The 69,989-nt window shown below is 47.4% G+C and overlaps 4 protein-coding genes across 7 annotated transcripts in view; 1 reads left to right on the plus strand and 3 right to left on the minus strand.

The window, feature by feature from the left end:
• The first annotated feature begins 2,387 nt into the window (after positions 1 to 2,387).
• LOC118081167 (zinc finger protein 883) lies at positions 2,388 to 26,493 on the plus strand. Of its 4 annotated transcripts, none has more exons than XM_060269065.1 (7): positions 2,388 to 2,561; positions 4,774 to 5,066; positions 8,578 to 8,987; positions 16,624 to 16,750; positions 17,078 to 17,148; positions 17,592 to 17,718; positions 20,083 to 26,493. In XM_060269065.1, the coding sequence occupies exons 3-7, from the start codon at positions 8,598 to 8,600 to the stop codon at positions 21,531 to 21,533; spliced, it is 2,166 nt and encodes a 721-aa protein (XP_060125048.1). In that variant the 5' UTR covers positions 2,388 to 2,561; positions 4,774 to 5,066; positions 8,578 to 8,597; the 3' UTR covers positions 21,534 to 26,493. The 4 variants fall into 4 exon arrangements, with proteins under 4 accessions (XP_060125048.1, XP_060125040.1, XP_060125043.1 ...); XM_035107440.2 differs by having other exon boundaries at positions 2,389 to 2,561; positions 8,519 to 8,987; XM_060269057.1 differs by lacking the exon at positions 4,774 to 5,066 and having other exon boundaries at positions 8,519 to 8,987.
• A 2,948-nt stretch (positions 26,494 to 29,441) lies between these two features.
• On the minus strand, positions 29,442 to 38,094 carry LOC132591789 (vomeronasal type-2 receptor 26-like). Its single transcript, XM_060272221.1, has 4 exons — positions 37,933 to 38,094; positions 35,242 to 36,054; positions 31,710 to 31,836; positions 29,442 to 30,352 (listed from the first exon to the last, which is right to left on the minus strand). Exons 1-4 carry the CDS (start codon positions 38,092 to 38,094, stop codon positions 29,442 to 29,444), a joined length of 2,013 nt encoding a protein of 670 aa, XP_060128204.1.
• A 5,597-nt stretch (positions 38,095 to 43,691) lies between these two features.
• LOC132591790 (vomeronasal type-2 receptor 26-like) lies at positions 43,692 to 46,490 on the minus strand. The gene is made up of 3 exons (XM_060272222.1): positions 46,305 to 46,490; positions 45,729 to 45,855; positions 43,692 to 44,602 (listed from the first exon to the last, which is right to left on the minus strand). The coding sequence occupies exons 1-3, from the start codon at positions 46,488 to 46,490 to the stop codon at positions 43,692 to 43,694; spliced, it is 1,224 nt and encodes a 407-aa protein (XP_060128205.1).
• A 17,811-nt stretch (positions 46,491 to 64,301) lies between these two features.
• The window catches only part of LOC132591791 (vomeronasal type-2 receptor 26-like), a 6,147-nt gene continuing 459 nt past the window's right edge, over positions 64,302 to 69,989 (minus strand). The window contains exons 1-3 of the mRNA XM_060272223.1: positions 69,705 to 69,989; positions 67,082 to 67,208; positions 64,302 to 65,212 (exon numbers count right to left, since the gene is read on the minus strand). The exon at positions 69,705 to 69,989 is cut by the window's right edge and continues 459 nt beyond it. Coding sequence (XP_060128206.1) covers positions 64,302 to 65,212; positions 67,082 to 67,208; positions 69,705 to 69,989 — 1,323 coding nt within the window. The remainder of the gene's footprint in view (positions 65,213 to 67,081; positions 67,209 to 69,704) is intronic.

Genomic DNA, 69,989 nt, shown 5'->3' on the forward strand with positions numbered 1-69,989 from the left:
CACCACCCATAGCTGCCAAGTCTCCCGTTTTCCCCGGGAAATCCCCGTTTTTCCAGCTGTTCCTAGCTGAAAAAATGGATTCCCCCCCCCCCCGGTTTATTCTGGCGCGACGGCCATTTTGGAACTGGGCGGAGCATGCTCAGAAGCGACTTTTGATGCTGCTTTGCCCAGTTCCAAAATGGCTGCAGTGCGACTTCTGGCGCGGCGGCCATTTTGGAACTGGGCAAAGCCGCATCAAATGTCACTTCTGAGCATGCTCCACCCAGTTCCAAAATGGTGGCAGCATTACTTCCAGTCTGCTATTTCCGGCCGGTCCCTTATTTCTCTGACAGGAACTTGGCAGGTATGGCACCACCCCTCCCAACATTCTCCACGTGGGCGGCTAGTGCCACACACCCCACGCTCTCCACGCAGGCAGTGGGCGGCTTGGGACACTCGCCATGCAGGCGGCAGCCCTGCCCCCGCGGGCTGGCTAGCCCCGCCCCTGCACCGCTCCGGGTGCCAGGGCAGGTAGCTCCGCCCCTGCCACCAAGTCACTGACACAGAGATACACACATAAACTGGAAGAGAAATGGCTGGATGAGATCAAGGACCACACAGAAGACAAAGAACAATAACCACAAATGACTGACCGACACAGCGCCAACAGGGCAATGGCCCATCTAGTCTGGCATTGCGTTCTCACAGTGGCGAACCACTCAAGCAGGACACAAGCACCAGAATACTTTCCCCTCCGGTGGTATCCAGCAAATGAGATTTAGAAGCATTGCTTCCTCCAGCTGTGTAGGGCTAGTATACATATAGAATTGGAACTTTGTTGGACTGGTCATGTTGTGCGGGTGCCTGATGATCGTCTTCCAAAGCAACTACTCTATTCCGAACTTAAAAATGGAAAGCGTAATGCTGGTGGTCAACAAAAGAGGTTTAAAGACTGTCTCAAGGCAAATCTAAAAAAATGTAGTATAAACACTGACAACTGGGAAACACTGGCCTGCGAGCGCTCCAGTTGGAGAACAGCCTTTACCAAAGGTGTCATGGGCTTTGAAGAAACTCGATCTCAGGACGCAAGGGAGAAACATGCTAAGAGGAAGGCACGCTTGGCAAATCCACACCGTGATCAACTCCTGCCTGGAAACCAATGTCCCCGCTGTGGAAGGACGTGTGGATCCAGAATTGGCCTCCACAGTCACTTACAGGCTCATTGTTAAAACCTTGTTTATGGAAGACAATCTTACTCGGCTACGAGTGATCGCCAAAGAGAGAATTGGAAGGGACCCTGAGGATCATCTAGTCCAACCCCTCTGTAAGGCAGGAATAGGTAGTTGTCCCATACGGGGATTGAACCTGCAACCTTGGCATTATCAGCAGCATGCTCCAACCAAGGGCTATTGAATTTGTCTAATCTTTTAAAGCAGCAGGGACTTAAGATAGTTTAACAATGTGGAATAAGTCCTTTTCTTCTGAACCTTCCAACCATGGCCGTAGGCAGGGAGAGCAGCTGCCCCCCCCCCCGATCAAGTAAATAAATAAAAATACTTAAAGTAGAATTTGCAGGAAGGATATTGTTAGCCCAAAGATGGAAGCAAGAAACGCCAACTAAAGAAGAGTGGCAAGAGAAATTAATGAACGATGCAGGGATGGCGAGATGAACGGGGAAAATTCTGAACCAGCAAGACCAGACTTTCCTAAAAGAATGGAAGAAGCTTTTGACGTATTTGGTAACCAACTGTAACCAATTGACATCACTTGTAGGGTTAAAAGAAGTTTTGTAAGGAGTAATATACGAATTATTGTGAAAAGAATGAAGAATAGGTATTAAGAGTTGAATTTAGAGCAATAAGTGTAGTAACAAAATGCATAATTAGAAAGGATTTTAGAAAACCATCCGTTGAGGTTGAAGGAAGTCTTAGTAGGCTGTGATAGCCAGAGATTTTGAAATGACGTTTAAAAGGATGATATGCTTGAAAATATGTGTAAAAACCAATAAAAAATTATTAATTAAAAAATAAAGTAGAATTTTGACAGATTTTTTTTCCGAGCACTTGGGGTCAAAAGAAAGTAATTTAAAACAACTGTCGTTGAGACATTTCATTCAGAATCTGCTAGACAGAGCCAGGCAGAAAAAGGTGGCAGGTGGGAGCAAAACCAGTCCTTCCCTTCCCTTCCCTGGCAAACAGATGTCTCTGCAAAGCTATTTTAAAACTCTCGTCATTGTGTACCCCTCTAAAACGCCCGCTGCTGACACTTCAGGTCCCCTTTCGAACGATGCCATGGTTGTGGGTGGAGGATCAGGGGGCCATAGAGCTGCGAAGAGGAAGTTGTAGAGCCACCTTTCTCCCCTCTTTCCCCAAGCTCCTTTTAGAGGGATGAGAACCGGAAGTGTTTGCTCTGTGCGTACGTGGGAGGTGTTTTCTTTTTTTGGTGTGTGTGTTTTTTTTTGGTTCCTGCTTTTGAGGTGGGTTGTCTCTATGCTCCATCGTGAGAATGCCCTTTGCAAAACCAGCCGCCGCCAGAGTTTTGCGTGGAGAGGAGGAGCTGCAGGAAGGCGGCCAGAATTCAAGGTGCCCAAAAATGTCAATGGGGTGATTTGGGCTTGCCCAAGTGGCGGAGTGGGGGTGGGGGTGGGGGGCGCCTATCTCCCATGTGGGGCTTGCATTTGTTTTGCATTGTGCGATACCCCCGCAAGTCAGGCCTGGCTGCGTGTGTGGACAAATCCATGGAGCTGGATCATTGAATTTTAGAGTTGGGAATCATAGAATCATAGAGTTGGAAGAGACCACAAGGGCCATCCAGTCCAACCCCCTGCCAAGCAGGAAACACCATCAAAGCATTCTTGACATATGCCTGTCAAGCCTCTGCTTAAAAACCTTCAAAGAAGGAGACTCCACCACACTCCTTGGTAGCAAATTCCACTGCCGAACAGCTCTTACTGTCAGGAAGTTCTTCCTAATGTTTAGGTGGAATCTTATTCCACCCTGTGGAAGGACCCAAAGGGTTATGCAGTCCAAGAATTCATGGAAGTTAAGCCTGTCAGAGGCTGCTAGCCAGCATAAATGGTTGCTAGCCACCACGGCGGCGTTGCATCCATCCACCCACTTACCTGCATGGAGGATGGGAAGCAGGGATCGTCCACGGAAGCCTTGGCCTGATCCAGTAGTGCTTTTCTTGTGTTCCAAAAATTAGAATGGAGAGCACATACGCAAGGTGTGCCCCCCCCCCCGGGCTGTAACTTTACCTCTTTCAAACCCGCTTCAGTGGTACACTGTGGGGGAAGTTGGTTTTCATAGAATCGTAGAGTTGGAAGGGAACCCCAAGGGTCATCTAGTCGAACCCCCACCCCTATAATGCAGGAATCTCGCCGAAAGCATCTTATTTCTCCCAGGGCTCAGAGTCCTTTTCAGGGGTGGGACACTGGTTGGACACTGTGGGGGAAAGGATGCCGGCCTAAGTGGTTCCTTGGCCTCTTCCTGGAGTCAGTTTAGCCTGGAGAAGAGAAGGTTAAGGGGTGATATGATAGCCATGTTCAAATATATAAAAGGATGTCATATAGAGGAGGGAGAAAGGTTGTTTTCTGCTGCTCCAGAGAAGCGGACACGGAGCAATGGATTCAAACTACAAGAAAAGAAGATTCCACCTAAACATTAGGAAGAACTTCCTGACAGTAAGAGCTGTTTGGCAGTGGAATTTGCTGCCAAGAAGTGTGGTGGAGTCTCCTTCTTTGGAGGTCTTTAAGCAGAGGCTTGACAGGCATATGTCAAGAATGCTTTGGTGGTGTTTCCTGCTCGGCAGGGGGTTGGACTGCATGGCCCTTGTGGTCTCTTCCAACTCTATGATTCTATGATTCTGTGATCTGGTTGCTCACTGTGAGAACAGGATGCCAAACTAAATGGGCCTTTGGCCTGATCTTCTTTTTGCATCTCCCTCCTTGCTGAACCCCCCGCCCCCACCTATTCCTCCCTGTCCCTTGCCCCTAGGGAGCCATTGTGGTTTAGTGGTTGGCCCTCAAAAGACTCTGGCACGCCACCCTGGTGTGGCAGGAGGAGAGGATGGGAAGTGTGGCAGGAAGATTCAGGGACAATCAAAGAGACATTTGAACACCTCAGTGTAGTATAGTATCAAAATGGGGTTTTTTAATTTGCAGAATATGGATAGATTTTCACATTCTAGGACTCGTTTCTTTGTTGTTTTCCCGATGCATTTCTTATCAATATCGGTGTGCCACAAGCAAGTTTTTATTCTGAAAAGTGTGGCCCAGAGGGCAAAAAGTTTGAGAACCACTGTCCTAGGACTTGGGAGAGACAAGGGTTCGAATCCCCACTTGGCCAGAAAGCCCACTGAGTGAGCTTGGGGAACAGTAACCATCTCTCAGCCTAACCTTCCTCCCAGGTACTACTGGAAGGAAAAAAAAATTTTATTTTGTTTCTACCTGCCAGGGTTGTTGTGAGGATGCAATGGGTGTGCAGGGGAGAGAATTATGCATGCCACCTGGAGCTCAGTGGAGGAGAGGTGGGAATATTAAAGCAATAAATGACTTTTTTGTTTTTTAAACCATCCATCCCTTTCCCGTGAGCAAAGCCGTCTTCCCATTACAGCCTGCCCCCAACGCACCCCAATTCATTCCCCCACGCCCCTTTGATTCATTGCCATGACATGGGGGGGGGCGGAGGGAGCACTGATCTCTGTGCTCTTAGATGCAATTGTGGCGTGGTGGGGGAACGACGCATTTTGCAGAAGCTCCCAGCCTTAAACGAGGTTGTTTCATTCGTCTCCAAGGCGCAGCCCCTGAACGCAAGACGCTTTTGCCAGCCTGGCGTTCCACCCCACCCCACCCCCCGCCAGATGTATCGAGACTACAACTCCCATCAGCGCACGGGGCGCAAGAAAGACTGACACGTGGCTCTCCCCTCCCATTTCCTGCAAACCTCCTTCCTTTTCCGCGCGAAACCCCCGACCTGCCTAGCAACTGCTGACGCGGGCAAAGGGGCGCCTTTTCCCCATTGGCCGAAGGTCCTCTCTTCCGCGCGCAGGTTTCCGTGGCTGGTCCCTGCTTCCCATCCTCCGCGCAGGTAAGTGGATGGATGGATAAAAAGAAAGAGAGATGCATGGACATTTGAGGATTCAGGTCCATTGCACGCGCAGGGGGGGGGGTTCCTTTGCTTTTTGTGTGTGTGTGTGTATGAGTTTTTCCGGTGGGTACCTCTGGGGGTTGAACTCCCCTATTTGCAAGACAGGATTCGCCCCCAGGCCCTAAAGCGGGGAGAAAGGGTTTCGTCCAGGCCGTGTCTCTCCCCCCACCCCCACAGCATGTTGCAGTTTGGGGGATACATGTGTGCAAAGGGGGAAAAGATGGGATCTAAATGCAACGAATGACTAAAATGGGGGTACAGCACAAGAGGAATCCCAAGGGATTTTTGTGCAGGGCTGCAAGCATCAGGAGGAAAGAGGTCATAGAACAGAATCATAGAATTGGAAGGAAGGGGCCCCGACGCTCATCTAGTCCAACCCCCTGCAGTGCAGGAATATTTTGCCCAAAGTGGGACTCAAACCTAAGACCCTGAGATTAAGAGTCTCGTACTCTCCCAGCTGAGCTATCTCAGGGTACAGTGGAAGGAGGGGAAAGCAAGGCAGCAAAGCAGGCAGCAGGCATAGCTGTCAAGTTCTCCCTTTTTTAAAGGGAAATTCCCTTATGCTAAATAGGCTTCCTCGCGAGAAAAGGGAAAACTTGACAGCTATGAACGGGTCACAAATGCTCTACTGTTTATTTACGGATGTCTCAGTATTTTAATACCTAGAGCCTATTGTGTATTTTACTCATGGATAAGCTTGCATCTTAAATGTCTGTGTAATGGGTTTCGCAAACCGCTTGGAAGCCTATTTTAACTTTAAAGCAATATATGAATGGATATATTGTAGAGTTCGAGCCCCCTGCAATTCCTATCTATCTATCTGCATCCCACTTTTTCTGCCTTTCTGTTTGATAACTCCTTATTAGAGAAGTTGCAAAACTCTGAAACCAAGAACCTTTGGGAATTGCCATCAGAAATCTCACAATGCAAACAGTTAAGAACCCATAGTTAATTGATGCCTGTTTATTATTATTATTATTTGTTTTTATTTTATGGTTTTATGTTTCGTTGCTCTAAACCTCTTTAATCTTTTCTTTTATGACATGGAGGGCATATAAATATTTTTATAAATAAAAGAAGGGGATGTGGGTGGCACTGTGGTCTAAACCACTGAGCCTAGGGCTTGCCGATCAGAAGGTCAGCGGTTCGAATCCCTGCGATGGGGTGAGCTCCTGTTGCTCAGTCCCAGCTCCTGCCAACCTAGCAGTTCGAAAGCACATCAAAGTGCAAGTAGATAAATAGGTACCGCTCTGGCGGGAAGGTAAACGGTGTTTCTGTGTGCTGCTCTGGTTTGCCAGAAGCAGCTTTGTCATGCTGGCCACATGACCCGGAAGCTGTCTGCGGACAAACGCCGGCTCCCTCGGCCTATAGAGCAAGATGAGCGCCGCAACCCCAGAGTCGTCCGTAACTGGACCTATCGGTCGGGGTACCTTTACCTTTTATAGATTAAAAAATGAATAAATATAACAAAATATTCGGGGGGGGGGGGAACGCCTTTTGAAACACATGCTTTCCCTCCCCTTAACAGCTTACAGGATTGCCATAACCCCTATATGTGCCTACTTGACTGCTCCAACCTGCGGGTCTGGCACTGTGCCCACATATTACTTGTTCTGCAGTTTTTCCTGGTGGGAAAAGAGCCCGCCTGCCCTGCTTTGAGCCATCCCCGGGGGGGGGGGGGAAGAGACACACCTTACTTTCTGCAGATTACTGTGGAGCTGCTGTTTTAGTGTGGCAACACCCAGACTTTGCAGCTCCCTGACTTCTGACATTAGTCGTCTGCACTCTTTTCAGTGCCTGCTTAAAACATTTTTTTGTTTAGGCAAGCCCTACCCAGACATGTAGAAGTTACAATGTGCTTTATCTCTTGTTAGCTACTATTGATTTTAATTTTAATTTTAATTTCCTGAATATGTTCTAAATACAGGCATGCCCCTATTGTGGGGTGTGTGTGGGTGTGTGTGTTACATTATTGTCTCCTGTGCGCATCTTACCTGATTAGAGATTTAAATCATGATTTAAATCGATTTGATTTAAATCAAATCCACCCTGCTTTATTTTATGTTTCTGAAAACCATGTAGAAGGGTTCCCCACATATATTTTTTTATTTATTTTTATTGACAACAAGCCAGTTGCAGAAAAAAGAAATGAAAGAAAATTTGTTGTTGTTTTTAAAAGTATGTAAGTTGTCACAATTGCAAATAAAGAAGATTCACCTATGCAATTTTCTGAGTCAATAATATAATATACCAAGGGGAGAGGGATGTTTAGTTTATAATTACAAAAGGTTCCAAGGTCTAAATTAAAACAACTGCCCCCCTTTTTTTGTAAAGAAAAGAAAAATAGCCTTGAGCTGTACTGAATCAAGATGCTTGCAGAGACTTGGTAGGGTGGTTTTCTTAAAATCAGAATACATATTGATTTTATTATTATTATTATTTTATTAAATAAATTCATTAACTCTCTGTGCCGATGCAAATGCCACCCTTAAGAAAAACAGGTAAGCAAAAGGCAATAGAGCAAGTTAGTCTGAAACCCCCAACCTTTTACACCAGTGGTTCCCAAGGTAGGTGGCACTGCCCCCCTGGTGGGCAATAGTGCCACCTGGGGGACACTAAGAGGAAAGGGGGGGCTGGAGGTATAAATGACTAGCAGCCTTTGAAAAGCAGTTGTGTTGAATTAAAGGAAATAGTTTAATTGGATTTTGAATAAATGTGTGATTGATTGATTGAGTGTTGCTGTTTCGAATTTTATTGTTTTATCATCTTCCTTAGTGGGTCATGCAAACTGCTGTTCTGAATAATATTTTTATAGGGTAAGGTGGGGGTCACTGGGGATAGAGTCATAGAATCATAGAGTTGGGAGAGACCCTGTGAGCTATCTAGTCCAACGCCCAGAGATGGAAGGAAGAGGCAGCCCCGACCAGAGAAGAATGGCAAATCAAGTTGATGGACTATGCCGAAATGGTAGAATTAACTCGGAAGCTTAGGAATCAAGAAGGCAAGGGGTTGTTGTTTTTTAAAAAAGGGAAATGTTTACAAAATCATTGCAAACAGGTCAAAACATTAGCAGGATTTTAAATACACTTGTAATGTAAATGAACATATAGATAACTTAGGAAGATGAAAAAGTACTGATATGCAGCTGAAAATAGAATTAAAAGGACCCATGGAAGGGGGGTGGGTGGGAGTCAGGAGATTCAGGGTAATCTTGATATTTGGATTTTGTACTGTTTTATATCATTGAAAATCAATTTTAAAAGATTATTTTAAAAATCTAGTGACGGGTGGCCAGGTTGAGGCTTTGTAATTGGAACCAAGAGGGTGGGACCCCGAAAAGGTTTGGGAACCACTGCTTGACCTCTCTCTAATCCCACCCCCACCTTTTACAGCTTCTTGGCTTTCAATACCACACATCCCAGGTGTTCGCCTTTGGCCTTTTTGGAACCAGATGCAGAGCACGGAATAAAGATGGCAGAGGAAAGCCTTGAAACACAGAGGGGGCACAAGATCAGGAACAGTGGAGGATTCTGGGAAAGAACCATGCAGAAGATTCTGGGCAATGACAACACCAGCTCAGGCGCTGAGTGTCAGTGCTTCAGGGAGTTTAGCTACCAAGAGGCCGAGGGCCCCCGAGAGGTTTGCAGCCGACTCCACAGTCTCTGCCGTCGGTGGCTGAAGCCAGAAAGGTACACCAAGAGTCAGATGTTGGACCTGGTGATCCTGGAGCAGTTCCTGGCTGTCCTCCCCCCGGAGATGGAGAGCTGGGTCAGGGAGTGCGGAGCGGAGACCAGCTCCCAGGCGGTGGCCCTGGCAGAAGGCTTCCTCCTGAGCCAGGCAGAGGGGAAGAAGCGGAAACAGGTAAGAGTGTTGTCACAGTGGCCTGAGTGGACTACTTCAGAGTAACGACGCTACGCAGCTCTGCATTTTATTCTTTTATTGGTGCTGCGTATTTACAGTGCTGAAGTCATTGCTATTTACACGGAGTGATGTGATCAGTCGGTATCAGAACCTCCAAGTGACTTTTGGCGCGTCTTTCCCCAGCACAAAAGTCTTGGAAGCCCCATCCTCTTTCCCCTCCTCTTCCGGCGTAATTCTGGAGTTGGGGGGATGGGTCTCCCCCCCTTACTTCCCCCTTCCTGTCCCACCTGGGACCCTGGCTCCGCTACCTTGCCTGAGCCTCGGACCCGACTTCCTGCTTCCCCACTGGAATCGGAGCTCCCTCTACTTTCCCCTGTGGTCGGTGATGGGCTTGAACTCAGGAGGGGAGGGACTTCGCGATATACCCTGTCCCTCACATCCACCCCCCTCCCAAGCTCCCCTTCTCCCCTCCCCAGGTCCCCCCCAGGTGTCGGTGACGACTGGAAGCCTAAGAACTCAGTGCTTTCCGAGCCCGTTGGTGTGAACACCTCCGCCCAGTCCTGCGAGGCTCCCCCTTCCGCCTGGGAGGGCTGGAATCCCAAAAATTCCGTGGCGTCCGAGCTGGTGGGGGTAAAAATGTGCTGCCAATCTGCTTCTGCCTCTGACTGTGTGGATCTCGGTGACACCCATATCTCGTCTCCCGATTCCTCAAACTCCGCTTCCCAGCGCCATGGTGAGCTGCTCTCCCTTGCCTCCTCCTCCTCCCCCTCCCTTTCCATGTGCCAGGGCTTGGGTCTGTGGGGAAAGAGGGCGTGAAATTCTTCCACCAAGAATTCCTCCTGTATCTGAGTGGCTGGGACCCATTCATTCTGTGACGGTGGAGCATCCTCCCATGCCATGAGGTACTCCAGGCCCCCCACCCCTCTCCGTGAATCAAGGATGGCCGTGGCCTCATTGAGTTGCTCCCTGCCTCCCCTCTCCCCCCCTCCCTCGGGGGTTTGTTCGCTGTCTCGGAGCCTGCTGCTTTCCCTGTACGGCGACAGCAGCGATCTATGAAACACTGGATGCACCCTCATGTCCTCTGGCAGTGCCAGCCTGTATGCCACCGGGTTGACCTGTTGCGTGACCGTGAAGGGGCCCAGCCGTCTGGGTGCCAGCTTTTTGCACCTCCCTCTGGTGGGAAGGCCCTCCGAGGACAACCAAACCTTGTCCCCCACCCTGATGACCTCCCCTTGTCGCCTGTGGCGATCCGCCCCCTTTTTGTACGCTTCCTTGGCCCTCTCCAAGTGTTCTCTGAGCTGCTGGTGCACCGTCTCCAGTTCCTCTGCCCAATCCTCAGCCTGTGGGCCCTCCTCCTCCTCCTCCCCCTCCCTCTCTGGGAAAGATCTGAGGTCGCGCCCGTAATTGGCCTTAAAGGGCGACACCCCTGTGGAGACGTGCACTGCATTGTTGTAGGCAAATTCTGCCAGTGGCAGGCGATCCACCCAGTCCGTTTGCCGCTGGCTGACGTAGCATCTCAGGTACTGCTGCAGAATGGCGTTGACCCTCTCCGCCTGTCCATTGGTCTGCGGGTGTCTAGCCGTCGACAAGCTGACCTCCACCTGCAGGAGGTTCATGAGCCGCCGCCAGAACCTGGAAACAAATTGGCGGCCACGATCCGAAATAACCCTTAAAGGTAATCCATGCAGTCTGAATACGTGATCAAGAAACAGTTTGGCTGTCTCTTCTGCAGAGACCGCCCTGGCACACGGTATAAAGTGGCACATTTTGGACATGAGGTCCACCACCACCAACACTGCGGTCTTGCCCCTGGAAGAAGGCAGATCTGTGATGAAGTCCATGGACACCACTTCCCACGGCCTGTGTGGTGTGGCTAAGGGCTCCAGCAATCCTGCTGGCGCTGCTCTGACCACCTTTGCCCGCTGGCAGGTGTCACAGCCCCGTACATAGTCTCGAACATCTTCCCTCACCCCTGGCCACCAGAAGTGTCTCATGACTAGGTGAGCGGTTTTGTCCCTTCCAAAATGACCCGCCGTTGGGTTGTCGTGCATCTGCTTGAGGACCGTACGTCTAAGCTGGGTGGTGGGCAGGTACAGTGCACCCTTGTAGAAAAGCAGCCCCCTGCGTTCTGCAAAGTCTTTTGCCTGCTCCCTCCCCCCTCTCAGTTCTCTGAAGATGCGTTTGGCAAATTCATCCGCTGCCGTCAGTGCTGTGAGTTCTGCCTCGCTCACCACTGCTGCTCCGCAGGACCATGCTGACGGGGGGAAAATGTGCCTTGGTGCTGGTGGCGCCTCCTCCTCCATGTACTCTGGCTTGCGGGAGAGGGCATCCGCCCTGACATTCTGCTCCCCCGGGATGTAGTGTATGGAGAAGTTGAAGTTCGAGAAGAACTCTGCCCACCGTATCTGCCGCTGGTTGAGCACCCTGGCCGTTCTCCAGAACTCCAGGTTCTTGTGGTCTGTGCACACCTGGATGGGGTGCTTGGCGCCCACCAGGAAGTGTCTCCAATGCTTGAACGCCGCGTGGATCGCAAGAAGTTCTTTGTCAAATACCGTGTAGTTGCGCTCGGGCTGTGTCAACTTCCTGGAGAAGAAGGCACAGGGTCTCCACTCCCTGTTGGCGTCCAGTTGCAACAAAATGGCGCCCACAGCTTTATCAGAAGCATCTGTCTCAATGCGTAGGGGCGCGTCCTGAACCACGTGGAACAGGTTCTGGTCTGAGGCGAACACCCTCTTGAGGCTTTCGAACGCTGCTTGTGCCTCTGGTGTCCACCTGAACTTCTGCTTGCCTCTCAGGCAGTCAGTGATGGGAGCCGTAACGCGAGAGAAGTTCTTGATGAACTTCCTGTAGAAGTTGGCGAAGCCTAGTAGGCGTTGGGCATCTTTGCGCGTCCTGGGGCTGTGCCAGTCCAGGATGGCCTGCACCTTGTCCTTGTCCATCGCCAGCCCCTTGTCTGACAGCTTGTAGCCCAGGAAGTCCACCTCCTTGGTGTGAAACTTGCACTTCTCCAGCTTCACATACAGGTGGTTCTCCTTCAGGCGCTGCAACACCTCCCTGACATCCTTCACATGCTGCACTGGGTCATTGGAATAGATAAGGATGTCATCTAGGAAGACCAAGCAGTTCTTGAAGAGTAGGGACCCCAGGACGTGGTGCATGAAGGCCTGGAAGCATGCTGAGCCCCCTTGCAACCCGAAGGGCATCACCAGATATTCAAAAGAGCCCAGAGGCGTGAACATCGTGGTCTTCCACTCATCGCCTTCCCGGATCCTGATCAAGTTGTACGCCCCCCTCAGGTCAAGCTTGGTGAAGATCTTGCCCCTGCGTGCTGCTGTCAGCAGATCATCCACTCTGGGCATAGGGAAAGCCACCGGTTCCGTCATGCTGTTCAGCCGTCTGAAATCCACCACCAGGCGGCGCTGTTGTGTGCCTTTCTTGTCCACCCAGAAGACCGGGCTGCCCCCTGCTGCCTTGCTTTCTCTGATGAACCCCCGCTTGAGGTTCTTGTCGATGAAAGCACGCAGATCCTCCAGTTCCTGGTCTGACATGGCGTACAGCTTGGCTGGGGGTATAGTTGCCCCGGGCACCAGGTTGATTTGGCAGTCAAAAGGCCTGTGTGGGGGTAGGTGGTCGGACTCCGCTTCGCTGAAGACCTCCTGCAGGTCCCAGTACGGCTTGGGTATCGCCTCACCCCCTTTGACGTGCATGGTGGCCACCGTGGCTATCGGAGGCCCCTCCCCTGGTTGGTGCTGCATGCAATGTTCCAGACAAAAGTCCGATCCAAACGTGATGCATCTCTGGTGCCAACTGATGGAGGGGTCGTGGCGCGCCAGCCAGCTCATGCCCAAGACGATGGGGGGGTCTGAGATGGTGGTGACGTTGAATGCCAGTGTCTCTGAGTGCCTTCCCACCGTCATTCTCATGGGGGGGGGGTTTGATGAGTGATGGCCCCTCCCAGCAGCTCTCTGCTGTCAATGGTTGCCACGTGCAGAGGAAAATCCAGCTGCAGAAGCTGGATCTGGTGCTCTTCTGCAAAGTTCCTCGAGAAGAAGTTGGCAGACGCCCTACTGTCAATTAAGGCGAGGACCGTCAGTGGATAGCCATTTGGGAGCGTTAGCGTGACTTCTAGAACCACTCCTGCTCTGGGAGGGGTGGGCTGGCTCTGCTCCTCTCTGTGCGGGTGGGTGGGCTGGGGCCGTTGTCTGCTGACTGTGCCTGGCTGCTGCCCCTTGTCTCCTGCAGCCAGGCTTTCCCGTTTCCCTGCTGTGGTGCTGCGTCAGTGGGGGAGGGCACCACCGTTCCCGCCTTTCCTTGCCACTCCCTGCGATGTGGGCAGTCTCTGACGAGATGCTGGGGGGAGTTGCAGAGAAAGCAATTCCCGCCCTTTCCCTCCTTGCGTCTTGGCGCCGCTGGGGTTTGAAAAGCCCGCGCGCGCGCGCTATCAATCTGCATGGGTTCCTGGTCCTGGCTGGCCCCAGGCGTGGCTTGCAAGGGTTGTTGGGGGGGTGGCTTTTCCTGCGACCGTGGGAACCAAGCCCTCTTTGCGCGCGTTGCTTGCTTGTCGCTCCACCGGGATTCCTGTCTCACCCCCACTGCCAGAGCCGCTTTGCTCAGCTGATCCATAGTACTGGGCTTTGGACCTCTCGAGAGCTCATCTTTCACCTCCTCGTGCAAACCCAAGTAGAACGCCGCTTGCATAGGAGGCGACTCTAGTTGCCACCCCAGTCTGTGCACCAGCATGGTGAATTTCGCCCAATATGCGCAAACTGTCATATTTCCTTGGCGTAAATTATGAAGTTCCTCCTTGGTCTGGTCCATATGACTATCGGAGGAATACATCGTTTTCAAACCTTCTAGAAATTGTTTGACATTCTTCATGCAAGGATTCTTGGTTGCTATTAACGGTCTTAGCCACTCCCTGGCTGCCCCGGTAAGGTGCTCCACAATAAACGCTACCCTGTGCTCATCATCAGGGAACTCATTATGGTGCAGCTCAAGAGCATACACGATTTCAGTCTCAAAGCCATGATATTCCCTCGGGTCTCCATTGAACTTGCTTACTAGGGTCCCGGCTCTCCTTCCTGGCAGCACTTGGATTGGGGGGGTCCCTCCCGCCTTGGCTTTCTCTGCATCCAGCTTGCTTTGGAGGTCTACCGCCACCGCCCTTAATTGCTGCTCCCTTTCCTGCAGCGCTCTCACCTGTTCCGCAAGTTGTACCCGGTCGTCCTGCACCTTCTTGGTCTCTTCTTTAGCTGCCTGTAATTCCCCCTGAGCCTGCAGCGTCAGCTGCTGCAGTTCTTCCTGGGCTTGCTCCGCGATCTGCCGCCATCTCTCCGCCTCTGACACGCTCATCCCGGCAACTCCAAAGTAGCCCCAAAAAAGACTTGGAGGTTGCTGTCACAGTGGCCTGAGTGGACTACTTCAGAGTAACGACGCTACGCAGCTCTGCATTTTATTCTTTTATTGGTGCTGCGTATTTACAGTGCTGAAGTCATTGCTATTTACACGGAGTGATGTGATCAGTCGGTATCAGAACCTCCAAGTGACTTTTGGCGCGTCTTTCCCCAGCACAAAAGTCTTGGAAGCCCCATCCTCTTTCCCCTCCTCTTCCGGCGTAATTCTGGAGTTGGGGGGATGGGTCTCCCCCCCTTACTTCCCCCTTCCTGTCCCACCTGGGACCCTGGCTCCGCTACCTTGCCTGAGCCTCGGACCCGACTTCCTGCTTCCCCACTGGAATCGGAGCTCCCTCTACTTTCCCCTGTGGTCGGTGATGGGCTTGAACTCAGGAGGGGAGGGACTTCGCGATATACCCTGTCCCTCACAAGTGTGTTTCATCCTAGTAGTACAAAGGAAACACAGGAATGCCTTAGGCTGGTCAGTTCACTGATGTGTCTAGCCTAGTATTGTCGACACTGGCAGGCGGTGATTTCAGGCAGGGAGTCCTTTCCAGCTCTTAATAGGGCTGGGTGATATATTGATTTGCTGTTGTTGTTTAATTGCTTAGTCGTGTCCGACTCTTCGTGACCCCGTGGACCAGAGCACGCCAGGCACTCCTGTCTTCCACTGCCTCCCGCAGTTTGCTCAAACTCATGTTGGTAGCTTCGAGAACACTGTCCAACCATCTCGTCCTCTGTCGTCCCCTTCTCCTTGTGCCCTCCATCTTTCCCAACATCAGGGTCTTTTCCAGGGAGTCTTCTCTTCTCATGAGGTGGCCAAAGTATTGGAGCCTCAGCTTCAGGATCTGTCCTTCCAGTGAGCACTCAGGGCTGATTTCCTTCAGAATGGATAGGTTTGATCTTCTTGCAGTCCATGGGACTCTCAAGAGTCTCCTCCAGCACCATAATTCAAAAGCATCAGTTCTTCGATATATTATCCAAAACTGGTTTTTTGACCTGGCAATACATCACGATTCATTCACACTCCAGAACTGGCCTTACTAAACATCTTCCAAGACAATAATGCTCACCTACACCACAAAGAACTTGTAACACACTTACTCTCAGCAACCAGAAAGATCATTACCAGACATTGGAGAGACCTGTCAGGAGTAAGCATGGACCAATGGTACCAAATAATATGGGAAACAGCCTTACTAGAGAAATTAACCAATAAGCTGAAACTGACACGGGGACAAATAGAAGAAGACAGCTTCACCCAGGTATGGCTCCCCTTTATCACATACACAGCCCAACAAGACAATGACAAAAATCCACCAACAGCATACAAATCAATATGGCTAACCTGATCCAAAACACCGACCCACCCCCACTCACACACGAAACAAAGACCACTATAGCTAATCACAAATGAACAATCATACCCTAGGCCAACTCCAACATCTCTCACCACCAAAGGAACACAAGCGAACAGCAGAGAACCAGCACAAGTGACGCTGACAAACAACCCCACATACACCGAATAAAATAGAAACAACGTCACCTGACCCCACCCCCACCCATCTTTCCCCTATCTACCTCTTTTCCCCTTTTCTTCCCAATGTCTCAACAAATGAAACTGATCTGTAAAAAATATTACAAGACATTGCACATACTTTTGTAAATCAAGAAAATCTGTAGTAATAATAATAAAATAAATGAATACATCACGGTGTGTGTGTGTGTGTGCATGCGCGCGCACTATGCAAAAACCATGATGTGGGGGAAAGTTGAAGCCAGCAGATGCCTCTACATAGCTCCATCCTTATTTCAGACATTGTGATATAAGAGTATATTGCAACGTTTAACCGGTAGTATATCAAAAAGTTGAAAACCAGCTCCATATTTCAGACATTGTGATACCATATCCATATACCCTGGTGTTTAGCTGGTGATATATCACCAATATATCATGATGCACTTTCCTCTTTAACGAGGCCTTTGGCTGATTGACATCCAATGCCCTTTAAAAAATGTGTTGGGGAGATTATTGGGTTGTTCTTGTTTTTATTATGTATTTTGTGTTTTTATGTTGTGAGGCCTGCAGGCATAGGGCACTATACTATTTTTAAAAATGAGAGGAGAGGCTGTCTTAGTACTGTGGGTTAATTCACAGGCCAGACAATGATGGCCTTCGCATAAACCGTTTCCTAATCGCTCTCTCTGTCCCTTGTCTGGGATCTCTAAAAATTCCCTTTCAGGCAGAAGAAATAGTGGCAGATCCAGCTACCAACTTGGCAGAGGCAGAGGCAGCCCCGTTGGCCACAACCCTGAGGCCACCTTGCAGGTGGATCGTGCAGGAGGGCGGTGGAGGTGCCACCTTGCCAGGTAAGGACCTTGATGGGGCCTTGGCCTCCTCTTCCACCTTGGCTGTTTTTATTCTACTGCTTATTGATTATCAAACTCCATCCCACCTTTCACAGCACAGCGGAAGAAAAATGGTTGTGATTTTAATGAAAAAATTGTGGAATAGATAAACGCATCATGGAAAGGTGGGAATGAAAACGCCATGGAAGAAGGGTGGAAAGTCAACTTTTAAATGTGTATAAAATGTGGTTTTAATTCTTTCTTTAAAAATTGTGAAATTCAATAACAATTAATTGGCAAGAAGATAACAGGATTAAGCACCTCCACGTCTCCTTTTCTCCCTCCCAGGAAGTGGCACAACCCTGGCAATTTCTCCCGCGGTTGGTGGAGGGGAAGGAGTTGCTGCTCAGTCAAAGAAGGTAATAAAAGCTCAATGCTGGGAAATCACGAAGTGGCAAAAGAAAGTGCTTAGGCACGCAGCATATGGTTACGGGATTTGCTCCAACGAGTTGCCGTGATGGCTGCCAACTTTAAAAGGGAATTAGACAAACGCATGGAGGAGAAGCCAGCCACAATATCTTGGCTCTGCCTCCAGGGTCCGAGGCCATAAATGCCTCTGAATAATCCCAGTTGCCGGGAGTTGCAGGTAGGGAAGAGTGTTGCTGCTCCTGTTGCCCTCGGGTCCTCCTTGCTTCTCTGCTTTTTATATTGGGCATCTGTTTGGCCACTGTTCTAACCAATATTGTTAGCTAGGTCGGCTTTGAACGCTTTTCACTCTTGCAGGAGAACCGCCTTCTCTCTCTTTTTGGGTCCTCATTTTTGGATCACCTATGGACAAGCTGTCTTCTCTTCCTTATTCTAGGCTCCGGTGCGCTTTGAGGAGGTGGGTGTCTACTTCACAGAGGAGGAGTGGGATCTGCTGGATCCGGGCCAGAGAGCTTTGCACGGGGAAGTCATGGAGGAGAACTGGGGGAACCTGGAGTCTGTTGGTAAGGCTCCCTCTCTGCCTTGTGTGGCAGGTGCTGAAGGTTGAAATGTTGATTGAGGTCACTTTATTGATCGATGTCCTCTTTTTTTCCTGGGGTTCCCTCTGAGGGAGGCAGAGATGCTTCATGACTTCCCTTTTTAAGTTTTGGGAATGTCGAATGTTATGGCTCTTTGTGCGCCTGTATAACCTGCCTTCAAATTTTGCTCAGAGCAGACTCTTGAACGAACTGGAGGTTGAGCTCTGCCCCATAGCCATTGAAATAAAAAAACCTTGGGTCCCTAACTGGGTCCTGGACTCGCTTTTATTCCTTGGCTTCATGTTTTGTTTCAGCTGTTTCCCCTTGCCTGGGAGATGAACGAGAAGTGGTTGAGAAGTAAATTCTTCCCACACAGATACCATCTTCACAGCCTCTCCCAATTCCAAAGGAATGGAAAGATTGAGCTGTGTACCGGCATCATGTTCCAAAGTGCCGGATGACCCACTCCCAACAGTTTCATATAGGTGTTAAACAGCATAGGAGACAGAATGGGTCATTGTGGGACCCTGCAGCCCCCAAACCATGGAGCCTAGCAACAATCTCCTAGTGCTGTTTCCTGGTAGCAGCCCTGCAGGTGGGAGTGAAACCATTATAAAAACAGGACCTCTATCTGGCAACCCCTTAAGCCACTCCAGAAGAACACCATGGTCAATGGTTTCAAAAGTCATTGGTGGGTCAAGGAAAGCCAGCATGGTTCAACCCCTTCTTCAGTCCCAAGAAAGGTTATTCCTCAGGCAATACTGGGCCTGAAACCAGACTGAAATGTACTGTATCTACATCAGGGGTCCCCAGACTTACCCGCCTTCGGGCCGGTGCCCGCCGCGCCGATCGTGCGGCGGGCCGGAGGGCGGGGGAGTGCGCGCGCAGTGGGCCGGAGGGTGGGGGAGTGCGCGCCAGTGCGCATGCGCACACCCATTTTCTGGCGCAGTGGCACGCTTCCAGGCCAGAAAAATCGCCGAAAATTGTTTGTGCGCATGCATATGGGCCTCCCCGACCCGGAAGTGCACCTCCCCCGACCCGGAAGTGCACCGGAAATGACCTGTTCGGCAATTTTTTTCAGATTTGGAAGTGCGCCGCCGCGCAGCGCGCCACAAAAGCGGGTGGCGGCAGTGGGCGGGGGGGCGTCGCGGGCCGGATTGGGAGGCCAATTGGGCCGCATCCGGCCCGGGGGCCGTAGTCTGGGGACCCTGATCTAGATCATCTTGTTCCTTCAGGTAAGGAACCAGGTACAGGGAACCAGGCAGAGGGCCTTCTCAGTAGTGGCCCTGTGGAACGCCCTTCCATCAGATGTTAAAGAGATGAGTAACTCATCAGATAATAATAATAATAATAATAATAATAATAATAATAATAATATATCCATTATTTATACCTTTAGAAGACATCAGAAGGCAGCACTGTCCAGGGAAGCTTTTCAATGTGTAATGTTTTACTTTGTTTCTATATATGTTGGAAGCTGCCCAGAGTGGCTGGGGAAATCTAGTCAGGTGGGCAGGGTACAATTATTATTATTATTATTATTATTATTATTATTACCACCGTATTTTTCGCTCCATAGGATGCACCTGACCATAGGACGCACCTAGTTTTTAGAGGAGGAAAACGGGGGGGGGGTTTGCTTTCTTGAATTGTCCTAGGCATAGCAGCCAACTCCTAGAGGCCTAGGTGCCTTTGCCCCCCCCCCCATTAAATATTTGAGGAAGCTTATTTTGCAAAGGAGGAAAGGTCCATTTTTTAAGGATCAGCTCAAAGTTGTGCAGCTTTTTTTGCAAATGGGAAAAAGCCCCGTGTTTTTTTTTGGGGGGGGGGTCCAGCTCAGAGTTGTGCATCTTTTTTGCAAAGGGGGAAAGTTCCATTTTTGAGGATCAGCTCAAAGTTGCTGAGTTTCCTTGCAAAAGGAAAAAATCCTGTTTTTATGGGGTTCAACTCACAGTCCTGCAGAGGAAAGAAAAGAGAGCCATTTCTACAGTTTCCAGACAGATCATCTAATCAGCCAGTCACATGTCTCCCTCTGCAGACAACAATTGACGCCTAGGCAAGGGGCCGGGAGGGGCTGGGAAGGGAGCTAGCTCTCTTATCTCCCTCCCCGATCTCTCTGCAATCAGCTGCTCAGTGGGTTCCTTTCTCTTTCCCTCTTGTTAGCCTTTAGCTCTTTAAAAAAAGAAGCATGATCTGCCTTTAGCCCCTGGGCAATTCGGCTCCAGGGACCACTTACTTTTTAGGAGGAAAGAAGTGCGTCTTACGGAACGAAAAATACGGTATTATTATTATTATTGTAATTATTATTAACAAGTGTCCTTTATGTCTACTTTCCTCTTTTTGTTACAGCAGGTGCTGAATGGGAGACTGAGACTGAGGGTGAACCACACAGCATGTCTTTGGAAGCTGGGTGTATAGACGGGAAAGCTCAGAGAAGGCAAATGGAACCAGAAGAGAAGGACAATTCCTTTGCTTCTCAGTATAGCGACTTGTGTGAAATCCCAGCCGAAGACCGAGAGAAGAAAAGTATTCAGTGCAGTGTGTGCGAGGAAATATTTAGTTGTGAATCAAGCCTTAATGCTCACATGAGAATCCACATGGAGGAGAAAACATATAAATGCCCGGTCTGTGAGAAGAGCTTCAGCTGTAGCGCACATGTTCGTGAACATCTAACAGTCCACATAGCAGAGAAGCCATATCAGTGCTGGGACTGTGGACAGAGCTTCCAACACAGCACAAGTTTTACACGGCACTTGACGATCCACACTGGGGTGAAACCGTATAACTGCTCTGAGTGTGGGAAGAGCTTCCGCCTGAGGGCGTACCTTAATTCACATCAGAAACTCCATACGGGGGATAGACCATACGACTGCTCCAAGTGTGGGAAGAGTTTTGTGAGCAGTGCGCACCTTCGGTCGCATCAGAGAATCCATAGCGAGGAAAAAACGTACAAATGTTTGGAGTGTGGAAAGGGCTTCAGGCAGCGGATACACCTTAGGTCACATCAGGTAATCCACACGGGGGAGAAGCCACATAAATGCTCCGAGTGTGGAAAGTGCTTCACTCACTGCAAAAGCCTCACACGGCACCTCCTCACAATCCATACAGGCGAGAAGCCGTACAAATGCTCAGAGTGTGGAAAGAGCTTCAACCACAGCATGAACCTTAAGTTACATCAGAGAATCCATACAGGGGAGAAGCCGTATGAGTGCTTGGAGTGCGGGAAGAGCTTCAGCTGGAGGACCTCTTTTACTTCGCATCAAAAGATCCACATGGGGATGAAGCCGTACAAGTGCTCCGAATGTGGAAGGAGCTTCCGTAACCACATCAGCTGCATACGTCATCAAAGTGTGCACACTGGAGAGAAGCCGTACACATGCTCGGAGTGCGGGAAGAGTTTCAGTCACAACTCTAGCCTTACCGAACATCAGAAAATCCACACAGGGGTGAGGCCGTATATATGCTCAGAGTGTGGAAAGACTTTCATCCGGAGACTACACCTTACAAGCCATCAAAGAACCCATACGGGAGAGAAACCATATAAATGTTCGGAATGTGGAAAGCGATTCAGCCAGAGCTCGAGCCTTAATGTACACCGAAGAATCCACACGGGAGAGAAACCGTATACGTGCTCGGTGTGTGGGAAAAGCTGCAGCCAGAGGTCAAACCTTAATGTACACGAAAGAATTCATAAAGGGGTGATTCCTGTCAATTCTGCCGATGCCTGTGATGTAGAAAGAATTTCAGTTACGGAACAGGCCTTCAAAGTAGAGGATCCATACATCGGATATGGAATCTAAATGACTCGAGAGCTTATCTGTCTAATCAAATCTGCGATCCTTGAGAGGAAATGCAGAGAAACCGTATAAATGCTCACAATACAACAAATTGTATGTTGGCTCCCCAACATTGCTAATGAGAGAATGATTATGGGGAGCAAACATCTATCAGGAGCCAACATCTTCCATGTCATCCTCTGATCAAAGGCTCCTCTGGCCACCTGGGCAGAATAAACTTTCCTAATTCTTCCAAGTGACCACCTGTACATCTGCAGTTGCAAAGATGGTTCCTATACTGTCCTGTGCCATTTTAATCTGATAACTTCATGCCATTGTGACATTTCTGAGAAGGTAGAAGTTTCAGGTGCTGAGCTTTTTTGTAGGAAGGAGGTCATGGAGATTGATTTTATATGGTTTTAATGTTTATTATTATTATTATTTAGTTATTAGTTTGATTTTATATTTTATGTAGCCTGTCTCAAGATCCCTTAAATTAGGGGTGGGAACCTCAGGTCCAAGAGCTGAAAGCACTCTGTCCGGCCTGCAGGAAACTCCCTCAGCCCATGCTCCTGTTTCACATTCTTCCTTGAGTGGTTTTTGCCACACTTGGGTCTGTCCCTGAATTCTGATAATGCCTCTTCTTGGCTTGGATGGAAGGCAGAGCAGGGCTTGTGCTGAAACTAGCCTAATGTACAAAAGGTAAAATGTTCGTTTCCTGATCTTCCCACGTTCACCTCTGGCCACACGCCCATCACTGGCCTCTGAAAGGTTACCCAGAAGGAAATGTGGCTCTTGGGCTCTTGGAAAAATGTCCCCCACCCCTCTGTTGCTCAGATGCAGGCAGGACCCATCCCACCTGAGCAGTTGACGAAAGAAGTCTTGCTATTTTAGAGTAGTGCAGGGCCTACGGTGGGCGATGGGTTCATCTAAAAATGTAAAAATCGTGAAAGTGCGGGATCCACTTTTCTCCGTAACCGCTTGACCGATCGTCCTGAAATTTTGACACAACGATCCAGGCCACTCCCCGAGCGTTGTTAGAAAACCCCCCCTCAAATCTCACACCTCTGCAGGTACAAACCTCTGTTTCAACAAAGTAAAACAGCGCCCTCAAGTGGATTTCCTCCCACAGTGCACCCCCTCCCTTCCTGTGAAATCTACACCACACCCACAAACCCTGCCTCCACCACGAGATCCACCACTCACATCCATCCATCCGGCAGAGGTATTGAAGACCAAACCAACTGAAAACAGGCCTTTTGCAGCAACAATGCCCAACATTGCCAAGTGGAGGTAGGGGCCTGCCTGGGGGGGGGGGAATGGGGGGCCGAATAGGGGGCAGGGATAGGTAATGGGTCAGAACAGGGTGGGGGGAGACACAGGGATGAAACCTGCCCTCTCCACAGTATCTCGCCTTGACTCAGGGGGACTCTGAGGCTCAGGGGGATCTGAAGAGGGGCTATTACCCTCCATTTCACAGACTAACGCACAGCAACGCGTGCAGGGCCAGTTAGTAGAGTCATAAAATTGAAGAGTTGGAAGGGACCACCTTAAGAAATAGCTCCGTTTGAAGACTTATGGAGAAGGCTCAGAGGAGAGTTTTCTCTGGGGCAGCCCTTAAAGCAACCTTTCTCACCAGGTGTTCTTGGACTACAGCAGGTAGGTCCAACTCCCAAGAGACTGTGATCTACTCCCAGTATAAAGAAGCTTGCAGTGATCTACCCATTGACATTGGAGGGAGGAGTAGTGTGGGTGGGTGGAAGGAAGGAAGGAAGGGGAGAATTGAGCAGAGTTGTTGAGTTTTTTTGTGCAGGGGATTGCCCTGCACAGAGTTGTTTAGCTTTTGGGGGGATGAGCTTTTTGGGTGGATGATCCCACAATCTACCAGGATCAACCAGGGATCTACCAGTAGATGGTGATCTACTGGTTGGACATGCCTGGACTACAGGATCTGTTTTCAGGGATAGTGGAAGTTGTAGTCCAGGCATGTCAAGCCTGCGGCCCTCCAGATGTTTTGGACTACAATTCCCATCTTCCCCAACCACTGGTCCTGCTAGCTAGGGATCATGGGAGTTGTAGGCCAAAACATCTGGAGGGCCGCAGGTTTGACATGCCTGTTGTAGTCCAACAGATCTGGGGGACCCACGTTTGCCCTAAATTGTGGAATTCCCTCTTCACAGTTGTGTCTGGAGAGTTAAAGTATGTTTGTTGGGACCCCTCTCTTCTGTTTTGTTTAATCTATGCAGCTCTGCTTCTGCTTAGAACTGCTCTATTGCTTTACATTTTTATAATTGTACGAAAAGTTTTGCTTAGGTTTTTATATATATATAATTTTGTACATTTATATTGTTGTAACTTGCCCTAGGAACTTGTGAAGGATAGAGAAGCAGTCAAATAAACAGAACGTCAGAATTTAGCAGACTTCAGGCTTGCAGGATCTGCTTTGTTTCTCACTTGAACCCCCAGGTCCACCAAGGGGAACCTGGTGCAAAATAATAGGTAGTGGTTGGAGGACATCATAGAATTGTAGAGTTGGAAGGGGGCCAAAGGTCATCTAGTCCAACCCCCTGCAATGCAGGAATCTCAGCTAAAGTATCCATGACAGATGGCCAGCCAACCTCGGCTTAAAAACCTCCAAGGAAAGAGAGTCCACCACCTCTCATGGGAGTCTGTTCCGCTGTTGAACAGCTCTTCCTGTCAGAAAGTTCTTCCTGATGTTTAGTTGGAATCTCCTTCCTTGTAACTTAAAGCCATTGGTTTGAGTCCTACCCTCCGGAGCAGGAGAAAACAAGCATGCTCCCTCTTCCATGTGACAGCCCTGGAGATATTTGAAGATGGCTATCCTATCTCCTCTCAGTCTCCTCTTTCCCAGGCTAAACATGTCCAACACTTTCAACCATTCCTCATAAGGCTTGCTTTCCAGACATCATAAACTCCCTGCAATTGGGTCAGGCCAGTGGCCCATCGAGTCCAGCATCCTGTTTTCACTGTGAGCAACCAGATGCCCCCAAGGGAAGCCCCTAAGTAAGGGTGGCGCTATGAGCTGATCTTTTTCTGGCGTTCATTGCTGTAATTGATGGCATCAGTGAGGTTGGCATAACTTGGTATAAAAAGAGAGCCCCATTACGACACACTTTAATCCTGGTGCTAGTCCTTCTCTTAAACATGACTTGGAAAGGTGGTGAGTACCGTATATACTTGAGTATAAGCCGACTTTTTCAGCACATTTTTTATGCTAAAAAGCCCCCCCTCGGCTTATACTCTGGTGAGGCGGGCGGCTGTGGCAGAGGGACGAGTGGCCCAAAAGGCGCCCTTATGGGCTGCTCCGCTGGTTTATGGTGTGGTGAACCGGCTTATACTTGTGTCAATAAGTTTTCCCAGTTAGGGGGGAGGGGTAAAATTGGGTGCCTCGGCTTATATTCGGGTCGGCTTATACTCAAGTATATACGGTAAATATCCTGCCCTTTTAATACCTAAAGTATTAAAATCAAAACACTAAAGAAGGTAAAGGACCCCTGGATGGTTAAGTCCAATCACATTCGGCTATGGGGTGCGGCGCTCAGCTCGGTTTTCAGGCTGAGGGAGCTGGCATTTGTCCGCAGACAGCTTTCCGCGTCATGTAGCCAGCAGGACTAAAATGATTTTGTCACAATGGGATACCGGGATGAGTGGCAGAGCACACGGAAACGCCGTTTACCTTCCCACCGCAGCAGTACCTATTTATCTACTTGCACTGGCATGCTTTCGAACTGCTGGGTTGGCAGGAGCTGGGACAGAGCAACAAGAGCTCAACCCGTCTGCGGTGATTCGAACCCCCGACCTTCCGATCAGCAAGCCCAAGAGGCTTTGTGGTTTAGACCACAGCACCACCCATGTCCCTTTCAAACACTAATCTAGGGGTCAGCAACCTTTTTCAGCCGTGGGCCGGTCCACCATCCCTCGGACCATGTGGTGGGCCAGACTATTTTGAGGGGGAGGAAATGAACGAATTCCTATGCCCCACAAATAACCCAGAGATGCATTTTAAATAAAAGCACACATTCTACTTATGTAAAAACACGGTGATTCCCGGACCATGGGCCGGATTGAGAAGGCGATTGGGCCTTAGGTTGCCTACCCCTGCACTAATCTCATGTTATCAGCAAAATATAATTATCACCTTCTGTAGGAAAGACTAGAGTTCTACACAGACAATGGAATCTTCTTCCCCAAGTAAAGTCATAATTCAGGAAGGATACAAGGATGCAAACTGGATATGGTAAAACAAAATAGCAAACAGACAGGAAATAAAGGAATAGAGGTATTATATGGTTCACCCATCCTCTCTTAGTCTTACCCATAAAGGAACACGGGCCCAGCTCTTTCACTTAACTTGGATCCCACACGATTTAGGGCTTTATAGGCTGTATTATCACCTTTCAGAAACTGAAATATTATTTCGGCAGAGTGCTCCGCTTAGCAACACAGCAGCCATGTTCTGCACTATCTGCAGCCTCCAGGCTGTCTTAAAGGGGAGCCCTACATAGATTGCATTGCAGTAGGCGAGGGGGAGCTCAGTAAAGCCTAGATGACGGAGTACAGACTAATCGAGTCCAGGAACCAGGCCATAACTGGTGAGCTAGCCTAAACTTGGCATAAGCACTTCTAGCCACAGAAGCCACTTGAGCTTCCATTATTGAAGACTGGAGTCCAGGACTACAACCAAACTATGAATTCAATCTTTCAGGAGGAATGCAACCCCTCCCAGAACAGGATGCGTCCCTAATTTCTGGACATGGGAACCACCATCCTCCCCTAGTACTTCAATCTTAGCAGAATTCAGCCTCGTTTTATTGGCCCCAGTCCAGTCTATTCTGGTAGCCTAAGGACATACAGGTTTTGATAACTTAAAGGTAAAGGGACCCCTGACCATTAGGTCCAGTCGTGACCAACTCTGGGGTTGCGGCGCTCATCTCGCGTTATTGGCTGAGGGAGCCAGTGTACAGCTTCCGGGTCATGTGGCCAGCATGACTAAGCCGCTTCTGGCGAACCAGAGCAGCACATGGAATTATTATTATTATTATTATTATTATTATTATTAATACCCCACCCATCTGGCCATTTACTTTCCTGCTGTAGCGGTACCTATTTATCTACTTGCACTTTGACGTGCTTTTGAACTGCTAGGTTGGCTGGAGCTGGGACCGAGCAACGGGAGCTCACCCCGTCGCAGGGATTCGAACCGCCAACCTTCTGATCGGCAAGCCCTAGGCTCTGTGGTTTACCAACAGCGCCACCCGCATCCCAAGTTTTCAGTGTGCCCCAGTGAGGCCCTTTCTTTCGCTTTTGCTGCAACAGGCTAAGGTGGTTTCGTCTTGGGGATCATTGCAGCAGGAACCCCAGCGCCATTCTTGTCCTTGCAAATCCACCATGTCCTTCCTCGGGACAAACCAGCTTTGGGACATCGTCTTTATGATGAAATGTATACATTTTGCTATATGGGTGTGTGAGGAGTATCAGAGCTGCTAAACGGTTAAGCAGTCTGCTGTGACGTCTGGCCGCTGGGGGAGGAGAAGGAAAGAGGAGTATATACGGGAAATCTGTCTTTGTTCTCTGTATTGCTGTAATTGGTTTCGTTTTCCACCGGCTGTTCTCCGGGAGCTGCTGATTTATGCTTGTAAATAAAGACTTCAGCTTAGAAGAAGAAGCTGTCTTGTTCTGATTAATTAGTGCTTGCTCCTGCATGTCCACACAGCTTCACGCTGCGAAGGAGAGAGAGACTGCATTCATTGCTTTGCCAAGGTAAACGGAGTGGCGCAGATAAGGGAGCGCACTGGACTTTTATAATGATTCGGCAAAGCCTTAATGAGGCAATTAAACCTCATTAAATCATCATAGGGTGCTGGTGATGTTTCCTTTAGTGGGAAGGCACTGAACGACTGAGCCGAGCGCTCTTAGCCCTGGCTGGGGAGCAACAGGGCAGTTAAGTCCTACTGTTAGTTCTGGCTGTAGCAGAAGGGGCGAGGGGAGGGCATCCCTTCCACCCCATGGAACCAGTTCCAACAAGTAGTTACATGAAGAGAGGAGGCTAAGAGTTACTGAAGAGTGACACTGGAGATTTGCCAAATAACCCTGTAATAGACTTTGGGGGAACAGAAAGCGCAGGGCAGCAGTTTCTCTCTGCCAGTCCCTAAATTCTGGAATTGCCTCCATTCAGGTGTAAATTGTGGTGTCTGGATATATTTGTGGGCATCCAGCCTCTTCTGTTCTCTTCCACTTTTCTGCTCTTTTTGGCATATGTTGTTTTGTTTTTTGGTAATTGTGTAAGCCAAGGGTGGCCAACTCCAGAGACACAGCGATCTACTTTCAAATTTAAAATCTGGTGGTGATCTACCCCCGTTTTGGGGGGGTTCAGCCATGTTTTAGGGGTTCAGCTAAAAGTTGTTCAAATTTAAAATCTGGTGGTGATCTACCCCCGTTTTTGGGGGGTTCAGCCATGTTTTTAGGGGTTCAGCTAAAAGTTGTTGTTGAGCCTTTTTAAGGGAGGGGGGAAACACACTATTGGGGGAAGGAACAGAGGCAGCCGACCGCGATTTGTCCCCGGATTTCATTTTATGTCCCCAAATTTATATTTTAAGTGTTCTAGGTTTATTAGTAGGGGTTGAATGCTGTGTGATTGGTTCAGCGGCACAAGACACATCATATGGGAACTTCCAGCGAGGCAAAATGGCGGGTGCCACGGCAGCGAGCAGCTCCTGAAGCCCGCCAGAGCCAACTGCACTACCAGGGCGACTCTGGGCCGCTGAGACTGCCACTGCCGAGGGGGAACCGGGGATGCCGGCCAGTCAATCGCTGACACACACCCCATGACCCGAATCGAGTGGGGGTTTTATAAGAACACAAAGAAAGAAAGAAAACAAAAAGGACAATAAACAACACATAATGAATCTTACAATTCATAATTTTTCTTGACCTCTTTTTGATGACTTCCCCGAGTCCCCCCCCATCTGAATTTCAGTTTTAATAATCTTTAGCAGTTTCCCATATTTACAAATGATTCAGAATCAAAATATTATCTATATTTTAAAAAATTATCACCCTTACTCATATACAGAATCTAATCTAAAACACATAACATAACTCCTAATTCTAACCCGAAAGCCTATATCAGCTTCCTTAAGGTTTATAAAATATTGCATTTTTTCAGATATACTTTAAATTTCTTCCATTCTTCTTCCATCGTCTCTTTTTCCTAGTCATGGAGTCCCCCTGTCAGTTCGGCGAGTTCCATAAAGTCCATCATTTTCATTTGCCATTCATCTATAGTTGGCATTTCTTCTGTCTTCCAATTCTTGGCAAGTAATATTATTGCAGCTATTGTGGCATACAGAAAGCATGTAATATCCTTTTTTGGGGATTTCCTCCCCTCCTCCTCTGTGTGTTCAGGCTTGGTGACAATCACATGCTTTCTTAAGAGGAGAGACACAGCTGGAGCAAGCTCAGGTCCGTCAAATAAGACTTGGAGGGAAGCAAGGCAGAGACTCAGTGTCTGCTCAACTGTCACTGTCGATGGACGATGGTGTGATTATTTCAGGCGCTCCACTTGACTGTTGTTTTGGAACTGACCCTATAACTCCAATCCTGGATCCTTATCAAAGGTTTCAAAGGTCCATTTGACTTTGAACCTTTCTCAGTTCATTGGACCTGGACCTGTCTTTAGTTATTGGACTATCTGACTCCCTTGGGACTGTTGTCGATAGCAATCGCTACTTAAACTACACGGCTCGCTATATGTGGCCACTTACAAAATAATTCTGAACTTATTTTCCTCATTCATGATTTATGTAAATGGAAGAAATGTTTACATCTAAGAAGCTGCATGCTCAGGACATGTATATGGGTTTCAAAGCTGTTGTGGTGCATGTCTATTGTAAAAATGGAATGTTTCAAGACTCAGATGCTATCCTTAGCATTTGTCGTCAGGTGCTCCTTTGTATTCAGATCAGGCCTGAGGATGATAATGTAGCACTTGGGAATGAAGATGCAGCCTAGAAGCCCAGCACTAGAGGCCAACATAGAGAAGACCTGCACAGCTACCATGTACTTCCCCTTGGTGCTCAGGTAGGTGGGAACAAAGGACACCCAAACACTGCAGAAGACCAGCATGCTGAAGGTGATCAGCTTGGCTTCATTAAAAGCCCCAGGCAGCTTCCTGGCTAGGAAAGCCACCGTGAAGCAGATGGCAGCCAGGAAGCCCATGTAGCCGAGGGCACCATAGAACATGGCCACAGACCCTTGGTTACATTGCAGAATAATTTCTCCCATCTGGGAGTGCATGTCAGAGTCTGGAAACGAGGGTGAGTATCCCAACCAGATGGTACAGATGACAACTTGGACACTGGAACAGGAAAGGACAATGGAGTTGGCCAGACTCTTCCCCAGCCATCTCCTCACCCTGTTCCCTGGCTTTGTAGCCAGAAAGGCCAGCACCACCGTGATGGTTTTTGCCAACACAGAAGAAACAGCAACTGTGAAGATCACACAGAAGGTTATTTGCTGGAGAAGGCAGGTGGCTTCTCTTGGCTGCCCAAGGAACAGGAAGGAGGACAAGAAGGAGAGCAGGAGGGAGACCAGGAGGATGTAGGAGAGATCCCGGTTGTTGGCTTTGACTATGGGAGTGTGTTTGTATTTAATAAAGACTCTTAACACAAAGACAGTGGTTAAGGACAAGAATAGAGCAATGGACGCCAGGACTATTCCCAAAGAGTCTTCATAAGCCAGAAAGGTGATCAGTTTGGGAATACATTGAAACTGATCCTTGTTTGGATACTGATCATCTGGACATTTGGTGCAGTGTTCTGCATCTGTAAAGAACAGAGTAGGCAAGATGGTGTATAATATGCTGGGAATCATGTATATTAAAAACCGTTTGTGAGCTTGATTGTACCTTTGTGGTTTTTAGCATATAAAACTACTAATTGCTTTTTTTTTATTTGGTGGAAAGTTTTAATTTAATTGACATTTGGAGATGTAAACATCCACTGGCAAGACAATATACTCTCTTCTTGGTTGTACCTTTGTGGTGACCAATGGTTTTTAGCATATAAATTTGTCCTATTTTAATGTAGCAAAGTACCATTTCCTCATTGGCTCAGACCATTGGTCCATCCAGCCTAGTGCTGTGTACCCTAACTTACCGTATTTTTTCGCCCCATAGGATGCACCTGACCATAGGACGCACCTAGTTTTTTTAGAGTAGGAAAATAAGGGGGGGGGATATTTTGCTTTCTTGAATTGTCCTAGGCATAGCAGCCAACTCCTAGAGGCCTAGAGGCCTCCCCCCTTAAATATTTGAGGAAGATTCTTTTGAAAAGGGGGAAAGCTAAATTTTTTAGAGGATCAGCTCAAAGTTGTGCAGCTTTTCTTGCAAGTGGGAAAAGCCCCATTTTTTGGGGGGGGGGTCCAGCTCACAGTTGTGCATCTTTTTTTGCAAAGGGGGAAGGCTCAATTTTTGAGGATCAGCTCAAAGTTGTTGAGCTTACCTTGCAAAAGGAAAAAATCCTGTTTTTATGGGGTTCAACTCACAGTTCTGCAGCTTCTCTAGGAAAGGGACGGGACCCATTTCTACAGTTTCCAGATAGATAATGTAATCAGCCAGTCACATGTCACTGGGGAAACAAACAGCCTCTCTCTGCAGACCACAATTGAGGCCTGGGCAAGGGGCCTGAGCGGGACCGGGAAGGGAGCTAGCTCCCTTATCTCTCTCCCCAATCTCTTGCAATCAGCTGCTGAGTGGGTCCTTTCAACACTCTCTTCCCCTCTTGTTAGCCTTTAGCTCTTTCTTAAAAAAAAAGCACGATCTGCCTTTCGCCCCTGGGCTATTCGGCCCCAAGGAGCACACATTTGCTCCATAAGACATACAGACACATAACAGACACAGACGCATAAGACAAAGTTTGTCTTATGGAGCGAAAAATACGGTAAGTGAACCGTTTCCATCATGTCACCACATCCATCAAGGAAATCCTGCCTGTTGGGTGCGGAATCCCAGTTCATTATGGAAGATTCCAGGACTTGTAGGAGGTGCACTGGGGATATTTTGCAAAGCAATTGCTCCACCACGGAGCTACAGCCTCTTAGAGACTCAATGAATGAATGAATGAATGAATGAATGAAACGAAACTTTATTCCCCACTAAGGGTTACCTCTAGAGACGCTTACCTTCTTGAGAGGAGATGGTCCCTTCTGCACAGGCAACACAATTATAGCAGCAAATTGGCTCTCCTTCCCGAACCTCCATGGAATATCCCTGGCGACAGCTGTCAGTGCACCTTGCCTGAGGAAGTGTCTAAATCGCATAGACAAGGACAATCAAGCAAAGCATGTTAGGAGTCATGCAAATGATTCATATGGTTGGAACAGACCCAAAGGGACATGTACATTTCCAGAAGTAGTTCTTTTGGTGGAGAGCTATAGAGAATGGCTACTATAGCATGCTCTGTGTGGGGCTACCCTTGTGAAATGTTCAGAAATTTCCAAGGCATACAAAATGTTCCTCCTGGGGATAGATGTTTCTTTGGATCAGTGGCAAAAGGTGGGAGATGCAGCACCTTTTACAGTGAATATTTATATTGATTTTTAAATCCATTTGTGGTAAACTTGTCATACAATAAAATACGATATGTAAGAAATTAAAGAAGCAATAAAATAGAATTAAAAATCATATACCTTCTAGTGCAGCACAGTTGCTATAACCAACAGAAGAATAATTCAGTGGTCCACCAAAACCCTCAGTCATTTTCAATCATCTCTTGGGTCTTTGAACATTTTTGCTAAGTATTTTCTCTTCTGCATCTTTTTAGAGCAGGACGTCATCACTTTACTTACCGATCCACAACCCAAATATCCTGGTGACTTCACACCCTGGACTCACATCTGGCATTGCCTGGATTAGTGTGTTCCCATCATTTCACCCCTTCCCCCGCCCTTTCACATCAACTGTGATTTTAGACTAAGCAAATTACTTATGAAGCATTTTATTTCTTGTTAATTTTATTAGACATAAACAAATATGAAAGTACGGGGGGGGCAGCAAATGGTCATTTCCCACCTTGTTAAATAGTCTAGGCCATGCAGTTTCGATTGAAACTTTCCTGCCTGAGGGTGCCTGCCTCTCCACAGCCCCAACTTTCTGTCCAAGAACAGAGTTATTGGGAAGCTTCACCCAGTTCATAATATCAAAGTCCGCTGCAGGGTTGCCATCCTCATCAAAATATGTGCCACCTCTGGAAGTATTGTAAAACTGGAGGTTCCTCAAGAAAGGGTGGAGCTAGAATGATGGGAAGCAAATGCCACCATTAAGAAAATGGGAAGATAAGTTGGGTGTCTCAGCCCTGCCTCTTTTGAGCTCCAATTTATTTGCCCCAGCATGAATTGTAGCTCTGTGAGAGGTAAAACCACTCCTTAAGAAACCTTCCCTGGATTCAGAACACCTACATAGCTGCCAAGTCTCCCACTTTTAACGGGAAACCCCCGTTTTTAAAGCCGTTTCCCGCTGGCAGCCCGAATTTTTAAAAATCCCGTAAGTCCCCTGGATTTCTTACCGGCCAGGGGAGGCTCCTTCTGCGCATGTTTCTGGCGCCGCCGCTCTGCCCATTTCCAAAATGGCCGCAGCGCCAGAAATCGGGCAGCTTCCGGTGCTGGCGCTGCTGATCCCGTATTTTGTAACGGGAGACTTGGCAGCTATGAATACCTAACTAATGACCAGCCAGTTGCTTATCTCCCTTTCCTGGGCAAGGTTATGGAGCAAGTGGTAACAGACTAGATCCAGGTGCTTTTGGAAGAAACTGATTTTCTGGATCCATTACAATCGGGGTTTAGGTCTGGTTTTGACACAGAAACTGCTTTGGTCGCCCTGTATGATAACCTCTGTCAAGACAGAGACAAGGGAAACATGTCTCTCTTAATTCCTCTCGACCTCTCAGCAGCTTTTGATACCATCAACCACGATATCCTTCTGGAGTGACTGTCCAAACTAGGGGTGGGTGGCACCACTTTGCAGTGGTTCCAGTCCTACTTGGATGGTCATTCCCAGAGGGTGTTGCTTGGGGAGTGCTTTTCAGCCCCAAGGAACCTTCAGTATGAGGTTCTGCAGGGCTCAATCCTATCCCCCATGTTGTTTAACATCTACATGAAACCCCTGGGTGGGGTTATCTGGAGGTCTGGAGTACGTTTTCAGCAGTATGCTGGTGATACTCAGCTCTATTTCTCCTTTACATCTGTAGGTGAGGCAGTGGAAGCACTGGACCAGTGTCTTGCCTTAGTAGTGGACTGGATGAGAGCCAACAAACTAAAGCTCAATCCAGATAAGACTGAGGCACTGTTAGTGAGTGGTTCCCTAAACCAGATGAGTGGGAGATTTCCTGACCTGGATGGGGTTACAATTCCTCTGAAGGAGCAGGTTCATAACTTGGGGGTACACCTAGATCCTTTGCTGTTGCTCGAGGCTCAGGTGGCCAGAGTGACCCAGAGGGCCTTCCATCAGTTTGGCTGGTGGCTCAGCCATACCCCTATCTGGACAGGGATAGCCTAACTACTGTTGTCTATGCTCTGTTAACTTCAAGGTTAGATTACGGCAATGTATTATACATAGGGCTGCCTCTGAAGATGGTTTGGAAACTTCAGCTAGTGGAAAAATCAGCGGCCAGGTTGCTCACCGGAGCAAGATGGTTTGAACATACCACACTGATCCTTGTCCAACTGCACTGGCTAGCAATTAGTTTCTGGGCCAAATTCAAAGTGCTGATTTTGACCTATAAAACCTTAAACCAGAGGTCCGCAAACTTACCCGCTGGTGTCTGCAGCGCCGATCACGCAGTGGGCCGGAGGGCGGGGAGCACGTGGGAACGTGCGTCTTGTGCGCATGTGCTTGGGCCTCCTCAGACACAGAAGTACGCCGGAAATGACGCTAGCACATGCACACAAGCTATTTCTGACACTTTTTCAGGCCCAAAAATGGGCAGCTGTGCCGCGCCAGTAAGAGTGGGCGGCGGGGATTGTCATGGTCGTTGTGAGCCAGATAAAAGAGGCTTTTGGGCCGTATGTGGCCCCCGGGCCGTAGTTTGGGTACCCTCCCTTAAACGGTTCAGGACAGCAATACCTCAAGGACCGCCTCTTTCCATATGAACCTACCCGGACCCTGAGATCATCTTCTGAGACCCTCCTTTGTGTGCCTCCTCCTTGAGAGGTCCGGAGGGTGTCAACAAGAGCACGGGCCTTTGGTTGATCGGTTTGACATCCCATACCCTTTTAAAATGTGGCTCTCCTTGGGAGAGGGGTTATGGGGTCGTCGTTTTCTCTGAACTGTCCTGAGACCTGTTGTAAACCTCATATTGGGAAATCACGTTGGCGAAAGATGGAACACCGCCATCTGGTGTCACAGTGTTATAATGCATATAAAATGGTTTTTCTTTACTAGTGTAGTTGAGTCCCTAGATTAAGGGTATGAGCTGTGCTTTTTTTCTGGGGGTACTCTGGTACCTTTTTTGCTAGAAGAAGAGCACTAGGTAAGCGGGGCCTAATTCAAATAGAAGAGAAAGGTCTGAGTACTATGTACTACATATGGCACATTCGAAATATACAGCCATCTTGCAAGCTCATCTTCCCTTCCTGTGTGAATCAAGGAGAAAGCAACACCCACTCCTGATGGGATGGTGATGGACGGAGCTACAAGTGTAAAAAGAAAAGCTAGTACCTGCCAGGCCTTTAGCCTTTGAAATTCTAGCCTCTCTCCACCCGTCACCCTTCTCCACCTGGATCCAGATGAATAAGCAGCATTTAAGGCATGGGCCACAACTTGGATAGTGTTGTAAATGTTGTAGCTTTCAAAAGACAGGCTTTCTTTCAATGCATCCTGGTCCAGGGTCTCCAGATTCTCTTTTTCCCTGCACCTTATACGCCCTCTCACAGACAACACTGGTTTTAAGTAGACACAGCGAAAGGCTTCCTTCACAATTTTTGTGACAGCAGAAAGTGGTTCATACTTGCCCAATTTTGCCTTTCCTTGGTTTCTGACTAAGAAGGAAAAAAACCCTTGGATGTGCTGGAAATTGACATTAGTGTGAGCCAAAGGCAAGGCAATGTCCCATAGAGCTGTTGTGATCCAGACTTTCCCCACAATGGGTTTCATCAACTGTACAATTATCTGTTGTATCATATCTAGTGGACCAAGAAAGGAGCGGATCTCCCCATAATACACATATACGTTGACTTGTGCCCACATGAAAAGTGAAGCGGTACGGATGGAAAACATTGCGGTGGTCTGCCTTGGGATGCTTTCTGAGAAGGCAACACAAATGCTGCTCTTGATCATCAGAGCTGTCAGGATACTCAGGAACCACTCTCCGTTGTCATTCTCTGGAACAAAGAGACCAATCCACGTCCATCTGAAGTGTAGGAGCAGTTGGACAATCCCCAGATTCTGGGGGTCTACTTTGGGGGCCATCTGGTAGAAGAAGGGGAACTGAGTTTTATCATGAAGAGCATGAACAGTGTATCCATAACTTGCCTAGGAAACAAAGGAAGAGATTAAGGTGGGTTTGAGGGCTCTCCAACCTACCATAACAAATTCATTGAAATAAATTGGAACAAATGCTTAGTAAATACTGGATATAATTAGGATGCATGCTCAATAAAGTCTGTGAGTGTCTGTTTCTCAGAGATACATCAGTCTAGTATCGGATTGACTCAGTATGGATCTCTAAAGAGTTATGGTATTAGTTTAAAAAGTAGAAATACAACCTAGAACACTTTTCCTTGAACAATCCTTGAACAAAAAGGAGAGAAAAATACTACATTTTGATGGAGACTAAATGAGGAATTATTAGATAACCAGGATATTATACAAAAAGCAGGAAAAGCCACAAAAGATTATTTTGAACTAAATTTAAAATCAAGATATAGACAGGAAGATAGTATGGGATGCCAGTAAGGCAGTAATGAGAGATTTCTATTTTCAGCAAAATACATACCAGAAAAAAATTAGGCAAAAGAAAAAAAATGGAGGTATTGGAAGAACTGATTAAAAACAAGAAAGAACTAATAAAAAAACTAGGAAAAGATTCAATAAAACAGATAATAAATATGTTACAAACACAATACTCAATGATAATTAACCAGGAAGTAGAGTGGAAAATGAAACAAAAAAATGAAACAAAAAAAATAAGCGCTTTGATTTTTATAGATGCTGAAAAGGCCTTTGATAATATTTCATGGACTTTAATGAAGAAGATAATTGGGGGGAATGAATTTTGGGGAAACATTTGGGAGAGGCATTGATGTAATTTATTCTAATCAACAGGCCATGCTGATTGTTAACAATGTTATTACTGAGAAATGCAAAATAACGAAGGGGACAAGACAAGGATGTCCCCTGTCACCACTACTATTTATTTTAGTGTTAGTGGCCCTGGTGAGAAAAATAAGATTGGATGAAAAAATAAGAAGAGTAATGGTAGGAAATAAAGCATACAAACAAAAAGCATTTGCAGATGACCTTGTAATAACGGTGGAAGATCCCAAGAACACCTTAGTGAAGGTGTTGGAAAGGATCCAGACAGGTTTCAGACTTTAAATTAAATAAGAATAAGACCAAGCTTTTGGTGAAAAATATGACACAGCAAGAGAAAAAGGAGTTATAACAGACTACAGATTTGTCTATACATAAAAAGGTCAAATATTTAGGAGTATGGATGACAGCTAGGAATATAAATTTATTCAAAGACAATTATGAAAACACATGGAAATAAAAAAAGAGAGACTTGGAAATATGAGGCAGAATTAATTTATCACATTAGGGAAGAATATAAGTGAGTAAAATGAATATATTACCAAGAATGTTTTTGTTTTATTTCAATCAATACTGGTGATAGGTGGTACTGGTTGCTTTAAAGAATGGCAAACAGATATTTCCAGATTTATCTGGCAGGGGAAGAAACCAAGAATAAAATATAAATTGTTAACAGATGCTAGAGAGAGAGAAGGCTTCGCCCTGTCAGATTTGAAATTATATTATGAGGCATCCTCTGTTTGCTGGATCCGGGATTGGATAATATTAAAAAAATTGAGATATCTTAGATTTAGAAGGACATGATAATAGATTTTGGGTGGCGTGCATATTTATGGTATGACAAAGCAAAAGTACGGTATGACAAAGCAAAAGTACAGAAAAGATTTAAAATTTTAATATAAAATTTTAAAATTCCTGGGTTTTGGGCCACACCACAGAATGATGTTTTTAAAAGCAGTGGTGGCGTTGGACACCAATGTTGAGTCCTCCTGCTTCCAGGTTCCATCCCACCCTCATCGTCTTTCCAAAAAAGAAAGAAAGTAAAGCCCACGTTCATGGCAGAGGTGCAATTCCCTCTTCCCACCAAACCAGCCATACCTGTGGGATTTTGTAGATGCTTGACACAGTTGACATATATCTAGAAATATCAGGTTCAGCATCTTCAAGAACAGCCAACAGATTATTCGTCTTCCCACAGTAATAGTTTGGAATGCCTGCGTGCCCAGTAGAGAGCAGGTCTAGGAGGGCATCAGAAGTCATCCTTGCATTTGAATAATGGTCATAGATGACATAGCCTAGGGTGACATTGGGTAAGAGACTGGAGTCCTGATTGATTTCATGAATGGCAGACAGGAAGGACAGGATATTCCAGAATTTCCCACGAAGGCCACTGGAATGAAAAAGTGCCCTCCTTCATTGAATGAAAAAAAATATTTCTAATTCTTGCTGCATCTAAACTCTGCACAGAAAATAAAATGAATCCACCTTGAAATGCTTAAATACCTTTCATTAGTGGCCTGTAGGAGAGAGGAAAGAGCCATCAGCCTCACTGAAAGTGGACTCGCACTATAGTGAAACTGTGACCACAACTTTCACAATCATGAATGTTTCATAAGATTGTGTTTCAGTTGTATTTGCAGTCAGCTGCATTATTTACCCGCTTGTAGGTTTGGATTTTTAAATGTCACTTTGCACAATCGTAACATTCTCAAATGTATCACACTCATTTTCAGTCGTGACTTAGGCATCAGCTGCTACTGCACCTCCAACTGATAAGCACCTAAGTTCATTGTCCCTGGCATATGGGGGCAATTGGAACCTATGAAATGCGAGTGTGCCTCCAGACAGTCAATATTTTGCAGGAGGGATTCCAGCAGGACTTTGGTTTCCTGCAATTAAAGATTTCTGCAATAGTGTGAGAATTGCAACTTTTAAAAATGCTTTGCAATTTTGAAAGTTATGCAGAAAAGTATAGAATGATCAAGTGATTAGGAGTTAGGCATGTGAACCCCTCATATGCAAATCTTGATGGATGCTCAATGAATATTCATTGTTGTGTAATCTCACTGCCAACAGATCATAACAAATGCTCAATAAAGACCACCACATAATCAAGTAAATCGGGATGAATGCTGAATCAGGAGGGGGCCTGGAGAAGCCTTGAATCAGGCGGAGAGCATGATTGATTGATTGATTGATTGATTGATTGAATTTGTAGATCTCAAGGTTGTTCAGTGCATAAAAAGATAAGATAGAAATACAAAGAGCATTAAGCCCTTTAACATGTAATTACTCACAAGCCTAGTCTTGTATAGGGAGGCTCAGAGAAGTTGAATGGTAGAAATTTGACAGGTATTACAGATGTGACCCCACTGATGAGGTGGTCTCCTGGTTTGTAGTAGCTTGGTGGCTTATTTTGATCCTTTATGAAATTCAATAAACATTTCCCCTTCAGCATCCCAAAGGTTATACTGCCCAGCAGGAGGAATGCGAATAGATGTCTTATTCTGAGTCTGCTTGCCACAATCATCTCCCTTATAGCTGCTCCTTTTAACTTCAGCTCCAGAAAACCATAGAATAAAGCTGCAGTGACTTTGCAAGCATTGGCAAAGTCTGGCCAGGGCTTGAGAGCTGAAGGAAGTGATCGCAAACAGTGCTCTGGCAGAGTTTCCATGCAGCCACCCACAAGCAACACGCACAGAGCCTGTCCTATATCCCAGCTCACTTTCTTAGTGGCACCAGAGAAGGTCTTTACGCACTAGCTTTTTCAGGCTCATGAAATAAATTGCCTCATGTTGCTCTAGAATTCTGATGCTTATGCCATTGGACTCATCATCCCTTGAGTGAGGAGAAATAAATCACTATGGTTTGGAGAATTATAAGGGGAAGCAAGATCACACCTGCAGCTTCATGGGATATCTTGGGGCAGAGTTGGAGAAAAACATGTTTGTGAGAACTCACAGAGTGCCAGGGGAGTGAGAGGGAAAGGGGTGAACTTTCTTTAGAGAAACATACAATCCTGGATGGAGGTGTATGGCCCACCGGAGCACGACTTTCTTACTTTTAAACATCATGAGTTATATATGCACCAGTCCTTCCTGGTTCAGAAGCAGGAGCGCTGAGTCAGTGGCCGGGCCTCTGTTGCTTTGCAAACACTGTGTGGGGTGGGAAGAACGATTGGGTCTGTCAAGCCAAAATAAGCCCCCCCCCCCCGCTTGATTGCCAGTAGCATTAATTCATGCTGCTCAGGGCATTTACTCTAAAGCCTCCCGGCTGCTGCTGCAGCGGCGAACGCTCAGAGAGTGCAGCAGCGCCGGGCGGAGTGCCGAGCCAGCGGCCGGGCCTCTACCTGGCCCCGTCGAGGAGGCCGACCACCCCGCAGCCCGGAGCACGCGGCATCGGCAGCAACAAGATGTGACCAGGCAGCGCACGCTCCCTTCCCCCCACGGAGCACACGAGCCGCCAATAGCCGCGTCGCCTTCAGCGTCCTCCACCCACACCTCCAAGGTGCATGGGATCGTTCGCACTCCCCCCACCGCTGCCCAATGGGCAGAGAGAGAAGATGCGGCGCCGGAAGAGCTGAAGGGGGTGGGGTGTTGGCATGTAAACAGCCTTCGCTCCACCGTGCGCAGCGTTGTGGGAGTTGTAGTTTTTAGCCCAGCAGCTCGGAGCACCGAGCAGCCCCAGGCGGAGCGCCGGAGCCAGTGGCCTTGCCTCCGCCCGGCCGAGGAGGCCTGCTGTCCCGCCGCCCGGAACCGGCTGCTGGAGTGCATGGAGCGCCCGGCAGTGCCAGATCTGAGCGCCAGAGCCAGCGGCCTCGCCTCCACCCAGCCACTGCCGTCCCACTGCCTGGTGGGAGTGCCCAGCAGCGCTCAGACAGCCCAGCAGGGCAAGGGGGGGAATTGAATTGTTTTTGGGGGGTGGGGGGGTTAGAGATGACAGCTGAGCAGGTAAGATTCTGGCCAAAATTGGACCTAGGTCCCTGTGTATATGGTCTGAAGGCACAAAATGTTAACAACAACTTTGCTGAGGCTGAAGAGAATAAGCAGAGGCATGGGCGTACCCAGCGAGGGGCAGGGGCAGTCTTTACTTTCCTGGACAACCAGCCAGGAACCTCTGGTGGCATCCTGACATTGGGTATGTTTATTCTACATAGAGGCCTACATTTGTTATTTTCATTTATACTGACTCCCACGCCAGAGAGGGCATTGTAGAATTAGACAGCTATTTTTCTAAATTTAAGAACAATAAGAGGAGTGAAAGTGGACATCCTTTCCGTTCATAGCTGTCAAGTTATCCCTTTTTTAAAGGGATTTTCCATTATGCTGAATAGGCTTCCTCGCGAGAAAAGGGAAAACTTGGCAGCTATGTTTCCGTTCCGTTCTCCACGACTAATTACAAAATTTTGGTAATGTGGATTCTCTGTGATCTCTAAGATCAATAATAATAATAATAATATTTATACCCCGACCTTCCCAGTGAAGACCGGGCTCAGGCCGGCTAACAACAAAAATATCAACGCAAGTATAAAAGAAACAATTCAATTAAAATGCAAATTAATATAATTTTAAAATTCAATTTTGAAATTAATATTCTACAAGTAAGCTAAAAACCATCTATATATATAAAGTCCAAGTTGTCCCTGCGTCCAAGTTGTCCCGTGTGTCCCTGGGCTACTGCGCATGTGCGCCAGGGACACAGGGATTGGACGGAGAGACAACCAGGGACACAGGGATTGGACACGCGCTCTCTCCCCCCCCAAACCCCTCTGCCTATCTCTGCCTATGGTCAGACAACAGCCAACCGCCGCTCCGCCAACCCCCGCTCCGAAGCCCAGTCTCATGCTGGAGGTGCGTGGTGAGGTGGCGGGGGAGAGAAGCGCTCCCCCCCGGCAGCCTTGCCACACACCGCCGGCATGGGACGGCGCTTCCTCGGCGAACGCAAGCAGGCAGACAGCCCGCCTGCTTGCCTTCCCCGAGGAAGCCGAAGCGGCAGCGGGCGCCGAGGGAAGCCGGCTTTGGCTTCGCAGCAGCGGGAAAAAGCGGGGAATTCCTCCCCTTTTTCCCGCCGCCGCCAAGCCAGTCCCCGAGTCGAAGTGCGGCGGGGCGGGTGCTTTTCGCCGTTTGCCTCCCCCTGAGGGGAAGGCAAACGGCGAAAAGCCCCCACTGCGGACTGGCTTGGCAGTGGCGGGAAGACCCGCCACCGCCAAGCCAGTCCCGGAGCCGAATTGCGGCGCGGCGGGGTTTTTTGCCATTTGCCTCCCCCTCGGGGGAAGGCAAACGGCGAAAAGCCCCCGCTGCGGACTGGCTTGGCGGTGGCGGGAAGTCTTCCCCCCACCGCCAAGCCAGTCCCCGAGCCAAATTGCGGCGCGGCGGGGGGTTTCGCCGTTTGCCTCCCCCTGGGTTGACAAGCCCCGGCAAGCAGCGGCCGCCGATCTTCGTGTGACAGGCGGTGGGGAATGCAGGCAGGCAAGAGAGCAAGCGCCTGTCTGCCTGCCTGCCTTCCCCGCCACCAGTCCCCCGGTGCTTCGTGCAGCGCTGCTGGGTGTCAACCCGGCAGGCCGCTTCTTCTAGCGCCCATTTTTAAATGGGCTGAATTCCACTAGTTATAAGATAAAACCTTAGGGGAGGATAACCCCAGGGTTAGATTGTGTCAGTCCAAAGGCCAAGCAGAACAGCTCTGTTTTGCAGGCCCTACTAAAAGATGACAAATCCCGCAGGGCCCTAGTCTCCAGAGACAGAGCATTCCACCAGGTCGGGGCCAGTACTGAGAAGGCCCTGGTCCTGGTCGAGGCCAGCCTAATCACCTTGTGACTCGGGATCTACAGTATGTTATTATTTGTGGACCTTAATGTCCTCTGCGGGGCATACCGGGAGAGGCGGTCCCGTAGGTACGAGGGTCCTAAGCCGCATAAGGCTTTAAAGTTCAAAACCAGCACCTTAAACCTGATCCTGTACTCCACCGAGAGCCAGTGCAGCTGGTAAAGCACTGGATGAATGTAATCCCGTGGCTGGGACCCCGTAAGGAGTCTCGCCGCGGCATTCTGCACCCGCTGGAGTTTCAGGGTTAGTTTCAAGGGCAGCCCCACGTAGAGCGAGTTACAATAATGAAGCCTAGAGGTGACCATCGCATGGATCACTGTGGCCAGGTCAGGTTGAGAAAGGTAGGGGACCAACTGCTTAATGCGGCGGAGATGGAAAAATGCCACCTTGGCTGTGGTCGCAACCTGTGCCTCCATGGAAAGGGAGGCATCCGAGGTTACACCCAAGCTCTCGACAGAAGGGGCTGACACTAATTGAGCCCCAGCGGAAGATGGAAGTTGGCCCCCCCTGCCCCATGTCATCCCGACCCAACCAGAGGACCTCTGTCTTTGAAGGATTTAGCTTCAGCCGACTCCCACGTAGCCATCCAGCCACAGCTTCCAAGCACTTGGTCAGTGTGTCCAGGGCCGAAGCAGGACGGCCATCCATCAACAGATAAATCTGGGTGTCATCAGCATATTGATGACAACCCAGCCCAAACCTCCGGACAATCTGGGTGAGGGGGCGCATGAAGATATTAAAAAGCATCAGGGAAAGGATTGCACCTTGCGGGACTCCACACACCAAGGAGTGCCGCGGCGACAACCCCTAGCGCATCCCTCTGTCCCCGACCTGAGATAAAGGAACGCAGCCATTGTTGGACTGTGCCCTGAATCCCCACGTCTTTTTAACAAATTTCAGCCAAATCCAAATTTCATAACTACTTCCATTAAGTTGGTTGGTTCTACAAGATCAAATGAGGATAATGATTTTTTTTAATTGAAACATTATTTTTCAAGAACACAATTCCCTACATTTTTGGAAAAATTTTAAGAATCAGATGCTATCCTTAGTTTTTGCTATCAGGTGCTCCTTTGTGTTCAGATCAGATCTCAGTAAAATAATGTAGCATTTGGGAAGGAAGATGCAGCCCAGGAGCCCAGCACTGGAGGCCAAGATGGAGAAGACCTGAACGGCTACCATGTATTTCCCCTTGGTGCTCAGGTAGGTGGGCACAAAGGACACCCAAACACTGCAGAAGACCAGCATGCTGAAGGTGATCAGCTTGGCTTCATTGAAGGCTCCAGGCAGATTCCTGGCTAGGAAAGCCACCGTGAAGCAGATGGCAGCCAGGAAGCCCATGTAGCCGAGGGCAGAATAAAACATAGTAACAGACCCTTCATTGCATTGCAGGATGATCTCTCCAGGCTGAGAGTGCATGTCAGAGTCTGGGAATGGTGGCGAGATCCCCAGCCAGATCATGCAGATGACAACTTGGACACAGGAGCAGGAAATGACAATGGAGTGGGCCAGACTCTTTCCCAGCCATCTCCTCACTGTGTTCCCTGGCTTGGTGGCCAGGAAGGCCAGAACCACCGTGATGGTTTTTGCCAACAAAGAAGACACAGCAACAGAGAAGATGATGCTGAAGGCCATTTGTCGAGGAAGGCAGGTCCCTTTCCTTGGCCTCCCAATGAACAGGAAGGAGGACAAAAAGGAAAGCAGGAGGGAGACGAGGAGGATGTAGGAGAGGTCCCGGTTGTTGGCTTTGACTATGGGTGTCTCCTTGTATTTAATGAAGATTCCTAAGACAAAGCTTGTGGTTAAGGCCCCCAGTAGGGCAAGGGAAAGTAGGACAACCCCTAGAGATTCTTCATAGGCTAGGAAGGTGATATGCTTGAACACACATTGATCTCGCTCCTTGTTTGGATGCTGATTTCCTGGGCATTTTTGGCAATGGTCTGCATCTGCAAGAGAGAGAGAGAGGAGGGAGGGAGGGAGGGAGGGAGGGAGGGAGGGAGGAGAGAGAGAGAGAGAGAGAGAGAGAGAGAGAGAGAGAGAGAGAGAGAGAGAGAGAGAGAGAGAGAGAGAGAGTAATGTCTACTACACTGGATTCAGCCAAGCCCTGAGCAATATCCAGTCTCTTGGGAGAGATTCAGTTGTAGACCAAGTCAGTCTGGGACAGCCACAGATCACTACAGGTATTTAATTAGGTTTTTCTAAACATTAGCTCGACCCCTGAAGAAATTTCGAACAGATTCCAGGGCTAGATATCCCCAGCTTGGACTCTGGCAAGTTGGGCTGCTTAGAGCCCCCTATACCAGGGCCAAAAGGAGGATCAGGAGTCTGTGCAGAGGTCTAATATCTTCCTTGGGTCCACAATAATCTTTACAAGGTAAAGGACCCCGGGACAGTTAAGTACTGTCAAAGGGAACTATGGGGTGCAACGTTCATCTCGCTTCAGGCTAAGGGAGCTGGTGTTTGTCCACAGATAGCTTTCTGGGTAATGTGGCCAGCATGACTAAACTGCTTCTTTTGCAAAGGGACCCCATGATGAGTGCCAGAGCGCATGGAAACACTGTTTACCTTCCTGCTGCAGTGACACCTATCCATCTACTTGCACTGGTGTGCTTTTGAACTGCTAGGATGACAGAAGCTGAGACAGAGAAACGAGACCTTAGCCCGTCACATAGTTTCGAACTGCCGACCTTCTGATTGGCAAACCCCAAATGCTCTGTGGTTTAGAACTCTTTCCTTTACATTTGATCAAATATATATTTTGGAGTGAGGGTGCGTAATAGGGCTGAGGAGTGGGAAAGGGGAGGCAGGCTTTTAGTGATAGAGATTTTTATGTCCAGCTTTCCCAATCAGGTTACTATATATATGTATTATGATGATGATACATTTTAGAACAATATTGTAAACTATAATAATCAAAACAGATTGATGATGATGATGATAATTTGAATCACCCAGTTCACTCCCACACATGAAGCATACCAGCCTGATCCTTCCCAGAAATGGCTTTGAAAGATTCCTGACTTGAACCCTTCTCTCTTCCCCAAGGCCAGCCTTTCCCTTGGAGTCACCCACCTTCCTGAGTGGAGATGGTCCCTTCTGCACAGGGAAGACATTCATAACAGCAAAGAGGCTTCCCTTCCTGAATCACCTTGACGGATCCAGGGCGACAGCTTTCCACACACCTGGAAGTAGGAAGGGTCTAGGCACAAAGACAAAGAGTGTCAATGGGAATTGTTGTTTGAGGCATAGTATGTGGTCATCTGCTGTAAGCATCCGGTCTATAGCTTGAAACTAAGCATTTCCCATCACTGTCTATTAAATGAATTATTCATGATTAAATTCAGGAAAAAACCAAAATACCTCCATTAAATAGAGTTATGTATATGGGCCATGAGCTATTCACAACTGATATAAATACATTTAAGAACAGAAAAGCAAGGAATCTCCCTTTTCCCACACACAGAGTTTAGCAGGAACCCTCCTTTGGCACCCAGCTGAGCAGAGGAGCTGTAGGAACTATCTTGAACAACAGCCCAATGCTGGAGTTGAGAGGAAACAGAGAGCAGCAGCCCACAGAACAGGGAGCACTTATTAAGGCTTAAAGAAAAGACAGCAAAATGACAGGCACGATTCCCCTCTCCCCGCCACCTGATTGAGCCACTCAGGCCACACAATGGCATCCTGGTCGATGGAGCACTTCAGGTCTGGGGATCCCTGTCTGTCGATACTCCCAAACTTCACTCTGAGGACGGACTTATTGGGGAACACCACCCAGTTCACAATGTCCAAGTCGGCTGCCAGCTCCCCGTTCTCATCCAAATACACTCTGTCCATGGAAGAATTGTAGAATGGGGCGTTTCCGAGGAAAGGGTGGAGCTGGAACAGAAGCAAAGATGAGAGCATTTAGAATAAAGGAAAGCAGAGTCTCCTGTTTTGCCAGGGCATAAATGGAAAGTGAGCGAGGTCCCAGCTAAAGAGGATGGGCAACTTAAGTGGACAGAATATGCAGAATTTGCAGATTTATCATGCAGAATAAGGGAGCAAAAGAACATACATTGAAAGAAAGCTTTTATTGGAAAGCATTTATTGTACATATACATTGAAAGAAAGCATTTATTGGAAGGCATTTATTGTACATATGGAAAATAGCTGTATAGAGCTGGAAACGGTGGCAGCATTAAGATAAATGCAACTACGTACATAAATAATGTTTGATGGATGTAAAAGTGGAAAACTGGTTTGAATTGTTTTAGTAAATTATGCAGGGATGTATGAGATGTAAAATGAACCACGGAAAGAGAAGAAGGGAAATCATTGGATATTTTAGAATTTGTAAAATGTTTATTCGGAATTGTAAAATTGGAAATTTAATAATAATAATAATAATAATAATAATAATAATGGAAAGCATACTGACAACCCAGTTCACCTCTGCTTAGGACTGGTTGCAAACTCAATAGTAATGGAGGGATCTTGTCAATTTTGGTTCATAATATTTTCTCTCTCACACACACCCTAATCTTAAATTCAGTTCTCCACATTTCTGAAGCATTTTTAAATAATAATAATAAAAAACTCAGAATTCTTCAGTACTTCTATGTGATTTTCTCCAAGTAAACATGTTTTTGAAGGATGCTGCCCTCTTCGATTGTTTTGGAAAGAGTGAATTAGGTTCGTTTCTCCTTTCAAAGCAAGCTGAATGAAATCTCTAATATGGGCTCCAGCAGGGAAAGGCAGGATCTTGGTGGAGGGAGCAGAGAGCCAGAGCAGAGTCAAGTGGGTGTCAAAGGAACAGAGATTAGAGACAGCCTGATCAATGTCATCTCCCCTGCCAAAAATAATTCCAACTTGCAGGGAAAGAGAATTGGACACAGGATGGGGGCAGTTACCTGAGGGGTAAACTAGGGATTCTCAAAGTTTTCCAGATTCTAATCCCAAGAAAATGACTCTGGAAATCTATGTGTTAAGTACAATTAGTTTAATTTACACAGAAATGAAAGATGAATATGTATTAAGGAAGGTTTAAAATGGAAAATGGCTAATAGTCTTTCCATCTCCCCTTTGAAGGGAGTTGCCTTTTTGTCTTTGGCTCCAAAACTCAATTGAGTCAATATGTCAATGAAGCTCTCCTGAAGGTAAAGCAAACAGCCTGGAAGGCAGAGGAGAGAGGGAGAGAGAGAGAGAGAGAGAGAGAGAGAGATGCCGAGCCAGTGCTCAAGACATGATGTCTATTTGATGTTTTCATTCTGTTATGAAGAGTTCTGCGAGTAAAGATTGAATAATATTTCTATAGATCAGGACAATAATTCATTTCCAAAAGGAAATTAATGTTTCCAGTTCTTATGCTACCAATCGTTTCAAACTGCACAATATTTCATAGAATCATAGAATCATAGAGTTGGAAGAGACCACGAGGGCCATACAGTCCAAGCCCCTGCCGAGCAGGAAACACCATCAAAGCATTCTTGACATATGCCTGTCAAGCCTCTGCTTAAAGACCTCAAATATTTAACATCTGTAACACTACAATCGATTGCCATGCTCAGTTGAAGGAAAAGAAAATACCTGCCATGGCTGTAGCCTTTGAGGTCTTTGAAGTCCCATTCTCTCATTAGCCCTCTGCTTAGATCTAGATGAATATGCAGCATTTAAGGCACGAGCCACGGCTTGGACAGTGTTGTAGATCCTGTAGCTGTCTAGAGAGAGGATTCTTTCCAGATCGTCTTGGGGAAACATCTCCAGTTTCTCTCTCTCTCTGCATCTTGTCCAGCCTTTCACCGAGGATGAATGCTTTGAATAGGAACAATTAAAAGCACCCTCCCAAAACTTCTTAATACCAGAGAAAAAGGATGGAAAACCATCGGATGTTGCCCTTTTGCTTGTCTCAGTGAAGAAGGAAAATATACCATGGATGTATTGGAACGATATGTGATTATACATCAGCTCCAGGGAGACATCCCACATAGCTGTTGTGATGAAGATTTTCCCAACAATGTATTTCATCACTTTGTCAAAAATCTGTTGTATAATGAGTAGTCCATCTAAGAAATAACTCATTTCCCCATAGTAAACAAATACATGCACTTGCCTCCACTTGTGGAATGGAAGACGGTCCATTTTTACCGCATTTGTATTCAGTCCTGGGATGCTTTGTGATATGACAACACAGACACCGCTCTTGATGAGCACCGGCGTCAAGCTCTTCAGGAACCTCTCTCCATTGTTGGTGTCTGGTGCAAGGAGGCCAATCAAGGTCCACCTGAAGTGCTGGAGCAGCTTGACAATCCCTGGGTACAGGGCTTCTTCTTTGGGGACCATCCGGTAGAAAAAAGGAAACTGCCTCTTATCATTCAGAACATGAGAGACAAAAGCATAAGTGACCTGGGAAGAGAAGGAAGATTTGTATCTTATTTGATTTCAGATCAAAGCCTAAATATTTCTAAGCCCAACATGAGATTGGGTAGGTCTTAGGAAGGAGGAAGGTCTATTGCAAGGACCCTTTGTGGGAATAGTGATTTCCTTGAAGGATTCTAGGTAATGTCTTTTTAAAAAAACAAAACAAAACATGCCCCTCATTAATCTCTAGAAGGAAAAATCCCTGCAGGTACTTCCAAGTTTCATGTGTCAGGCGAACATGCAACAGGAAGCCTCAGGTCTAGTGAGCCAGAAACAAATGGGCATTTAAATTACTTCATCTATGGAGACGTTTTCAAAGTCAGGGCACAAGAAATCCTTTTCCCAATATCGAATGGGGTGTCCACCCACAGAATGGCAAAACCTGTCTCACAATCTGATTAGAATTATTTGAGAGTGTCAAGAAGCACATAGATAGATAGAGATGTGTATCTGAAGAAGTGTGCATGCACACGAAAGCTCATACCAAAATAAAAACTTAGTTGGTCTTTAAGGTGCTACTGAAGGAATTTTTTTATTTTGCTTTGACTCAGACCAACACGGCTACCAACCTGTAAATAGATAGAGATGTTCTTGATATAGACGACTTGATCTTTCCAAAAAGCTTTTGACAGGGTAACTCACCAAAACCTCACAGATACTCTCATGGAGTCTGAACTGGGGATAAAATGGAATATAAAACAGCTGATATCACAATCTTATTATACCTCTCTCCATTCCTACCTGTGGGATTTTATAGGTGCCCAACACATTTGAAATCTGGATGGAGCTTTGAGAGTCAGACCCTTCGAGAACAGCCAGTAAGTTCGTCTGTTTACCACAGCTGTAGTTTGGAAAGTTCAGCTGCCCAATTGACAGCATGTCTAGCAAAGCATCATATGTCACCCTTCTATTAAAAAAGTTCTCATGGATGCTGTAGCCCAGGGTGATGTTGGGTAACAGCTTTTGATTCTGGTTGATGTCTTCAATGGCAAACAAGAAGGAGAGGAGCTGCCAGTACATTGTGGTTCCTTTCCTGGGAAAAAATTATATACATGCCAGCACTGTAATATTCCCCTGTCCTCTTTATGGTTGTCTGTTTTAATTTTTCATTTGAATTTGCATTTACTTATTTATTGCTAGCTGCTTGGAATAACTTCTTGTTAAAAGGACAGCATGGAAATGTCACAAACAAACAAACAAACAAACAAACAAAAGACCCCTAAAATAACGCCCAAAATAACTTCCCCAATGTTACCATAGCTTATAACAGTTGCTGCTGTTATTCCTATATTATCACCCTTTTTATTAAGATGTTTTCCACTGTTTATCAAGATGTATATGACTACTATAGGGCAGCATATATTCAAATAATAATAATAATAATAATAATAATAATAATAATAATAATAATGCCTGTTGTCTTTGTCCATGGAGTTTTCATGGCAGGGATACTGGAGTGGCTTGCCAGTTCCTTCTCCAGGTGGATCACGTTTAGTCAAAACTCTCCACTATGACCTGCCCATCTTGGGTGGCCCTGCATGGCATAGCTCATAGCTTCTCTGAGTTATTCAAGCCCCTTCGCCGCGACAAGGCATGGATCCATGAAGGGGATCAGTGTTCTCGAAGCTATGAACATGAGTTTGACCAAACTGCGGGAGGCAGTGCAAGACAGGAGTGCCTGGCGTGCTCTGGTCCATGGGGTCACGAAGAGTCGGACATGACTAAATGACTAAACAACAACAACAACATCAATAATAATAGGGCCAGGTTTAAAAGGGAATCTAAGACCCTGATTAAAAGATCCAGAAAGCACTATAATAATTCCACTTTGAGAAAGTAGATATTTCCCCCTGTATATTAAACTTAAAGCAAAAAGACACCCTTATCCTACCATCGTACACAGAAGAACCCTGCAGAATCTCCCCAAAGGCTCATCTGTTCCAGCATCCAGTTCTCAAGTTGGCCAACCAGATGCACATGCAAAACTGAGAAGCACAAGAGCTCTTCCCCTACTTGAGATTCTCAGTTCCTGGTACCCAGAGGCATAGTGCCTGTGAGAGTGAATGGAGAACATAGCCATTGTGACTGGTAGCCACTGAGAGCCTAATCACCCACAAATTTATCTGCCAGTGGGATTTTCTTATGTTCTTAAAGGCAGGTACCAGATAATGAGACAGGCACCAGAAAATAACAGGAGATTAGCTGGATCTCATGGAAATGGTAGCAAGTGAAGCACCACTAACTCCATCCCCACAAAACGTCTTACCAATAAAAGCTGGTGGAAGGACAGTCGTTGAAGCTATAAGGATCAAACATAGTATTTGTGGCAGAGAGGACCCCACTGATGAGGTGGTCTCCTGGCCTGAAATAATTAGGTGAATCTATCTTATCCCTTTCCAAAGACAAAAGGCATTTTGTCTTCAGTTTCCCACAGTCCCCATACGGCAGTAGAAGCAGTAGAACGAGGACCATATTTTTCCTCCCAGGAACGACCACCTCCTTACAAAGAATTAGAAGCCTTTTGTTGTGGTGTTTGCAATATGCAATAGCTTTCTTCTTACTAACAGAGTCCTGCAAAGGGATCACATCTGAAGTGGAGAGAAGTCAAGCCAACCTCATTCTGGTCCATTTATCATCTGTCCTATATCTCAGCCCACCCAACTTTTGGGTGGCTTAGGAGGCATATATCTTCCAGACCTTTTTGCCTCAGATGCATGACATCATCGCAAATTCCTCTGATTTCTAATCTAGTGGACTCAAATGTGATCTTTGGACAACTCCCTAGATCTTTGGTGAGAGGTCGAAGCAAAAAAACACACACTCTATCATTTTGATAATTATACGGAGAAGAAGTACCACTTCTGCAAGTTCCTAAACTCCTTCTGCAGCTCCACCTGCAACTGTAGGGCTGGAGAAAAACATGTTTGCGAAAACTCCAAGATCTGGATGTAAAATATGGACTATTGAATAGTATGCAGTTGAAAAGGTTGACAATAGGACCCATGGAGGGGAAGGTTCAAAGATTTGGAGAAAACTATTATATATATATATACTGTATATTCCGGCGTTTAAGACAACAGGGCGTATAAGACGACCCCCAACTTTTCAGTTAAAATATAGAGTTTGGGATATACTCGCCGTATAAGAAATACAACACGGCGTATAAGACAACCCCCGACTTTTGAGAAGATTTTCCTGGGTTAAAAAGTAGTCTTATACGCAGGAATATACAGTATATATATGCATACTTTAAAAGTTACAAAAACAAATCCAGAAATAATACAAAAGGAAGAAATGCAAAGGAAAGCTAAAAATACAAAATTACAAAGAAAATCAAATACAAAGAAAGAATAAGGTACAAATATACCAAAAATCCAAAAAGATTTTTTTTAAAAAAATTTTTTTGACTTCCTATTGTTTGAACATCGCTTTCCTTTTTTAAAGGAAGAATCCAACAGCATCCAATAGAAAGGCAGATCGCACGCTGCTGCCTCCAAAGCTGTGCAGCCAGATGACATCACAACATTCCACAGCAACCAACTGAAAATAGGCCCAACTTTTTCAATAGGCCGCAGCATTGCCAAGCAGGGAAAACAAACATAATAGGTCCTTTCACAAAGGGGGGGGGGGACAGGGATGAGGCACAACAAAGGGGGGGACACATAGCCATGGGGGGGGAAGAACCCTGAGTCAGCCAAAGCAGTGGGGAGGGGGGTTTGGGACAGTAGGCCTCACCATTGCCCAGTCGGTCACAGGTAAAAACAAACAGAATATGGGCCTTTCACAGGGTGGGGGAATCACAGGGATGAAGCACAACAAAGGGAGGTGGGAAACACATAGCCATGGGGGGAGGGAGGTAGGATCCTGAGATAGCCAAAGCAGTGGGGGGACGGACATTTTCAGGAACACGTGTGGGTGGGGAAGTCATATTTTTGAAACTTACAGTAGGGGAGTCAGGGTTGGGACAGGGCAGGTGAAGGGACTCTAAAGGGAGACTCCAGTTTAAGAGAAAAAGGTCAATTTAACACAAAAACCCACAGCAACTCTCTCTTTTGAGTCTGGAAACCTTAAAGAGAAACCAGCAGACCCTTTGTGTTTAATTTCCAAGCAAAGGGTCTGCTGGTTTCTCTTTAAGGTTTCGAGACTCAAAAGAGAGCAGGGCAATTAAAGGCACAGAAGTCCTGTCCTCTATTGAGTCTGGCAACCCTACCAGCTAGTGGCATAATAAAACAAAGGTCGGTAAAGGATTTGGTAACCATATACAGTGATGCCTTGCTAGATGAATTTAATTCGTTCCACGGGTCTATTCTTATAACGAAAAATTCGTCTAGCGAATCCCATAGGAATGCATTGAATTTTTTTGAATTTTTTTCCCCATAGGAGCGCATTAATTGAATTTCAATGCATTCCTATGGGAAACCGCGATTTGCTAGACGAATTTTTCGTAAAACGAATTCGTCTAACGAGGCAACCTCCGCTAGAAAAATCCTTTCTTTAAGCGAAAATTTCGTCTTACAGGGCGTTTGTTAAGCGAGGCACCACTGTATTCCGAAGATCTCTATTTGAAGTGTGTGATAAGTATAAAAACCTATTAGAATGTAAAACGCCTTGGTGGTTATAACCCTTGGAAATTATGAGTGTTAAAAAGATAAATATGAGTGAAAAATGGGTCACATATGAAAAATTAATAAAAGAGGAAGGAAATGAATGGAAAATGAAACCATATGAAGAGGTTTAGGAGTATGTAAATGACTGGCTGCACTATCGCCAAATCAATGAAATGTTTAAAGAAAATTGAAAAGAAAGTGGATTTGATCATAATGAATCAAAATTTGAAATTGAAATATTGAATAATAGTTGTAAAATATTGTCTAAAATGTATAAAATACTGTTGGAATGACACTTGAAAGCTGAAGAGGTAAAGTCGGTGATGGTACATTGGGCCAAAGATTTTAAATATTATATACAGTTAGAGGACTGTTTTTATATGCGACAACAGCAGCAAGAGTATTAATGAACAGAAATGGAAACAAGAATAATTCCCGACAATAGAAGAATGGCAGAAGTTGTTAATGGGCTATGCAGAATCGGATAAGATGACAGGGAGAATTCGAAACCGACGGGACAAGAGGTTCTTGAAAGACTGGACTAAATTTGAGAAATATTTGAAAGACAATTGTAAACAACAAATTACGCTAGTAGGTTTGCAAGAAGTTTTGTAAGGAGAACTATATGAAATATTACAGAGAAAAATTAGGAAAATAAAAATGTTTCATTGTTTATTAAAAGTAATAGTGAATTATGGAATACAAGAAGAAGTTAGGAAGATTGGAAATCTTTAGACATGGTTGATGGAACTCCAAAAAAATATTGTATAAGATATGAATGTTAACTGATGTATAAAAATTTATGTAAAAACTTAATAAAATAAAAATTATTTTAAAAAAGAATTAATGAGCAGTTAATATATTTATGGTCCTTTTATTACAGTGTCATGTTGCAAGCACAAATATACAGCTCTCCGTAAGGAGGGCAGTTGGCTTCCCTAAATCCTCCTCATGATTTCCTCAGCATTTAGGCGCCAACGGAAAGTTCCTCCCTCCCTCTGACTCCTTTGCACTCTGATATGTTCAGACCTCCAAGTCTGTGGTGAAGGGGGTCCCCCACGCTCTCAAGTGACGTCTCAACTAGCTGCCCTCTCCCTTTGGGCTCCCTTGTCATTATCTTGTAACTGGGTAACTCCTCCCTCAGCTGTTCAGCTTCTCTCTCTCTGCTTCTGAACACACTGTGGACAAGGAGGGTGACTTTTCCCCTCCAGCCCTTCATCGGAGAGAAGCTGGTCTGCCATAGAATGCACTCCCCAGTCATCATCTTCAGACTATTCCCTGACATGTTGTGATCATTTGGGTTGCCCTTTTTTAATTCAACAAAATCCTTTAGGTGATTCCATCAATCATGGTATCCTCCTGGGCTGAGGGGGGAAGAGTGATGTCGTGATAATTTGGGTGGCTCTTTTTTAATTCAACAATCTTCTTTGGCGATCACTCGGAGCCGAGTAAGATTGTCTTCCATAAACACGGTTTTAACAATGGGTCCGAAAGTGACTGTGGAGGCCAATTCTGGATCCACACATCCTTCCATAGTGGGGACATTGGTTTCCAGGTGGCAGTTCATCACAGTGTGGGTTTGCCAAGCGTGCCTTCCTCTTAGCACGTTTATCCCTAGCGTCCTGAGAAATTTTCGGAGACACCGTTGATGGAATATTTCGAGGAGTTGGAGATGGTGTTTATAAGTGGTCCATGTTTCACAAGCATATAGTAAGGTTGGTAGTACAATAGCTTTGTAAACAAGCATTTTGGGTTCCCTGCGAATATCCTGGTCCTCAAACACTCTGCACTTCAGTCGGGAGAAAGCCGCACTCGCAGAGCTCAGGTGATGCTGGATTTCGGCATCAATGTTGGCCCTTGTGGAAATTCAACAATATCCTTTAGGTAAGACATGTTCAATTCATCGATTGTGATCGACTCTCAGCACACCCTCAGAGCGCGCTCAGTCACCGGCCAGAGCAACTCCGCAGGTGGCACGACCAGTCGAGACTCTGCTTAACCAGGCTTGCTCATGGTCGCCGCAGCATGAGCTCCGGCTGGTGCTGGCACCGCCTCCGCTTTGTGGCCACCTCAACCACCCCACTTCAACTACCGACTTTGTGTGATGCCCAGCCAGCTGGCCGGTCCTGGAAAGGCATGAGGTGCGTGTCTCCACCTCTTGCAAGCCGAAGCCCCGGGGCGGGGGGGGGGAGACGAGGTGCTTGTAGGGAGCCGCGGGAAGTGCAGCACATGAGAGAGAATGACGCCCCTCCTCCCTCTACCCCCTCCCGCCGGTTCCCATGGAAAGAAAACACCCTCTCCCTCCTAGTTCTGTGTGGATGCTGAACTTTTCCCACCTTTCCAGCTCCAGCCTGGCTGCATTTACTCCCCCCCCCCCACTGAGCTCTTCATCTGGTATGGGGGGATTCAACATTACGGGGGGGGGTTTGGCTTCCTGCGTGTGCCAAGGGCCATGGGAGGGGGCTGGTGGGGGGTAATAACTTGTTATTATTTTTATCATAAGAATGATATGTTGTTCTTTATAGCCCACCCATTGGCTGGGTATCCCCAGCCAAATACAGTGGTACCTCTACTTATGAATTTAATGCGTTCCAAATGCACATTTGTAAGTGGAAAAAAATTGTAAGTCGAATCCCATAGAAATGCATTGGGAGAAAAAATTCGTAAGTAGAAAAAATCCTATCTAAAAATTCGTAAGTAGAAAAAATCCTATCTAAACCGCATCCAAGACGGACGGAGCTCCATTCGTAAGTAGAAACATTCATAAGTAGAGGTACCACTGTATCATGTTTAAGTTGAAGAATGACAATGGGAGAGTGTGGTAGATCACTGCCACTTTTTGATACTGGATAGTAGATCACAGCCTACTTGAAGGTGGACATGCCTGCTTTAGTTGACGTGACACAACTTTCAGCGGCTTTGATGCCACCAGTCATGGTATCCTCCTGGACTGGCTTAGTGAGGTGGGTGTCAGAGGCACCGTATTACAGTGGTTCTGTTCGTATCTTCAATGTCGCGTCCAGAAAGTAAAGCTGGATCTTGTTCCTCATCCCCACCCCCCAGCATATGTGCTATGGGGTTCTGCAACGTGCTATTTTCTCCCCAGTGCTATTAAAGATCTATTTTGCTGTATATGAAGTCATGGGGTGTGCTCCTGGGGAGTTTGGGATCAAGGGGTCACCAGTATGCTGATAACACACAGCTCTAGGAATGTGGTCAGTGCTGTGATCTATTGAGCCTCTTGGGTGAAATGTACTCGGAGTCGAGAGTGAATTTCATGCTCTTTATTCAGCTCATAGTCATCAAGGAGAAGAGGAGAAGAAGAATGGCTCTTTTCCCCAAACCATCTGCTTATATACATTATTTACACAATGGGCCTTGCGTGATTGGCTACTTCAGGGCTACACCTGTGGGCCAATTATATTGTGGATTGACTTCTGCCTGCAGCCTGATTGGCTGCTCCAGCAGGCCAATCAGGTTGCGGATTCACTTCCACCTGGAGTTGGATTGGGTAGCTCCCGCTGATTCTGAATCCTATTGTTCTAGGATTCAGCTCAGTACATAACACCCCTCCCCTCTAAGTTCCAGTCCTGCCCGGGAAGTTGCATTCGTAGTCCCCAAGGTCTGCTGGCCGCCTCCGTGTGCGTTGTGGCCTGGGGTGTTCCTTGGTCAGGGGTTCTGGTTCTGGCTCGTGTTCCGAGGCTGCTGGCTGTGCCGGGGCTGTCTGGTCTGGCGCCACTGAACCACTAGGTTGTGGCTCTGGTTCCGGTGTCCTTCCAGCCTCGGGGCGCCCCTCTGTGCCTACTGCTTCTGCTTCCCTTGCCCACCCCTCTCGCTCTACAGGCTTCACTGCCCTGCTGTCCCCTTGGGACCCCTCTGTCCCGCTCTCCTCCCGGGTTCCTCCTGGGAATCGTCGCCGTAGCTGGTCGCAGTGGCGGCGCCAACATTGCCCCCCTTCCGTTAGTACCTCGTACGACACGGGACCGGTCACCTTGGTGACTGTGGCGGGTACCCATGCTGGGCCTGCCCCAAAATTCTTTGCATACACTGGGTCCTGGGCCACAAATGTCCGGGGGTTCCTGCCTTTCCCCACCACTACCTCATCCTGAGCTCTGTCGGGGTGAAGTCGGTCCAGTCTAGTTGCAAGGCGCCGGCCCATTAGTAGTTCAGCTGGGCTCCGGCCCGTCGTTGTGCTTGGGGTGCTGTGCTGTGCTAGAAGAAATGCGGCAAGGCGGTATTCCCAGTCCCCTTGTGTCATGCGGCGGAGGCTGTCCTTGGTGGTCCGCACCATGCGCTCCGCTTGGCCATTGGTGGCAGGGTGGAATGGTGCTGAGCGGATGTGGCGGATGGCATTCTGCGCTGTGAAGGTCTGGAACTCCTCTGACGTGAATGCGGTTCCATTGTCCGAGACGAGGGTGTCAGGGAGCCCGTGGGTTGCAAACAGCTTACGTAGTACCCGGATGGCTGCCGCCGTAGAAGTGGACGGTACCAGTGCGACCTCCAGCCATTTGGTGTAGGAATCCACCACTATGAAGAATGTTTTTCCCTGGAAGGGGCCAGCGAAGTCCACGTGCAAGCGTGACCATGGATGTCGGGCGGACTCCCAGGGCTGGACTGGGGCCCTTGGGGGATCCGGGCGGGATTCTTGGCAGGTCTGGCAGTGTTGGACCCAGGCCTCTATCTCTCTGTCAATCCCCGGCCACCACACATAACTCCTGGCAAGGGCCTTCATCCTCACTACCCCTGGGTGTGTCTCATGTAGGGCTGTGAGGACCCTTTTGCGGAGGGGCTGGGGAACAACAACCCTGCTTCCCCATAACAGGCACCCCTTGTGGGCCGACAGTTCATGTTTGCGGTTTGTGTAGCCAGCGAATTCTGGCCCGGGGCTGCTGCTGGGCCATCCTCGCCACACCCAGTCCAGGACCCGGGAGATGACCCTATCTTTTGTGGAATGGTGCGCAACTTCTTGTGCCTGAATGGGTCGGTCGGGAAGCAGCTCCAGGGTCATAACCTCTTGCGCAGGCGCTGGGTCGGGGCCTGTTTCTGGTAGTGGTAGCCTGCTGAGGGCGTCTGCGTGGCCCATCGCCTTCCCAGGGCGGTGGATTAGTGCATACTGGTAGCCGGCAAGGAAAATTGACCACCTGAGGACACGTGGAGACAACACTTGGGGGGTCTGCTTCTCGGGGGCAAACAGGCCAAGCAACGGCTTGTGGTCAGTCACTATGGTAAAGGGCCGCCCGTACAAGAAATCATGGAATTTTTTTACGCCCTTCACGATTGCCAGACCCTCCTTGTCAATCTGTGAGTAGTTTCGTTCGGCTGCAGCAAGCGTCTGGGAGAAGTATGCCACCGGCACCTCTCTTCCATCCGGGAGTTGGTGTCCCAGGACAGCGCCGATGCCATAGGGAGAGGCGTCGCATGCCAGCACCACTGGCAGCCTCTCGTCGAAGTGTGCCAAGACCGAGTTCGAGACGAGCAAGTCCTTGACTGCCTGGAATGCGGCCCTTTGTCGCTGGCCCCACACCCAAGGGGGCCTTTTATCTAGGAGTCTGTGTAGGGGCTCCGCTACCGCTGCCTTATGGGGAAGGAAGGCATGGTAAAAGTTCAATAGTCCCAAGAATGACTGAAGTTTGGGCTTGCTCTTGGGCGCTGGGGCCTCACAAATGGCCCGTACCTTGTCACCGGTTGGATGGACCCCTTCTGCGTCCACCTTAAATCCCAGAAAGTCCACCTGCGGCACTCCCAGTAAACACTTTTCCCGCTTCACCTTGAGGCCCGCTGTCTGGAAACGGTGCAGGACGGAGCGGAGGCGGTCCTCAAATTCCTCTGGTGTGGGCCCGGCGATCAGCACATCATCGAAGAAGGGGGTGACGCCAGGAATCCCTTTAAGGAGAGAGTCCATTAGATTCTGGAATATGCCTGGTGCCACGCTAATGCCAAATTGCAGCCGCTTTACTCTGAATGCCCCTCTGTGCGTCACGATCGTCTGAGCCTCTGCTGTGGCTTCGTCCACAGGCAACTGTTGATACGCTTGGGCCAAGTCCAGTTTGCCAAAGATTTTTGACCCAGCCAGGGTGGCGAGGACATGGCTGACCACTGGCACTGGGTATGCATGGGCCGTGAGAGCCTTGTTTATGGTGCATTTGTAGTCTGCACAGATGCGGACCGAACCGTTAGGCTTGACGGGTGTAACAATTGGAGTTTCCCAGGGGGCGTTGGGCACCGGCTCCAGCACTCCTTGCTCCACGAGCCGGTCCAATTCCTCGTCTATGCGGGGTTTCAGGGCGAACGGGACCCGGCGGGCCTTGTGCCTGATGGGTCGTACAGTAGGGTCTAGCTGTAGGGCAATGGGGGGTCCTGTATATCGTCCCAATGCCCCATCGAAAACCTCTGGAAACTCTTTGCATATGGCGTCCACGTCCACTTGTAAGCTAGTGCGGTTCACCCCGGTAACGGCTAGCCCCAGAGGTCCAAACCATGCCAGTCCCAGTAAGCTAACGTAGGGGCCCTTAACTACCAGCAAGTCCAATTGTTGCTTTCGCCCTCGATATTGCACCCTGAAGGTCCCCACCCCTATTGTAGGGACCTTACGTTTCTGGAAGTCCCGGAGGGTGAATGGGGCCGGCCTTAGTTTGGGACCCCCATTAGGGCACAGTTCCCTTAATGTTCGGGCTGAGATTATGGATAGAGTTGAACCCGTGTCCAGCTCCATGCGGCATGGGGCTCCCTCTATCTGTACCTCTATATAAATTTTCTCTGTGCTGGGATGGGGCAACTGGAATACCTGGTAGTCCGTGATCTCCGTCGAGTTGCCTTGGTGCATGGTGCCGTGTGACCTGGGGCTCCTGGGTCGGTCATCTGATGCTTGTCGACGGGTGAGTCGAGCCCGACACACCCGGGCGATGTGTCCCAATTTTCTGCACTGCCTGCACTCTGCGTTGCGGAAACGACAGGTCCTCCTCTCGTGGTTCTCCCCGCAGCTTGCACAGTTCCCTCCTTCTCGTCGAGGCTGCTGTGGTGTGTGTGCTGCTTGAGTGCGCCGCTGTACTCGGTGTACTTCCTCCCTGTCAGATTCGGATTCGTCGGTCAGGTCTTCGTGGTAGACCCTCGGTTGGGATGGCGGGGCCGGTCGTGCCTCTTGCGTTGACCTCTCGGCGGCTTCGGTTGCCAGGGCTTCCTCCAGAGCAATCTGGAACGTGAGGTCTTTTTTGGCGTAGAGGCGTCGTTGCAACATCTCGTCCCTCAGGCCACCGACGAGGCGGTCATGAAGCATGTTCTCCAACTCTGAGAAGTTGCATAACCGGGCGGCTTGGCGGAGGGAGGTCACAAACCCAGTTATGGTTTCCCCCGGGGCTTGCCGCTTTGCGTAGAAGGCATTTCGGCAAGCTACCACCGAGGGCTGTGGTGAGAAGTGCTCCTTCAGCCGTTCCATTATTGTTTTGTAAGAGACGGTAGCGACATCTCTAGGTGCAAGGAGAGCCCGGGCGATTTCAAACGTCTCCTCTCCACAGACGCTGAAGAATGTCGCCCTCTTCATGGCATCGTTGGTGACTTCTTTCGCTTGCAGGAGGAAGTTGAAACGGGCGGCGTACCCTTCCCAGTCTCCTGATGCTGGTTTGAATGGCGAGAAGCTGCTGTCGGTTGCCATTCTGGGTTCCTTGGGTCCTGGAGCTGAAGCCTGGATGCACGGTGCGATGCAGCGGTGCAGCAGGTGGCGGTGCTGCGGTGCAGTGCGTGGTGGCGGTCAGCTCAGCAGGATCCCATCCTCGTCGCCAGTGAAATGTACTCGGAGTCGAGAGTGAATTTCATGCTCTTTATTCAGCTCATAGTCATCAAGGAGAAGAGGAGAAAAAGAATGGCTCTTTTCCCCAAACCATCTGCTTATATACATTATTTACACAATGGGCCTTGCGTGATTGGCTACTTCAGGGCTACACCTGTGGGCCAATTATATTGTGGATTGACTTCTGCCTGCAGCCTGATTGGCTGCTCCTACAGGCCAATCAGGTAGCAGATTCACTTCTGCCAGCCGCCTGATTGGCTGCTCCAGCAGGCCAATCAGGTTGCGGATTCACTTCCACCTGGAGTTGGATTGGGTAGCTCCCGCTGATTCTGAATCCTATTGTTCTAGGATTCAGCTCAGTACATAACATTGGGTTTGCCAATCGGAAGGTCGGTGGTTGGAATTGGGAGTCATTTTGGTCTCACAGCTGTCCATGGAGGCACAGGTTAATTCTCTGTCCAGGGCAGCTGTCTATCAGCTCCATCTGGTACGCAGGCTGAGACCCTACCTGCCGGCGGACTGTCTTGCCAGAGTGGTGCATGCTCTGGTTATCTCCCGCTTGGACTACTGCAATGTGCTCTACGCAGGGCTACCTTTGAAGGTGACCCGGAAACTGCAACTAATCCAGAATGCGGCAGCTAGACTGGTGACTGGGAGCGGCCGCCGGGACCACATAACACTGTTCCTGAGAGATCTACACTGGCTCCCAGTACGTTTCTGAGCACAATTCAAAGTGTTGGTGTTGACCTTTAAAGCCCTAAAGGCCTCGGTCCTGTATACCTGAAGGAGCATCTCCACCCCCAGCATTCAGCCCAGACACTGAGATCCAGAGCCGAGGGCCTTCTGGCGGTTTCCTCATTGTGAGAAGTGAGGTTACAGGGAACCAGACAGAGGGCCTTCTCGGTAGCAGCACCCGCCCTGTGGAATGCCCTTCCATCAGATGTCAAGGAAATAAGCAGTTATCCTAATTTTAAAAGACATCTGAAGGCAGCCCTGTTTAGGGAAGCTTTTACTATTTAATGCTGTATTGTATTAATATTCAATTGGGCACCGCCCAGAGTGTCTGGGGAGATTCAGCCAGATGGGCGGGGTATAAATAATAAATGATGATGATGATTATGATGACAGGGTGAGCTCCTGTTGCTCTGTCCCAGCTTCTGCCAGCCTAGGAGTTTAAAAGCATACCAGTGCAAGTGGATAAATAGGTACTGCTGCAACGGCAAGGTAAATGGCGTTTCCAGAAGCAGTCTAGTCATGCTGGCCACATGACCCGGAAAGCTGGACAAATGCTTGCTCCCTTGGCCTGAAAGCAATATGAGCGCCATACCCCATAGTCGCCTTTCACTGGACTTAACCATCCAGGGGTCCTTTAACCTTGACCTTAATTAGGGTTGGTTCTCGATCTGAGACTCTGCCTGGAGAGAAAGTACAAGGAGGACGGAACCAGTGAGCAAGGAAACCAAATAAAAGATCAGGCTGAGTTCAAATTAAAGGCCAGGTGGAATAGCTCTGTCTTACAGGCCCACCGGATGGAGGTTAAATCCTGTAGGGCCCTAGTCTCATAGGACAGAGCATTCCAGCAGGTCGGAGCCATCACTGGAAAGGCCCTGGCCCTGGTGTTTAAAGATTTATCAAAATCTTTGGACTTCTCACCTTCCCCTCCATGGGTCCTATTGTCAACCTTTTCAACTGCATACTATTCAATAGTCCATAAACTTTTTTAAAAATTTAAATATACAATTAGGAAAAAAAGATGATAACAATTTTTTTTAACTCCAATAAAAATAATGTTGAAATTTTAGTCTGCTTCAACAGAAGTATCGTGTCCAGAATAAGGGAAGTAATAGTTCCATTCTATGCTGCCTTGGTCAGACCACACCTGGCATACAGTGTCCAGTTCTGGGCACCTTAAATAAAGGAAGATATTGATGAGCTGGCAGGTATGGGGTGGAGGGTGACTAAGATGACTAAGGGTCCAGAAACTAAGCCCTATTTGTAACAGTTGAAGAAGCTGGGTGTCAGGGACTAGGCAGGGGAGGAATGGGGGAGACCACCTCTCCATCCTGACCCTCCCAGGGAGGAGGAAGAGTATAGATTTACAACAGGGGTTTGAGGGAAGTCACAGCTCAGAGGCAGATAAGGGGAAAAGTTGGGCAATCATGGGAGAGGCAGAGCAGCAGCTGGCTGACATGTCATTAGTAAGCGTTCCAGACCCTCTATCTCCCAGAACCCGGCAAGCCTTAAAAGTAGGAGAGCAAAGAGCTCAAAGACAGAGAGCACTTAGGGGCACCCGTAGAGGAGGTGGTGATGAATGAGAAAGTGGGAGAGACGGGGAGAGAGAGGTTCACTCAGGGCAACACCATTATCCAAGAGGCTGGGTTCTATAGCGACTCTCTGTAAAGTTTGAAATAAAAAAAGACTGTAAGAAAGTTTTCCTTGTCTTTTTACTTTCCTGGGCAAGCAGCCGGGAACCGCTGGTAGCATCCTGACATTGGGTATGTTTATTCTGCATAGAGGCCTACATTTGTTATTTTCATTTATACTGACTCCCATGCCACAGAGGGCATTGTATAATTACAAGGATATTTTTCTACAATTAAGAAAAATGAGTGACAGTGGACAACCTTATTCCGTTCCATGACTAATTACAAAATTTTGATAATGTGAATTCTCTGTGATCTATGTGATCTACATCTTCCAAAGTTTTATCAAATTTTCAGCCAAATTTCATAATTATTTCCATTATGTTGGTTGGTCTACAAGATCAAATGAGGGTACAGTAATTATTTTTAAAAAGCTGAAACCTTATTTTTCAAGAACATCACTTCCCTACATTCTTGAAAAATAATATTTTCAGAATCAGATGCTATCTTTAGCTTTTGCTGTCAGGTGCTCCTTTGTGTTCAGATCAGGTCTCAGCACAATAATGTAGCATTTGGGAATAAAGATGCAGCCCAGAAGCCCAGCACTGGAGGCCAACATAGAGAAGACCTGCACGGCTACCATGTATTTCCCCTTGGTGCTCAGGTAGGTGGGAACAAAGGACACCCAAACACTGCAGAAGACCAGCATGCTGAAGGTGATCAGCTTGGCTTCATTAAAAGCCCCAGGCAGCTTCCTGGCTAGGAAAGCCACCGTGAAGCAGATGGCAGCCAGGAAGCCCATGTAGCCGAGGGCACCATAGAACATGGCCACAGACCCTTGGTTACATTGCAGAATAATTTCTCCCATCTGGGAGTGCATGTCAGAGTCTGGAAACGAGGGTGAGTATCCCAACCAGATGGTACAGATGACAACTTGGACACTGGAACAGGAAAGGACAATGGAGTTGGCCAGACTCTTCCCCAGCCATCTCCTCACCCTGTTCCCTGGCTTTGTAGCCAGAAAGGCCAGCACCACCGTGATGGTTTTTGCCAACACAGAAGAAACAGCAACTGTGAAGATCACACAGAAGGTTATTTGCTGGAGAAGGCAGGTGGCTTCTCTTGGCTGCCCAAGGAACAGGAAGGAGGACAAGAAGGAGAGCAGGAGGGAGACCAGGAGGATGTAGGAGAGATCCCGGTTGTTGGCTTTGACTATGGGAGTGTGTTTGTATTTAATAAAGACTCTTAACACAAAGACAGTGGTTAAGGACAAGAATAGAGCAATGGACGCCAGGACTATTCCCAAAGAGTCTTCATAGGCCAGAAAGGTGATCAGTTTGGGAATACACTGAAACTGATCCTTGTTTGGATACTGATCATCTGGACATTTGGTGCAGTGTTCTGCATCTGTAAAGAACAGAGTAGGCAAGATGGTGTATAATATGCTGGGAATCATGTATATTAAAAACCGTTTGTGAGCTTGATTGTACCTTTGTGGTTTTTAGCATATAAAACTACTAATTGCTTTTTTTTTATTTGGTGGAAAGTTTTAATTTAATTGACATTTGGAGATGTAAACATCCACTGGCAAGACAATATACTTTCTTCTTGGTTGTACCTTTGTGGTGACCAATGGTTTTTAGCATATAAATTTGTCCTATTTTAATGTAGCAAAGTACCATTTCCTCATTGGCTCAGACCATTGGTCCATCCAGCCTAGTGCTGTGTACCCTAACTTACCGTATTTTTTCGCCCCATAGGATGCACCTGACCATAGAACGCAAGATGCAGCCCAGAAGCCCAGCACTGGAGGCCAACATAGAGAAGACCTGCACGGCTACCATGTATTTCCCCTTGGTGCTCAGGTAGGTGGGAACAAAGGACACCCAAACACTGCAGAAGACCAGCATGCTGAAGGTGATCAGCTTGGCTTCATTAAAAGCCCCAGGCAGCTTCCTGGCTAGGAAAGCCACCGTGAAGCAGATGGCAGCCAGGAAGCCCATGTAGCCAAGGGCACCATAGAACATGGCCACAGACCCTTCATTGCATTGCAGGATGATCTCTCCAGGCTGGGAGTGCATGTCAGAGTCTGGGAATGGTGGCGAGATCCCCAGCCAGATCATGCAGATGACAACTTGGACACAGGAACAGGAAATGACAATGGAGTGGGCCAGACTCTTCCCCAGCCATCTCCTCACTGTGTTCCCTGGCTTGGTGGCCAGGAAGGCCAGAACCACAGTGATGGTTTTTGCCAACATAGAAGACACAGCAACAGAGAAGATGATGCTGAAGGCCATTTGTCGAGGAAGGCAGGTCCCTTTCCTTGGCCTCCCAATGAACAGGAAGGAGGACAAAAAGGAAAGCAGGAGGGAGACAAGGAGGATGTAGGAGAGGTCCCGGTTGTTGGCTTTGACTATGGGTGTCTCCTTGTATTTAATGAAGATTCTTAAGACAAAGCTTGTGGTTAAGGACCCCAGTAGGGCAAGGGAAAGTAGGACAACCCCTAGAGACTCTTCATAGGCTAGGAAGGTGATATGCTTGAACACACATTGATCTCGCTCCTTGTTTGGATGCTGATTTCCTGGGCATTTTTGGCAATGGTCTGCATCTGCAAGAGAAGAGAGGAGGAGGGAGGGAGGGAGGGAGGGAGGGAGGGAGGGAGGGAGGGAGGGAGGGAGGGAGGGAGAGTAATGTCTACTACACTGGATTCAGCCAAGCCCTGAGCAATATCCAGTCTCTTGGGAGAGATTCAGTTGTAGACCAAGTCAGTCTGGGACAGCCACAGATCACTACAGGTATTTAATTAGGTTTTTCTAAACATTAGCTCGACCCCTGAAGAAATTTCGAACAGATTCCAGGGCTAGATATCCCCAGCTTGGACTCTGGCAAGTTGGGCTGCTTAGAGCTCCCTATACCAGGGCCAAAAGGAGGATCAGGATACATTTGATCAAATATATATTTTGGAGTGAGGGTGCGTAATAGGGCTGAGGAGTGGGAAATGGAGGGGGCAGGCTTTTAGTGATAGAGATTTTTATGTCCAGCTTTCCCAATCAGGTTACTATATATATGTATTATGACGATGATACATTTTAGAACAATATTGTAAACTATAATAATCAAAACAGATTGATGATGATGATGATAATTTGAATCACCCAGTTCACTCCCACACATGAAGCATACCAGCCTGATCCTTCCCAGAAATGGCTTTGAAAGATTCCTGACTTGAACCCTTCTCTCTTCCCCAAGGCCAGCCTTTCCCTTGGAGTCACCCACCTTCCTGAGTGGAGATGGTCCCTTCTGCACAGGGAAGACATTCATAACAGCAAAGAGGCTTCCCTTCCTGAATCACCTTGAAGGATCCAGGGCGACAGCTTTCCACACACCTGGAAGTAGGAAGGGTCTAGGCAGAAAGACAAAGAGTGTCAATGAGAATTGTTGTTTGAGGCATAGTATGTTGTCATATGCTGTAGCATCCGGTTTATAGCTTGAAACTATGAATTTCCCATCACTGTCTATTGAATTAATTATTCATGATTAAATTCAGGGGGGGGGAAAGAAAATACCTCCATTAAATAGAGGTCTGTATATGGGCCATGAGCTATTCACTACTGATATAAATACATTTAACAACAGAAAAGCAAGGAATTTCCCTTTTCCCACATAAACAGAGTTTAGCAGGAACCCTCCTTTGACACCCAGCTGAGCAGAGGAGCTGTAGGAACAACAACAGCCCAATGCTGGAAACAGAGAGCAGCAGCCCACAGAACAGGGAGCACTTATTAAGGCTGAAAGAAAAGACAGCAAAATGACAGGCATGATTCCCCCCTCAACGCCACCTGATTGAGCCACTCAGGCCATACAATGGCATCCTGGTCAATGGAGCACTTCAGGTCTGGGGATCCCTGTCTGTCGATACTCCCAAACTTCACTCTGAGGACGGACTTATTGGGGAACACCACCCAGTTCACAATGTCCAAGTCAGCTGCCAGCTCCCCGTTCTCATCCAAATACACTCTGTCCATGGAAGAATTGTAGAACGGGGCGTTTCCGAGGAAAGGGTGGAGCTGGAACAGAAGCAAAGATGAGAGCATTTAGAATAAAGGAAAGCAGAGTCTCCTGTTTTGCTAGCCCAGAAATGGAAAGTGAGTGAGGTCCCAGCTAAAGAGGATTGGCAACTTAAGTGGACAGAATATGCAGATTATTCTGCAGAATTTGCAGAATTTGCAGATTTAACATGCAGAATAAGAGAGCAAAAGAACATACATTGAAAGAAGAGTGGAAAGGGTTTATTGAATATATGGAAAATAACTGTATACAGCTGAAAATCATGGCAGCATTAAGCTAAATTCAACTACGTACGTAAATAATGTTTGATTAATGTAAAAGTGGAAAACTGGTTTGAATTGTTTTGGTAAATTATGCAGGGATGTATGAGATATAAAATGAACCACAGAAAGAGAAGAAGGGAAATCATTGGATATTTTAGAGTTTGTAAAATGTTTATTTGGAATTGTAAAATTGGAAATGTAATAATAATAATAATAATAATAATAATAATAATAATAATAATAATAATAATAATAATGGAAAGCATACTGACAACCCAGTTCACCTCTGCTTAGGACTGGTTGCAAACTCAATAGTAATGGAGAGATCTTGTCAACTTTGGTTCATAATATTTTCTCTCTCACACACACCCTAATCTTAAATTCAGTTCTCCACATTTCTGAAGCATTTTTAAAATAATAATAAAAAACCTCAGAATTCTTCAGTATTTCTATGTGATTTTCTCCTAGTAAACATGTTTTTGAAGGATGCTGCCCTCTTGGATTGTTTCGGAAAGAGTGAATAAGGTACGTTTCTCCTTTCAAAGCAAACTGAATGAAATCTCTAATACGGGCTCCAGCAGGGAAAGGCAGGATCTTGGTGGAGGGAGCAGAGAGCCAGAGCAGAGTCAAGCGGGTGTCAAAGGAACAGAGATTAGAGACAGCCTGATCAATGTCATCTCCCCTGCCAAAAATAATTCCAACTTGCAGGGAAAAAAGAATTGGGCACAGGATGGGGGCAGTTACCTGAGGGGCTGTGCAATGGGTAGCTCTCTATGTTTAACAACTGCTTGCCAAATTTCAGCTCACTGCTACATCCCATATTTTTTGGTGACGGGAAGCTCTCTATGTTCTAAACTAGGGATTCTCAAAGTTTTCCAGATTCTAATCCCAATAAAATGACTCTGGAAATCTATGTGTTAAGTACAATTGGTTTAATTTACACAGAAATGAAAAATGAATATGTATTAAGGAAGTTTTAAAATGGAAAATGGCTAATGTGTTCTGCAAACCTTGAGGTCTTTCCATAGTAGTTTTTTTTTTCCCCTAAAGGGCTCTGGGCTCTTGCTGATATTAAGATTAATTTCCTGGTTGCTGTTCTCTGCTAGCTAACATGTGAGTGTTGTAACCTTAGATCATGTGATGAAGGTATTGGACTGCAAAATCTCCCCTTTGAAGGGAGTTGCCTTTTTGTCTTTGGCTCCAAAACTCAATGGAGTCAATATGTCAATGAAGCTCTCCTGAAGGTAAAGCAAACAGCAGAGAGAGAGAGAGAGAGAGAGAGAGAGAGAGAGAGAGAGAGAGAGAGAGAGAGAGAGAGATGCTGAACATGTGCTGCGCAGCACAAGACATGATGTCAATTTGATGTTTTCATTCTGTTATGAAGAGTTCTGTGAGTAAAGATTGAATAACATTTCTATGGGCCTGAGCAAGAATTCATTTCCAAAAGGAAATGAAAGCTTCCAGTTCTTATCCTTCCAATTGTTTCAAACTGCACAATAATCAATTTCTGCAACACTACAACCAATTGTCATGTTCAGTTGCGATGTCTATGATGAGAAAGAAAAAACCTGCCATGGCTGTAGCCTTTGAAGTCCCGTTCTCTCATTAGCCCTCTGCTTAGCTCTAGATGAATATGCAGCATTTAAGGCATGAGCCACGGCTTGGACAGTGTTGTAGATCCTGTAGCTGTCTAGAGAGAGGATTCTTTCCAGATCGTCTTGGGGAAACATCTCCAGTTTCTCTCTCTCTCTGCATCCTGTCCAGCCTTTCACCGAGGATGAATGCTTTGAATAGGAACAATTAAAAGCACCCTCCCAAAACTTCTTAATACCAGAGAAAAAGGATGGAAAACC

This window comes from Zootoca vivipara, chromosome 2, assembly GCF_963506605.1.
Source record: "Zootoca vivipara chromosome 2, rZooViv1.1, whole genome shotgun sequence".
Taxonomy (NCBI): domain Eukaryota; kingdom Metazoa; phylum Chordata; class Lepidosauria; order Squamata; family Lacertidae; genus Zootoca; species Zootoca vivipara.

Bases quoted from the DNA above. Each gene is read 5' to 3' on its own strand.
- LOC118081167 (XM_060269057.1), top strand. From the start codon at position 2,485: ATGCCCTTTGCAAAACCAGCCGCCGCCAGAGTTTTGCGTGGAGAGGAG. The intron at 8,988-16,623 runs GTAAGAGTGTTG...ATTCCCTTTCAG, and splicing joins AGGGGAAGAAGCGGAAACAG to GCAGAAGAAATAGTGGCAGA. The intron at 16,751-17,077 runs GTAAGGACCTTG...TCTCCCTCCCAG, and splicing joins TGGAGGTGCCACCTTGCCAG to GAAGTGGCACAACCCTGGCA.
- LOC132591789 (XM_060272221.1), bottom strand. From the start codon at position 38,094: ATGACTTCTGATGCCCTCCTAGACCTGCTCTCTACTGGGCACGCAGGC. The intron at 31,837-35,241 runs GTACTAGCTTTT...TATGCGATTTAG, and splicing joins AAAGGCTAAAGGCCTGGCAG to ACACTTCCTCAGGCAAGGTG. The intron at 30,353-31,709 runs GTAAGCGTCTCT...TGTTCTTTACAG, and splicing joins GACCATCTCCTCTCAAGAAG to ATGCAGAACACTGCACCAAA.
- LOC132591790 (XM_060272222.1), bottom strand. From the start codon at position 46,490: ATGGACAGAGTGTATTTGGATGAGAACGGGGAGCTGGCAGCCGACTTG. The intron at 45,856-46,304 runs GTGGCGGGGAGA...CTTTGTGCCTAG, and splicing joins GGCCTGAGTGGCTCAATCAG to ACCCTTCCTACTTCCAGGTG. The intron at 44,603-45,728 runs GTGGGTGACTCC...TCTCTCTTGCAG, and splicing joins GACCATCTCCACTCAGGAAG to ATGCAGACCATTGCCAAAAA.